General features: G+C 35.4%; 3 protein-coding genes and 1 long non-coding RNA gene across 6 annotated transcripts; 1 reads left to right on the forward strand and 3 right to left on the reverse strand.

The window, feature by feature from the left end:
- Positions 1-13,019: 13,019 nt before the first annotated feature.
- On the reverse strand, positions 13,020-19,871 carry LOC110883996 (U-box domain-containing protein 3). Its single transcript, XM_022131668.2, has 6 exons — positions 19,501-19,871; positions 18,719-19,011; positions 18,484-18,609; positions 15,790-17,409; positions 13,749-13,838; positions 13,020-13,280 (listed from the first exon to the last, which is right to left on the reverse strand). Exons 2-5 carry the CDS (start codon positions 19,007-19,009, stop codon positions 13,773-13,775), a joined length of 2,103 nt encoding a protein of 700 aa, XP_021987360.1. The 5' UTR covers positions 19,010-19,011; positions 19,501-19,871; the 3' UTR covers positions 13,020-13,280; positions 13,749-13,772.
- Positions 19,872-32,934: 13,063 nt separating this feature from the next.
- On the reverse strand, positions 32,935-35,839 carry LOC110880732. 3 transcript variants are annotated; one of them, XR_004870542.1, is made up of 7 exons: positions 35,455-35,837; positions 34,971-35,021; positions 34,831-34,874; positions 34,120-34,691; positions 33,615-33,973; positions 33,438-33,486; positions 32,935-33,334 (listed from the first exon to the last, which is right to left on the reverse strand). It is a non-coding gene; the product is annotated as an uncharacterized LOC110880732 (long non-coding RNA). The 3 variants fall into 3 exon arrangements; XR_004870541.1 differs by having other exon boundaries at positions 34,826-34,874; XR_002559433.2 differs by having other exon boundaries at positions 34,120-34,874; positions 35,455-35,839.
- Positions 35,840-43,310: 7,471 nt separating this feature from the next.
- LOC110880559 lies at positions 43,311-44,021 on the reverse strand. Its single transcript, XM_022129062.1, has one exon. The coding sequence runs from the start codon at positions 44,019-44,021 to the stop codon at positions 43,311-43,313; it is 711 nt and encodes a 236-aa protein (XP_021984754.1).
- An 11,743-nt stretch (positions 44,022-55,764) lies between these two features.
- Positions 55,765-60,712, forward strand: LOC110883997 (TOM1-like protein 2). Its single transcript, XM_022131669.2, has 3 exons — positions 55,765-56,416; positions 58,777-59,058; positions 60,200-60,712. Exons 1-3 carry the CDS (start codon positions 55,913-55,915, stop codon positions 60,500-60,502), a joined length of 1,089 nt encoding a protein of 362 aa, XP_021987361.1. The 5' UTR covers positions 55,765-55,912; the 3' UTR covers positions 60,503-60,712.
- Positions 60,713-65,803: the final 5,091 nt, after the last annotated feature.

The raw sequence follows: 65,803 nt of genomic DNA on the forward strand, positions 1-65,803 counted from the left end.
GAGGCTGGCCACTAGGACACCCCAAGTGGTTAAAAATTATATATTGTTATAAAAATAAAGTTACTATTTTCGTTCTTCGTCAACAGATATCAAATAAATATTTTATTTAGAGTACAACTTCGTTTTTAACAAAACTTATAACAGAATGTCAGGGAAAAATTAAGTACAACTACGTATTAAGTTTTTAGACAAAAATTATAAATGTAAATTATTAAAGAAGTATCAAATAAATCGATAAATTAATATATTTTCTAAAAAAAGAAAAAAAGAATTATTAAAAAATAGTATAGGAAGGGTTTAAAAAGGGGAAAAATCAAAATATGTTCATAATAAACTATTTTAATATATTAAATAAAAGAAAAACAAAAACTATATATTATTATAAAAATAAAGTTACTATTTATCGTATATCAAATAAATATTTTATTTAGAGTACAACTTCGTTTTTAACAAAACTTATAACAGGATGTCGGGGAAAAATTAAGTACAACTACGTATTAAGTTTTTAGACAAAAATTATAAATGTAAATTATTAAAGAAGTATCAAATAAATCGATAAATTAATATATTTTCTAAAAAAAGAATTATTAAAAAATAGTACAGGAAGGGTTTAAAAAGGGGAAAAATCAAAATATGTTAATAATAAAGTATTTTAATATATTAAATAAAAGAAAAACAAAAACTATATATTATTATAAAAATAAAGTTACTATTTATTGTACTTCGTTAACAATATTTATATAATATATAATATCTTAATGTTTATTCATATAAAACGTGTTTAAATTGTTTGATTGGATTTTTATACTTTGATATTTCTAAAACTTCTCTGAAAATAATAAAGATTAAAAAATATAAATGACAATGAATTAAAGGATCACTAGATACATGTAGTTATGGTGATAAAGATCACTAGATACACAAAACCACTCATATATTTTAAAGACTAGTAGGGTGCTCGCGCGATGCAGTAGGGGTGACATTTTGCGTTGCGGCACTCGTTTCTGGTAGTTTCCTTATTATTATAATTATTGGAATTGTAATTTTCCTTGCCTTTCATTCCATGCATCGTACAGCATATATACAAAGGGTATTAATGACATTTCCTATAGTTGACCTAGACCACTAATCAAGCTAGTCAAAATACATAAATACAAATGATACAATCATGGAATAATTATAGCCTATTCAAAATCTGTCCATTCTTATACTCCCCCGCAGTCGAAGCAGGAGGCTCTCGGATGTTGAGACTGGACCGAAAATCGTCGAATAAAACCTTTGGCAAGCCTTTGGTGAAGATGTCGGCGATTTGATATCTGGAGGGAACGTGGAGAACTCGGACGAGGCCTTTGGCGACCTTTTCACGGACAAAATGAATGTCCATTTCGATATGTTTGGTACGTTGATGTTGAACGGGATTGCCCGCAAGATAGATAGCACTTACGTTGTCACAATACACCAAGGTTGCTCGATCTAGTGGATGGTGAACTTCCAGGAGAAGGTTGCATAGCCAACATACTTCAGAGACAACATTCGCGACGCCACGGTATTCGGCTTCGGAGCTAGAACGTGACATTGTGGGTTGGCGTTTTGAAGACCATGATAAAAGGTTGTCGCCCATGTAAATGCAATACCCCGAAGTTGACCGACGGGCGTCGGGACACCCTCCCTAGTCCGCGTCCGTGTAAGCCACAAGTGAGGAGGTTTGTGACGGTTGTAGATGTAAGCCATAGGTTATGGTGCCTTTGACATATCTTAGGATTCGCTTGAGGGCATTCAAATGGGTCGTTTTTGGATCATGCATATGAAGACACACTTGTTGGACTGCATAAGAGATATTCGGTCGTGTAAAAGTGAGATATTGTAAGGCGCCCGCGAAACTCCTATATTCTGTGATGTTGTCAACAGGAGAACCATGTGTGTTACTCAACTTGTTTTGAGTATCAACGGGAGTGGCAGCCGGCTTACAATCCGTGAGACCGGCACGTTTCAATATTTCTCGAGCATACTTTTCTTGGGAAAGAAATAGTGAGTTGTTTGACCGTGTCACCGAAATGCCAAGAAAGTAGCTTAAAGGACCGAGATCGGTCATGGCAAATTCTTTGGATAGGAGAGCCATAAATTTTTCACGAAGATCATTGGTAGAAGTAATCAAGAGGATATCATCCACATAGAGTAAGATGTAAGCCATATGGGATCCTTGTTTGAAAATGAATAGAGAATGATCACATTTGCTGTGTTGAAATCCCATCTTTGACATAAAATCTGCAAATCTTTGGTACCAAGCCCTCGGAGCTTGTTTGAGCCCGTAAAGAGACTTCTTTAGAAGACAAACATGATTCGGATATGTGGCATCCCGAAAACCCATTGGTTGATGCATGAAAACTGTTTCATTAAGATGGCCATGTAGAAAAGCGTTTTTAACGTCAAGTTGATGTATTGGCCATGATTTGGACAATGCTAATGATAAAACGGTTCGAATAGTTGCCGGTTTAACAACCGGACTAAACGTCTCTCCACAATCAATACCAACTTGTTGAGATCTACCATCACAAACCAAACGGGCTTTGTATCGCTCAAGAGTACCGTCCGCTTTTTTTTGTGCCTAAAAATCCACATACTCCAAACGATATTCATATCAGTCCGTTTTGGTACTAATTCCCAAGTCCCATTTTCAATAAGTGCCTGAAATTCGTCAGTCATGGCAGTTTTCCAGTTTGGATCGTTGAGGGCTTCGGTTGGGGATTTAGGTAGTGGGTGAATTTTTTCAGAAGTGGTGGTGTTTAAATTAAATAATTGTTTAGGTTTATAGATGCCAGACATGGAACGGGTATTGATAGTGCGAATGGGTTGGGCCTGATTATTTACGGTGTGTGGGTGTGAATCGGGATGGGCTGGTTGGTTTGGATGGGTCTCGGGTGGAGGTGAAGGGGTGTTTGGTGGCTGTTGTGCTCGTGGGCTGTGGGTCTCGAGTTGTGGGTGGAATGGATTGGTTGGTTTGGGGGATGGTCATAATTAAATGGTGAGGGGATGTTGGGTCTTGGTGAGTGAATTGGTGAGGTAGGGGGGACGACAGTAGGTGAGGGAGAATTGGTAGAATTATTAGGGGGTGAGTTTTGAACAGTAGATGGATTGTTTTGGGTATTAGAATTTTGGGAGGTAGAGGTGGGATTAGGTGGGGTGGTCCAATAAAAAGGATATGGCGTAGATGTTAAGAAATCATAGGAGGAGGGGTTGGGTGAGGGGGTTAGCAAATGGAAAGACGCCTTCGTCAAAAACGACATTTCGGGAGATAGTGATATATTTGGTTTTGATGTTGAAGCATTTAAAACCCCGGTGATTTGCGGGATAACCAAGAAAAACACACGGAGTGGAGCGATCCGTGAGTTTATGAATAGTAGAAGAAGGGAGGAGAGGATAGCAAAGACAACCGAAAACGCGTAAATGGTCATAGAATGGGTGGCGATTATAAAGGCAAAAAGTGGGTGTGGAATTATGGACAACTTTGGTGGGTAAAATGTTTAACAAATAAGTGGCATATTCTAGAGCATGGTGCCAAAATGTATGGGGTACCGAGGATTGAGATAAAATGGTACGCATGATATTGTTAATTGACCGAATTTTGCGTTCCGATTTACCGTTTTGAGGAGATGTGTACGGACATGAAAAACGGAAAGTCATATCATGGACCAGAAACCCCCCCCCCCCATCTCGAACATCAAATCCTTCATTCCAATCACCCTCGAGATGGAAACTAGCCAATATTCATATTGGGCAAAACTCTTCAAGTTACATTGCCGTGCGTTTCAAGTTCTTGATCACCTCTCTCCCCGTATAACCGAAGCTCCCGCTGCTGCCTCTAAAGATAAACCTTCAAATACCGAAGTTTCTAAAGATAAACCTTGCTCTGATACCATATTGGAATTGTAATTTTCCTTGCCTTTCATTCCATGCATCGTACAGCATATATACAAAGGGTATTAATGATATTTCCTATAATTGAGCTAGACCACTAATCAAACTAGTTAAAATACATAAATACAAATGATACAATCATGGAATAATTATAGCCTATTCAAAATCTGTCCATTCTTATAATAATAATTATGATAACATTATTGTGGTGGATATATGTCATAACTGTTACACATATGTAAAGTTTTGTTTTTTTATAAAAATTAATAATCAAAAGACAAAAAATATTATTTTTTTATAAAAATTAATAATCTAAAGACAAAAAATAAAAGATAAGTTGTTATAATTGTAAAGTATTTTATTTTATTGGTTAAATTATAAAATATAATTTTATTCTTTAAAGTCCATAACTTTTATTAAATATCCACATAGTACTCATCCAATACGCTTTAAGTTTAAAATTTTCGTTTTTATAGAAATAAAAAAAATAGTATTTGACTCATAAGTACGTTTTAGAGCTTTAACTTAAATTATTAAATTTTGGTTTTTTACAGATATAAAATATTTATATTTTTATAAAATTTCAAGAACTGTTTTTATAAAAAAAATGTAGGATGTTAAGAGTTTTATATCTTTATTAACTTTATATCATACTAAGTTCAGATTTTTAGTTCCCAACTAATCTTATCTATATGAGTCTACTTTTAATTTATAATCCCTAAAAATATGCAACACAATCTACCATGCATCTAGTCAGGTTGGTAAAGAATTCTTTTGAAATTGACTAATATTATCTATAACAATATTGTTGAACTTATAATTCCTAAAAATTTGCAACACATTTTAGTATTTATCTAATAGACTGTAAATTTCTGGAGTATTTTATTTATATTACTTGTTACAAAAAATGTTTATAAAAGAATTATTTTGTTATAAAAACAAAATGTTGTGTTTATAAATAAAGTAAAAAATAAAAAATATTAACACCAAAAATAAAGTTCAAATACAAAATAAAATTTATTCATACATCTAGATCAAACATAACAATTAAAAATGAAAAAAAAAACATAAAAACACTTGATAGATTTCATATTAAACTACATGAAATCTGTTCCGCTTCTGATTGACACTCGAGGTATTTTTAATCGGGTTTTTCTGGTTTGTGCTTGAATCAGCAGTATTTTCTAATTCATCTTATTTGTCATTCTCATCAGAATCGTCTAAATTAATAACCTCGCTCCATTTCCAAGAGAGTCTCTTGGATCTGTTCTTTTGAGTCTCAAACTTCTGATCCTTAAAAAGGATAAAAATTGAATACAAAAGTTAAAAAAGATTAAATAAACCTTAAAATTACCTCTTCACTAAATTCACGTTGAAGATTAGACTTGTATGGACTAAACATTGCAACATAAGAAATAATATCAACACTTTTATCACCATCATCCTACAATAAAACACACATATAATAACATAATGAACATGTTAATATGAAAGATATACGCAAAAATAATACTTAAAAACCAACAAAAATACCTTAGAAGCTTGTTCGACAAATGGGTTGTTTAAATTGGCATGTTCATCATGCAACTGAATCTGAAAAATCAAATAAGTTAAAATGCACATAAACGTAAATAAAAGAAAATAATTATTTACTGCTGCGATATAACAGAACTGATCTTAGAATTTTCAATCTCGCATGCTTGGTTTTTCGCAACAATTGAATTCAGAACTGGATCTATTTTTTTAACTTTGTTTAGCAATAGATATAGGGTGTCCTGCTATGTATTTATAGTAGTAACTACACAACTGCATTAGGGTTTAATTTTAGATTTGTCACCCCTTTATTTAGGAAGTTTGTTGTGGTTAATTTTAAGTTTTTATAAGATATATCTAAGTACAGATATTAGGCAGTTTTAATAAAATAAAATGTCACACATAATATCTTCATTTTATGTTACGATACTTTTAATTCTTTTTGTTTTTTGTTTGCATAAATGGAACACATCTTTGTAGATTAGACACATTAGATCACATGTATTAACTACTTGTACATTAAAGCATTATCGACTTGTACCTTTTAATCCGTGCGTCGATAATGAACAAGATAACTACCGAAACGTCGACAAAAATGTGTAGGTCGTTATGCTATCTTTGGATTTTTTTAAACAGTATAGTTTATAAGATTGTCAAGAAAACGTAAAAAAAAAATATAAGTTTGTTGTGGATGGATGAATTGTAACTAATTATCTATAATTTTGTTAAAACCTTAGGGATTTAAGTGTAATAAGTTTATGGGCTAAAAAATAAATAGTATTTAAAAGACCAAACTACCCTCATTTTAGGGGTCTTTCTATAAATAATGGGGGGGGGGGGGGAGTTCTTATTTTTTGGGTAATCTTAAAATACCCCTTACTCATGCATTATAATATAGTATAGTATAGATATGTGTTGTAATAAAAAAAATAAGAAAGAAAGAAAGAAAACAAGTGTATATGTACGAGTTCTTCCTACGCAAACGAAATTGTGCAAGAATTCATCAAACGAACGAAAATAAAATCATTGTTACCTTAATGAAAACTCGACCGTAAAATATACGAAAATAGAATCATTGTAACCTTAATGAAAAGTCGACCGTAAAATATACATGAATTTGAGTCGAATCTATGATACAATTGTTTTACAAATGCAATTATAGAACTGATTTCTAGAACCGAATTACTCCAAGAATGAACAGCATTTTTTTATTAGATTATTGAATAAAAGCCTACAAGGAAAATCGGTGGAAGAATTGTGAAACACAGTATATCTAAGAAGGGTCGTATATGTATTGTAATATTTTTTTTTTATATTACATTCACTAAGTTATATCAAATATTTGTTACTGAACATAATTAATTAATTAATTAAGATGTATTTTTTTATGCCTAAATGTACTTTTAGCACACAAGGTGAAACAACGGGCTATATAATGAATACGAATGAGAGTTGAGAAACAAGTAAATCTAACTTCTAATAAAAATCCTATTTAATATCATGTTTCATTCTCTTATTTAATTTAATTTATTACTAATATTATTAATATTAACTAGTGGGATACCCTGCGCTACGTACGGGAACTCGATTTGTGTCGGTTCAGTTCGTTACGTTACCGGCACTTAGAGGTGCACAAATCGAGTTTTTGTTAATACCCGGTTCTGGGTACAGAACCGGTTCCGGGTATGGTCCGGTATTAGAAAATCGGGTATTAAGAGAAACCGGGTAGGGTTTGGGTACAGGTATTGAAGAGAAAAGTCATACCCTATATACCCGGGTAGGGTATAATCGAGTTCGGGTATAACCGGGTATTGGAACTGAAAGAAAAAAAATTCCCAAAAATAAAATATTGATATGTCTAAAAAGATATTGGCATGTATTTTACATTGATCAAAAGTTCAAAACCATAATGACATATATCAATACCGTTTCTAGTAATACTAATACCAGTACCGTTGTTGCTCGGTCGAAATCAGTTCGTTCGTCTTTGTAGCGACATTCGCATAAATTAAGATACCAAAAAAACTCTATTCTGAATACAAATTTATACCAGAATGCCTAGCAAAAAATTACACACAGTCATGTGTTTAGATTCTTTTTTTTAAAGTTAACGAACACAAACTATTAAGAAAAATAAAACTAAATAAAATATAAATAGATTAAAGACGTATATTAAAAATACCGGCACTAGTTCTGATAATATTGGTACCGAGTGTCGACATAAGAATATTATAATTTTTTTAGTTATGTAATTTTTAGTTATTTAATTTAATACTAAGCTAATGAAAATTTCAAATATGATAAATTAACTGGAAATAAATATCCTGGTAAATGTAAGATTTATTTATATAAACATAAACATGGGTTAAGTAAATAGTAAGAAAACATTCATTCATATATGATAAAAGAACAACCGAATTAACAGTTGTTATATATTATTATTATTATTATTATTATTATTATTATTATTATTATTATTATTAATGATGAATACTACTTTTAATATGTTCGGTATCGGTACAAGAAGGTAAAAATCGGTATCAGCCTGGTATAGAAAATGTCAATAGTCGGTACCGAATTGATATTGAAAATCTTTTAGTTCGGGAATTTCGGTATTGCTACCCGATACTATTTAGGCTCATCCTCGGTCACGGGTGCCGTAGATTTTCTTCAACTTTTAATTATTTCTTTTTTTAAGTTTTAAGGGTAGGGATGAGCTCGGTGCTAACCGATACCAAATTGATACTGTTACCAAAAATACCGGTTACGATACCGGTATATGAAAGTAAACATCGGTACCAGGAACACCAAAAGTCGGTACCGAATTGGTACTTAACATCTTTCGGTTCGGGAAATTCGGTACCATTTGCTTATCTTTGACCACGGATTTCATACGAACAACATCATTACCATACAACTTATTTATTGATTTTCTTTCGGTTATCTTTGAGTGTTTTTTCTACATTTTCTTTTTATCTTGTCAACGGTTACGTGCGCAACGCGCTCGTAGTGATTTCAAAACACATGTAAACACAGACTAAATAATAAAAGAAGTTCGCCGTAACACGACGACGGTGATAAACCTAGTAAAAAATAAAATTCAAAACAACCTCCGGAGTACGACCGAAGCTCGACCGTTTTAAAGCCTACTACGATAGCGTCCCGGGCGGTGATATAAGTCACGAAGACCGGGTGGCGGTGGCCAACATCCAGTTCCGGGCCAAGGAGCGGAAGCCGTTTGATAAGCTCGCCCTGTTCGAAATCTACCTAACGCTTTAGGCTTTTCTTAATTTTGTAATCATTTTTTTTTTGTAGAATTTTGTAATTTTTATGAAGTTTTAATAATAATTTTAGGCTTTTTTTTCAATTCTGTGTGTATTTTTTAATTTTAGGTTTTTTTTAAATTTTTATAAAACTGGCCAATCCACGCGGGCTAGCCATACCCCGCCATAGCGACCCAACACGTCACTTACCACCGGGGGACTCGAAGTTCACGTGTCAACCCATGCCCCAAACCCCCGCCCCACCATACCCCATGATCGAAAACACGGATGCCTTTCGCGCAACGCGCGTCATTTACAAACACTAGTTAGTGTTAAAAAAGAAAGAAAAGAAAATTTATATTTTCAAATATAAATTATTGAAGTCTTGTGTTAAAAACCTAAAATCTAAAACTCCCTTATAGCTAATATGATGTGGTTTAATATATATAATAATATACGAGATGAAATATATTATTGATATATATATATATATATAGAACATTAATATTATCAACAATACTAATAATAAATACTGATATTTTATATAGATGACAATTTTAATATATCAATATATTAATAGTACGTGTTTTTTTAACGGCAAAAAATCTTATGTGTGAACTCACCCTACTCGAGGCTATGTCAAAAGTCGACTCCTCGTCCATCATGAGACCGTGCCTCCCGATGCGCGAGAACCGGATAAAATTCCGTAAACCCTCGCCCACATCAGGTTCGAACCCGGGATTAAAGCCTCGATTTGTTCCTTCACCCAGATGTCCCTCGAAATTGGCCCGAGCGAGAATCAAACATGCGTCTCCACTAGGAATGGCAGACCAATTTACCATTAGACCAAGTTCTTAGGATGATATGTGTTTTAACTAATATTATATTAATATCATCTAATCTAACTAATATATTAAATGACTAGGTTATAGGCTCATATATTACACGAGTTTGTATAATATAGATGATATAGTTATATATATATATATATATATATAATCTGTAAACAAACTGCATATAAATACCTTATTTTTATTACCTTATGATTGTTCATAAAAACCGACTAATTTTAAAAAGTAACATGAAATGGCATAATCACATGTGTATAACACAGGTTGAATATTAAAAAATATGTAATGCATAACTATATATGTTCTTCATATGACAGAAATTACATATAATATGTATCTAAATAATATTAATTTACAGTTGTGTATCTTTAAAGATAACCTTCATATAAAGTAAATGAAAATAATTTTATTGGTATCTAATAAATGAAATTCATTATTCTTATAAAAATTTTTATGCGGATATAGTTAATGACAAGTTACTATAAATTAACGGTTTATATTTGATGAAAAAAATATTTTCATAATTAATGGTGAATTTATTAATATTTTCATATTAATATTTTATTAAATAAATAATATTATATAACTTACATTATATATATAATCTTTATCTTTATTTTATTTTTTTAATATATAATTAATAAAAATCTTTGTGGATACGTGTCACTTTCCGGTGTCTTCTCACCTTTGTTTTTATGCTTGACTCTCCTATTAAATAATAATGTTAAATCATAGTTATCTTGCTTCTCTCTTCTATTAAATCATAATTTCCCGTTTATTTCTTATTTTTTATTATGTCTTTTCTTAACTATTTGTTTAATTTTTTTCAATTATTAGTAACTATTTAATATTTTACTAATCCAACTATATGTGATACATAAGTTTCTAACCTAAAAATAAATAAAAATCAAACAAAGTAAAATGTTATAACCCATATAATACACAAGTTTATATGATAATAATAAAATAACAAAGTAAATGTTAAAATAAGTAAATAGTACATCAAAGATATACATAAGTTTCTAACCTAGAAATAAATAATAATCAAACAAAGTAAAATGTTATAACCCATATAATACACAAGTTTATATGATAATAATAATAATAATAATAATAATAAAAAACAAAGTAAATGTTATAATAAGTAAATAGTACATCAAATATTTTTTTTTCTTCAAAAACATATCTTGACGATTGTGTATTTTACCACTTACATTATATTTATTCAACTCGTGTAATACATATATTTATTTAACTCGTGCAATGAATACATTTTTAAAGATATAAATATTTTAATACTTAATATATAAATTTATTTTATTTAACTCGTGTAACACAAGAAATTTTAACCTAATAACTTTTAATAAATCATCTATAAAGTTTTTAATAATTTCGTTTTTTAGAATAAGGAATTGTATTCTTCCTTTCAATTTGTTTGGAATCTTAGTTATAATTTTTGATCGAAAGTAAGATTTATTCTCAAATTCATATTTTTATCGGAAGTATAGATTTATTCTCAAATTCACATATGACTATAGTTAATCACTTAATTGTAATAGTTAATTTTGTAATGTTTCAGAAAAACTTTTAATACAACAATAACTTTTTTGTCATTTGGATTTGAGTTAATTGTCATTATAGTACGTGGGGTTTCACCAAAAATGGTATTTTAGTTCAAATAGTTTTTTCTGTCACCACTTTAGTGCAAATAGTTTATTTTTTGTCATTTTAGTCCTTGACTTTTGTAATTTTTTGCCATTTTCATCTAACCAACTAACTCCATTTAAAAATGTCAATTAACTTAGGGGCATTTTGGTCAAACCACATTTTTCTTTCTTTTTTGTGCGGGTGCGATGATATGAGAATGGTAGTGTGCCGATTTATAGTGAAGATGACGGCAGTGATTGCGGTTTACGATGATTGTGGTGGTGGTTGATGACGTTGGTGGCGGAAAAGTGGCCGGTGGTGGTGGAAATGGTGGGTGGTGTTGGTGGTGGTGGGGTGGGTGGGTGGTGGTGATGGTGCAGACAGGTGGTGGCGATGATAGAAGGTTGTGATAGGGTAGGTGGTGGGAGGAGGTGGTGGTGGATGAAAATGGCAAGAATGACAAAAGTTAGGGACTAAAATGACAGAAAAAAAACTATTTGACTAAAATGGCAGAGAAAAAACAATTTGGATAAAAGTGGCATTTTGGGTCGAAACTCACGTACTAAAATGACAACTTACTCTTCTAACTATATCTGATGTCGTTTACCTTCGTTACTATAATAATATAATGTAATACTTTATAAAATCTCACTATATGATATTGTCCCAACAATATCAGTATCAATACTGGTATTCAACCGTTATCAGTATGGCAATCGGAAAAAAAAACGAATACCGATATTGACACTGATATTATTACAGGGCCCACTTTTACCAGACATGCAATAATATTCGAGTTGTCCTTGACCCACGATGTCATGAACGTTGTTTCTAATTAAAAATCCATTTCCAACCAGGCCAGGATATATAGTACTACTTCAGTGTGGGTTGGGTTCCCGTATACAATTGAATCTGGTTCCGGTATAGTCCTAACACTGACACGTAATTTAAGTTAGGGGTGTTCATAAACCGTTAAATGGCCCAAACCAAAGCAAGTCAGCTTGTTTAAAAGTTTGACTCTTTGGTTTAGCTCGGTTTGAAACTTAAAACCGTTTTCTATTCAAAAGGAGTTGTGGTGTTGCTTCTTGTCCATCTACAATTTTTCTTTATATAAATTTAAGAATCTTTATATAAATTTAAGAAATTACCAGTCGTGCAAACCTGACCAGCCAATCAACTTCTATTATTCATATTTTTTTTTTCAATTTTTGATCATAAAGCATATCTATCATTTTAACATTTTTAATGCAAGTAATGATTTTGGATAAATGAAAAAAGGAAAATCGGTTTCAATGGACAAACCAAACCCGACCCTCCGGTCGGGCCACCTACTTGGTTTGTCATTTCCCAAATCAGTAGTTAGCTGTTCGGCCCAGAATTTTCGTCAAAACCAGCCGAACCACAAAGTTTTATTGACATGAAAGAAACCCATTTTGGACTTAAACCAGACCAGACTGAGAACTGGATTTTTGTTATCATTAGGAAGCAACTACTAGACTAAGTATTCGCATTTCGCTTAGGTTTCATGCAGCTCGGGCTGAATTTTTATCGTTTTCATGATTCTACATCGAGTTCTGCACACTCCTACCAGTAATTGGTCCTACAAGTATCCTCTCCATCGTCCCGACCCTCTTTAACAAGATTTGAAAACAGTCCTAGGCATGATCATCAGGCGAAATGCTTAGCTATGAACCAGTCCAGGCCAGAAACACGGGTCCTAACCGATCCCCAAAAGGGCTAACCTGTCTTTAGGGACTTATGCGCGAGTCTAACAAGCGATCATAAAATAAGCACAAAGAATAATACCCTACACAAAAACAGAGCATTGCTCTCCGTGAACCGAATCATTCAATTCAAATCATAGATTCGTTTTTCTTCGTTCCTTTTTACAAGCTACGAATAAACAATACAAGAATCCACAAAACAAAAATAATAAATAAAAAATCACTCTTTCGAACCAACAAGCCCGAAACCGACCTTTACCTTTCACTTTCATGTCTCCACCACCTCCGTTGAAATCTTTCGATACCAAATCTTCATACTTTACAGATATCATATTCAAGAAACACTCCTGAGAGGAAAAATATGAAATTGGTTGACAAAGGCATCACATTATACAAATAAAAAAGAGTTAAATGCCATTTTAGTCCCTGTGGTTTGGGCCAATTTGCCAGTTTAGTCCAAAGGTTTCATTTTTAACCTGTGGGTCCAAAAAGGTTTCACAGTTGCCATTTTAGTCCACTGGGTTAACTTCATCCATTTTTTTTGTTAACGAAAAGGCCAATTCAGTCATTTTATATGGCTGAATTGCCCTTTTAGTTAACAAAATTACATACAAAATGACCGAATTGGCCTTCTCGTTAACAGAAAAAATAGATGAAGTTAACCCAGTGGACTAAAATGGCAACTGTGAAACCTTTTTGGACCCACAGGTTAAAAATGAAACCTTTGGACTAAACTTGGAAAAATGGCCCAAACCACAGGGACTAAAATGGCATTTAACTCAATAAAAAATAAGGGTATTTTTTTAAAAACTTACAGGAGTGTAAACGTTTTTTGTTTCTCAAGATTTCCCTCTTCCGGAAGCATTTTCACGCTGACTGCGAAAATGACTCAGAAGTTGTTGTGCCTGATTTAATAATCAAGCAAACCCGTTACAAACAGGAAATAGCTAAATTGGCTCACAAGTGTCGATTTTTGACGGATTTACCTAAAAATGGGTTAATTCGAGTGGGTTTTTTGTCATACATGTAAAATAAATGGCTCAAATGGGTTGAAAGTCCCTTAAAGTAATGTATACAACCTCCTAATTATATTATTATATTGTAACAATATTGTTTTTAATTATAATTAACACATCAATCATATATAAAATATTTTTTACAAAACGACATAAAATTGTTTACAAGTAAAAGATGACATGTTTCAACATGAAACCATTGGACCTAGGGCTGCAAACGAACCAAACGTTCAACGAACAGTTCGTGAACCATTCGGCGGGAAGTTCGTTACTGTTTGTTCGTTTATTAAACAAACGAACACGAACAAGAAATTTTGTTCGTTTAGTTAAATAAATGAACATGAACAGAGGCCACGTATGTTCATTTATGTTCGTGAACGTTCGTTTATGTTCGATAGTTCATTAGGCTATCTCCATCCACAACTTTCTCCAACCCAACCTTATAATAAAAAACGATTTTCTCTCTCTTCCACCTATACAACCCAACCTACCTTAACCTTCTACTCACATTCACAACCCAACCTTTAAAACATTTTTTATTAAATATATATTTTTATGCTTATTATTTATCCATAAATGTGTTAAAAATAATTACAATTAATATTTTCATTTGAAACCGATTTGTTTTAAAAACAAAATAAATAGCAACAATATAAGAAATCTTTTAATAAAAAAAAAACACACACACATTCATCAAACATAGTTAATAAAGTTATCGAAAAAAATCTAACGAACCAGTAAGACCAGTACATGTGGAAAACAAAGATATATGCATTTTTTATAAAAAAAAAATAATTAAAAATATAAATTTTTTTGAAGGAACTCAGTTTTTGATAAAATTTATATCGATTTATTCACAAAAAATAGTTAAACAACACTGTGTTTTCAGATTTTTTTAATTATTAAATTTAAAAAGTTATTAATGAAAATCATGTTTTAGCTAAAATGAATTGTTATAAAACAAAAATGGAAAACATAATTATAAAAGAACCACTTACAAGCCAACATGTGGCATTTTTAAAATAATAAAAAAATCATCAACCAAAGTTGACACACCAACTTGGTCGTGAGTTTTAATTGATTTTTTTATTTTTTTTTTCACTTTTTGGCCAACCAACCAAGGTTTTGGTCACCAATGGTTGTAGCCTAAGTATTTTTAGTTTTTATACTTTATTCAAATACTTTAAAACTTCGACAATTAAAATATTTGGTAAGGGTCGATGTATTATATATTCTGTTCATGAATGCTTGTTTGTGTTCGTTTGTTTCCATTCATGTTCATCAACGTTCGTTGCCTAAAATTAACAAACGAACACGTTCAGTTCCTTAAGGGGGGGGGGGGGGGATATTCCACGGTCATCCCAACCGCTGAGGTGATCCCACCTCGCAGACCGCCACCCAGCAAGCCTGAGTCTGGGGGTAAATCCGCTACCGTAGGGGCATTGGGAACGAGCAAGACTCGAACCCGCCACCTCCGGGTTAGAATGCGGGCTGGTGGCCATTGGGCTGACACCCAATGGTTACGTTCAGTTCCTTAACAAACGAACACGAACATAAAATCTCGTTTCGGTAGCTGTTCATGAACAGTTCGTGAACACATGTATTTCTTAACAAATGAACATGAACAAGGTCTTGTTCGGTTCGTTTGCAGCCCTACTAGCCAACCTGCCTACTTGCCTGACATTTCATCTTGCGAGTAAACATAACCAATCAATCAATGAACAAAGATATTAGATGTGGCCATTTCAACCCATTTATCACTAAACGGGTCAATTCTAGCTTTCTTTTATCTCAAACGGGTCAAGCATGTTTTTACGTAAAAAAAAACACAACATTTTACCTTCTCTTTGGCCCGTGATGTTCCAGATTGGGACAAAGCAACGAGAGGCGGGACCGCACCTTCTTGAAGAACCAACCGACAATATTTTGGACTATTCAGACAAAGCTGTAAAAGTATAGAAGCCGCATTCTCTTTACCCCTTTGAGAACCCGTTTCAACAACCTCAACCAACAACGGTATCCCTCCTTCTCGCGCAATTACCAGACAGCCCTCGGGTACACTAGCCAGATTCGAAAGCAAAGCAACCGCTTTATCAACCATTTGCGTTTCGGGATCCATTAACTCCACAAGATACCTAACCGCCCCTGCTTGTATTATCCGCGCTTTATTCTCGTGAAAAATCGATAAATTAAACAATGCGGTAGCTGCATCCTTTTTCCCTCTTAAGGTGCCGGATCCTAAAAGGTCAACCAATGGTTTGACCGCACCAGATTGACCGATTTTGACCCGGTATTCTTCTAATAACGAGAGACTAAATAGCGCTGCTGCTGCGTTTTCTTTAGCACACGTATTTCCCGTTTCTAAAACATGGATTAACGGTTCGACAGCACCCGATTCGGCAATCATTGACTTTATGTTTCCATTTATCGACAAGTTTAAAAGAGCGGTGACCGCGTGTTCTTGCGTAAGCTTTTGATTGGAATGTAATAACGAAACAAGAGGTTGAATGGCTCCGGATTGTCCGATCAAGATTCGGTTTTCCATATTGTTTTTGGCAAGATACCGTATTTCTTCAGCGGCTTTCGTTTGGGTTTCGTTTGACGGAGATTTGAGATCGCTAACAAGTTGTTTCACATACGAAAATGTTGTCGTGTCATTTCGTGAAGAATCGGGTAGCGGGGAAACAGTTATCGGGTAACTGTGCGGTGAAACCCCGGTATCGGAAGCTGTTTCTCCAGACATTTCACATAAATGTTCAGAACTGGAAACGGCCGTTGAAGTTGATTCACTCCTGCTATGACTACATGACTCTTCGGTTGACCGATGGTTTGACTTTTGAAAGCTCAGTCGGTCAAACCCGTTTTCAATTGTCAAATTGCTAACTACTTGATCTTCTGATGATGACTTATCACAGTTATCAGGATGGTCAACGGTACGGTTGACTTTTATATTGTTTTCATCACACCAATTTGATATCAAAGCTTTGACCGTGTAATTCGGGATCAGGTTCCTGTGTGAAAGTGTTTGACGGGTTACCGGGCATCTCAAAAGTCCATTATTAAGCCATTTCTGGATCGAATCCCGTTCATACGTTTGACCCGTTGACACGATCACCGGGTCAAACATGAGCTGCAGGGTCAATGGGCAGATGAAATATGGAGGGACCGAAACACCGTTAATAGTTTTAAAGCTTTCAAGATTAACCATGGTTTCCCTTATATGAAAAACGAGATCGGAGATATAATTAATATCATTCGGTTGGTTAACCTTGATATTCTCCTTTTCAACAGCGACGATTTCTTTTAGCAGTTCATGAGTTGATGATAACCGAAGCAATTCTATGATTTCCATTATAAGTTCTAATGGAGGAACCTTTTGTTCTCTTACGAATTTTAGGGCTCCTTCCAACTTCTCGGATACAGTTTCCGACTTTAAATTCTTTAATTCCTCCACAAAACGCTGAAATATGGACATTGTGATGTAGTCATTCACTTTGAACCAAACCAACATTATATAAAAGGCAAATTGGATTTTAATAAGGAAAAATTACAAGTTTTGTCCTTTATCTTTATACCACTTTTCAGGCGGTGTCCTTTTTAACGAATGTTGACAGGCGGTGTCCTTTACTAGGTATTTTGTTGCAAGTTTAGTCCTTTACACCCAACCCAGTTAAAAACCCTGTTAATTGTTGACAGGCGGTGTCCTTTACTAGGTATTTTGTTGCAAGTTTAGTCCTTTACCTAGGTATTTTGTTGCAAGTTTAGTCCTTTACACCCAACAATTAACAGGGTTTTTTAACTGGGTTGGGTGTAAGGGACTAAACTTGCAACAAAATACCTAGTAAAGGACACCGCCTGTCAACATTCGTTTAAAAGAACACCGCCTGAAAAGTGGTATAAAGATAAAGAACAAAATTTGTAATTTTTCCTTTTAATAATCCCACCTTTAAATATCGCCACTGGCAGTCCCACTTAAAAGAAATTTCTCACTGGACCTCCGTTAAAAAAACTTAACTCCCTTAAGTTTTTTTCTGAATTTCAAACTGATGTTTTAGGGCATTTGATCAGAACAAGGATATGAGTCGATTAATGTAAAACTCCCTTAAGTTTTTTTCCGTTTCGAAGTAAGTTTTACATCAATCGACTCGTATCCTCGTTCTGATCAAATGCCCTAAAACATCGCTTTGAAATTCGGAAAAAAAAAAAAAAAAACTTAACGGACGTCTAGTGAGAAATTTTTTTTAAGGATACTTGAAGGTGGGATTATTAAAATCCAATTTGCCTATACAAAATTATAAACACTACGAAATATTCATATTTTTTTTTTCGGGTCCTAACAATATCGAAGATTTTTATGTTTATATTTCGTTTCAATTTTTATGTTGTGCGTGATGAATCTTTGATTTCAGTTTTTGTTAATCGTACAACATTAGCAGTCATCTACATAAAATACTCTTTGTATGTCTAAAACATGTTATTTTCATCTAAAGAAATATGTTTTCGGTTCATCAAAAGATTCAAACCTCAAGCATACCTGAGTATCAACTAAAGTGGAAGTAGATGTAGTTGATGATGAAGACTCCAATGACCCGTATACGGTTTCACAAATCTTGACCGAACATGTTTGAATTTTTGAAATAAGATGTCTGCTTTGCACAACCTGAAAATATATTCAAGAAAGAAAAGAAAAAAAAAAGCAATTAAAGACTATGTTCGCGTTGTCAATACCAAACAATCTAAGATAGTTTTGTACGAAAGGAGATACGCACCCCGTAAATTTTGCTCATGTGAACATTCCAATTCTCGATGAACTCTCGGGCCTCGTTTACAACAACATCAAGTTCTTCAAACTCCTTACACAGAGATTCATCCGAGTGTATGCAGGATTCATCAATGTTGTCAAGTACGCGTTTAAAAAGCTTTAGCGAATTAGCAACGTATTTGTAGTCCTGCTGACTTGGCAGGCTCGTAGGTGCACCAAACGTGACAAGATGAATGAATCGAGAAAGGCTGTTAGTCAAACATTTCAAGAGCTTTTCCATATCCATCCCTGCTTGCATAGCTAAAAAAAAAAAAAAAAAAAAATTGAGAAAATTTTATCACTAGTTATCGATATATTCAGCATCCAATTGACAATATAGCAAACTGAATAACACTTCATACTAATTTATAATCATTCTATCTTTAATAAACAAACAAAATGGAGAATTGCATGAGAATCAAAGTATCAGACATTTAGTCGAACAACTGGTGTGCAACAAAAACAAACCTGTCTAAGATACCAAATTTTGTATAAAAACAGTCACAAATCCATATTTATAACCAATACTATACAATTAACCAAGTAAACACAAATTATTTCAAAACATGTACTTCTAATTGTAATTACAAGAACCAAAAATTCACACAAACCCATTAAAACATTCACAAAAACAACCCATAAACCAACCAAACAAACTGTTCTCAAACAAATTGAATTCAAATTATTGTTGTTCCGAACAACCAGAAACAATTCAATTAGACATAAAAAAGACAAAATTTCGAAATAAACCTAATGTTTGTAGTGGTGCGAGTGCATCAATAAGAAACAGATCTGGATGAAACCCTAATAAGCTTTATGAAGAAAGATTCATCTGGGTGAATGAAATTTGGGGAACACTTGAGAGAGTGATTCATGAGAATGAAGGGGAAAGGGGTTAAATTGGTGGGTCAAGATAGTTGCAGGGTTTGTTGGGGATTTAATTGAATATTGATTTGGTGTTTGTGTTAATTAAGTGTAGACAAATCATAATTAATTAAAGCAAAAAAGTTGGAAAACTTTTGTGTTAAATAAGATGAGGGTGATGTAAGAAATTGACATCCAACAAGAATATAAGATTCTAACGACTCATATAATAGTTTAGTACTTTTTTTTTTGTGTGTGTTAACTTGACATATGTTATTGTTATGTATTGTATAACTTGACAGATAATATGTGATTTGCAACTCCCTTCCAGCTAGTACATAATTAACTTAATTAAAATCTTGAAGAATTGTGTCCAAGCTACAAGTTAGTTGATTACTATAAAATTTGAAGTAATTGGTTATTATAAAATTTCGAGTAACCTGTCATTTTGGTCTCTAGGTTTGGACACTTTTATCATTCATGGTTGTAAAACAAGGTTTCTAAGACCGAGTAGTCGCTACAAGGTAAGTTGCCGAGGCGACTTTCTCTAACTCCGCCTAATTATTCGGAATCGATCAAACGCGGTCAAACTCGGCCAAAATCGGATCTAGTAGGTTAATTCGGGCCGAGTTTGACTTAAAAAATAATAAACAATAATTTATATGACTATCATATTAAAAAATGAATATCATTTTCACGTATTTTGTTATAAATATTAGTAAATATATGTTATTAGACATATATTTAATTTTCGAAAACTAATTTCTTTATAATTTAACATGTCCGAGTACTCCCCGAGTACTCTCCGCCAATGTCGAGTACTCTCAACTCCCCGATTAACCGACTAGGGAGCGCCTAGCGACTTTTGCAACCATGTTATCACTTTAGTCCAAATTTGAAACATTTTGCATCTGGGTCCCTGTAGTTTTTTGTTTTTTTTTTTTTTTTTTGCCATTTTGGTCCAAAAATGAAATCAGCTCATATTTCTCAAATTAAATCCTGATATTTTGTCATTTTCCTCAGGTGCAAAATGGTCATTATAATTTTATTATAACACATTATTAATTAAAATTATAAAACTAATTAATCCCTTTGACATTATAAAAGAAGCACAGACTTATCATCCCCCAAACCCTAATTCATCCTCTTCTCTAAACCCCATTCTCATGCAACCATCATCTTTTCCAAACTCCATTCTCTTGCAAATGAAGATCGACAATGGTGGTATGCACATGTGAAGCCCCAACCCAACTGAGAACAAAAGCAACAGAATTCCACACAACAACAACAAATCTTCGAATCAAAAGCAACAGAAACACAAAGTGTGGGCCGAGATCCATCATTGTCATATAGGCTAAATTATTACTATGGTTTCCAATAGGAGCCTATCAACTGATCAAACTCATACCACGTGTAACACATTGATTGGTAGAATCTCACAAGTTGAAAAGTTGCACGAACTGAAAGAGAGTCCGAAGTGTATAACTCGTTGTCAAACCCCCCTAATATCTCTCACTACCTTTTCCGTCACCGGAGATTCAACTCCGGCCACCATACTCCGTCTCACAACCACCACTTCCGTACATGCACTCACAATCCTTCAACAACAGATCTGTCACACCCTAACCGATGGCGGAAACATCGGGGCGCGACACTAAGCGTTCAGATTGCTTAAGAGATTCCACAACACTATTTGTTTCAATAATAGTTAATCAAATTTCATAAAAATTGTCTAAACAGCATCCACAATTCAACCACAAAAGTATCAAACACAAAACATCCAAATATTGTTCAAAAATTCCTAAATTAACTAAGATATGTTTCTAAGCAGCATCCTAGCAAGTTTCTTGATTTCCTCAACTACTATCAACCTGCAACATGTATTAAAATACTATCAACAAAAATGTTGGTGAACATACAAGTTTGAATACATAGCATAATAGTTTAAAAGACTCATATTCATCATTTAAACACATAAAAAGTTTCACCATGCTAGTTTACGCAGTCCAAGTGATAGCCCAAGTTTCCAATGCGTTAAATGCCTTTCCCAAAGACTAACGGGAGGTTAAATGTCTCCTCCTAACAATACCCTAAAGACTAACGGGGAGGTGCATTACCCCTATAGCGCTACCATTGTTAAGGCGGAACTACACATAAAGATTAAACGTTCACATAGCATAAAAGTCTCAAGTCTCAAGTTTCATGTTTTAACGAGGATAGAGTATGTTTCAAATAGTTTCAAGTGTCAAGTGCCTAGTTTATAGAATACATGTTGCATCCCAAGAGTGTTTAAAACAAAAAGGGATCGAGTATACTTATAGTGGGTGCTTAAACCAAACACTGAATGGATTGGATCGAAGGGAGCGCTGGATCAGCCTGCGTGCGGGAACAGAGCATAAGTCCTCTAAGAGCTGACCCGGTTGGGAACAGAGTGTCGAACGGTGCGAAAATCGAATAAAAGTATCTAACTATATACGTGAGCGGATTGTAACACCCCGTGTTACCGAATGTCAAAGTCAAAGTCAAAGTCAAGATTGACTCCTTTGACCATAGTTAGTCCATTTTATGTTTGCGATTACGTTAGTTGTATTATGTGGAGTAAGTGTTATTAATCAAAGTAATCGAATGTTCAAATCGATGCGAAACGCTAAACGACTGTGAATAATAGGAAGTAACAATGCGATAAAGTCAATTAATCAATAATCGAGCTAATCTAATCATCATCGAACTCGAGACTCGAATTACGTGAATTCTGGTGTTAGTATACATGTGTGTGTACCTTATGTGTTACTTGTGCATGTTTACTTTATGTTATGTGTGGTAATCAATCGAAACTCGAAACTCAATCGAACTCAATCAAAATCGAATTATGATAATTGGTGGCGAAAAGACAGCGCGAGACATAGGTGATTGTATGTTAGATATAGTGGTTGGGATTAAAAGTAATATGAATAGGAAACTCTATCATATTCTCATCAATCACAATCGAAATCGAAATATCAAAAATCGACGCACCGAACACTCGAATCAGGCAGCTGAACGATCAGGCTCTCAGCCGATCGAACAGCCCAGCCGATCGGACTGCTGTCCGATCGGACAGGCTGTCCGATCGGGGTGCCTGACCGATCGGCCAGCCCTTTCCTCTTTTGGAAGCCTATAAATACCCTTGTCATTGTCATGCTTACCATTTTTGGAAAGCTCTGACCGACCAGCTCGTGCTCCCCTTCTTTTCTCAGATTCCTTTCTATTCCGGTAAGATTTCATCCTAAATCTTGTAGTTTCTTGATCCATACGCACTCCTACACCTTTCTATCTTTCAAATCTTGATTTCTAACCGTGAAATCATCAAGATTCAAGTGTTCTAGGATGATGTCATCATGGTGTTCTTGAGGAACTTCATGTTTTGGCTTCAATCCACCAAGAATAACTTGGATCTAGCCGATTTCCACATAAACAAACAAAGATCTATCATAGATCTAAACAATTACACGATGAAAAGGATTGAAAGAATGTTTTCCAACTTTCTTTCAACTCTTTTACACTCAATGCCTTTAAATCGGTAGAAACAGAGTTTGAACTGACTCACTTATCATCCTAGTAGTTGTGCAGTTCAAGATTCGGGTTCTATCCACGAGGTTCACCGACTTCGGGTTAAACGTTAAACTCCGTTCCGAATAGTTCACCGGCCGGATTTGGGTGATTCCTGTTCGAGCAGGAGAAACAAGTAAGAACGAGGGTTCTATGGTTCAACTCGTTGTCAAAGTACCTCGATATAACGTCAAACAATCAAAACAGCCAAGTGTTAGACGAACAAGTCGACCAGGTCAGGAAGCTGACCGATCAGGCTGACTGTCCGAACGGACAGCCCAGCCGATCGGATAAGCCGTCCGATCGGGTTAACCGAACGATCAAGCCGTCCGATCGGACCTACCGTCCGATCGACCAGGCTGTCCGACCCTCCAACACTTGTCCATGTTTTACGCGTTGCTTATCGTTATGCTATTGAACTATTCAGGCTAACCCTACTCTCAAGTGCTCCCTTCAATCCATCAATCACTGTGAGTATACTCGAACCCTTTTTGCTTTCGCACTTTTGGGTGTTACATACGTTACTTATTCTAAATCACAATCGAACACACTACTCAATTAATTCAAGCGCTAACCGTTACCGCATGTATTACGTGACTAAATGAATGCTTGTTGTTATGTTTACACGTGGAATGTTGTCTACCTGCCTTAACGACGATAGTACTATAGTTTGGACTCAGCACCCGCAGTCAACCCAAAAGTGGTAATCATGTATTGCGAACTGCCTCGGGCAGTCAACCCGCAGTCATTGGTATCGATAGATCCATGTCGATAATTAACATGCTTCGTTTTCCTCTGTGTACGTGCTGGTTATGCGTAAACTATTTCGAACTCTATTATGCTATTATCAAACTTGTATGCTCACCTTTACATTTTATGTATTGACTTTATTTTAACGTATGTGACAGGAAATTAGGATGCTTATCTGCTAGGAAGACGAGCTTAGAATAAGCGTCTAGAGCATAGTTGTCTGTAGATCTTGCAGATCGAGTCTCTAGAAGCATTTGAACTACTTTTATATTTAAAATCTGAGTTGTCGGAACAGAATATTTGACTTGATGTTGTCTGTAATAATTTGTTTGCTATTTAAGGTACGGTATGGGACGTATTACATAAATTGAATAGTAACAATAATTGTTATGGAAACTTCTGGACAATCTGTTTCGCTCAGTGCCAGGCCCCGATGATTCCGCCATCAGTTGGGGTGTGACACGGATGGTTATCCGGTCGGATGGTCATCCGGTCGGATGGTCATCCGGTCGGATGACCATTCGAATAGATGGTCTCCATCTGATCGGATGGTCATTCGATCAGTGGATTAAGTTTGTGAACCGTTAAAGTTTCAAACGTTGTGATCATAGTGTCCTGTAAAACAAACAAGTGTCAAGATAGTCAGATCATCTGGACGGATGGTCATCCGATCGGATGGCCATCCGGACAGACGATCAGTGAGTGAAGTTTCGTGAAATTTCTAAGTTTCGAGTTAACGGAGACGATGTAATGACGCGTCAAACAACGAAAACGTACCAAACTCAGCTCGTTCAGTCGGCTGGGAACCGCCCCTTCTCGAACCAACGAACTGTTTCTAGAGTGCTTCATGTTTGGACTCGTCAAGCTGTCCGTTTTCCGGTGAAGTTCAATTCTCAGACCGGCTTTTGACTAAGGAACGAGTTAATAGCCCGTTTGGGACAGATTTCACTACTGTTTTGATAATAGTTGGAGAAAAGTCCGAAAATCAAGTGCAAAACATTATGTTCATTAGATCTGAGCCTGAAAACAGGTGTTATTCCGTCAGATCTGAGATAAAAATGCAAGTTTCCTTTAGATTTCGTATGAAAACTTTGAAAATCCTTAAGATCTAGGGTCGTTCTTGATTAAATGATGCTCCATAATCAGTTTGTACATCAACTGAGCGGAAAGCGCCTTCAAGAAACCCCAAATCAGTTGATTTTCATGAAAATGTTTGAGTGTTTGTGTGATTTTGATGAAGAATCATGTGTAGAAGTGTTAAATGACTACATTTGTACAAGAATCTAGGAGAAATACTTACTGATTGAGCTTGAATCTCGAGAAAAGTGCTAGAAAGAACTAGGGAGTGCGTGTGGTCGAATGACAGAGGCGAAAAGTGTGACATGAGAGCACAAGTGTGGTATTTATAGGTGATAGTGACAAGTAAGGCGGTGTAAGTGCGCACTGGGTCGGATGGTCATCCGATCGGATGTCCATTCGAACAACCGAGACCTGTTTGCTAGTTTTTCCGACTTTGGTTCGTTTTGCGAGCTAGTTGCGTTGCGTATTATTGTGGGTGACCGTTACAATGGTATAATTAACACAAAAGTTTCCATGTTTCAAGTTGCGTTCAAGCTAGGTTTACGTCTAACAAGTTTCAAGTATCAAAGTATCAAGTATCAAGGTATCAAGTTTCAAAGTATCTAGTATCAAGTCTCTCGTTCAATAAAGAATCCAAGTTTCTCGTTGTAACACCCCAAAAAGATTTATTATGTATATAAGTTAAATTAAATAAAAAAATAACTAAGTTAGTAAATATGTTGAAATACTACCTTAATGATGGAGAATGTCTAAAATAAAACAAATCAAATACTAGAAGGGTTAAATATGATAGAAATTGAGGTTAAAGTATTAAAGTGAATGAAACCCAAAAAAATACACATATGTGTGTCTGGGATCGACCAGAAGAACCAGGGAAGAACCCTAGTTGTCTAAAATATAATCAATTGGAAAGGAATTACAAGGCTAATCAACTGCATGAACTCCAATTCTTGATTTTCTAAGCTTGTTTATCGAAGTGGTAAGTCGAATTGTATGATTTGATGATCTTTGGTGAAGTGGGTTATATTTAATCCGTGAAATTGTGTGAAATTAGGTATAAGTATTGTAGAATCACCATATAGAAGATGAATTATGTGAAATTAGGTATGAATATTGGTTATATGGGAATAATCTCTCACGTATCGCTTTTTTTCTTATATATTAACAAAATGTTTGTTAGAGCTAACAAATTTCAATACATACGAAAAATAAAGCTTGATTAGTGAGTATTTTATTATCACTAGTAATAAGGCCTACGCGCGTTGCAACGCGAGGAGATCGCAAGTATTGAATAGATTTGTTCAAGTGTTAGGTAATGCGTTAAGCATATGAAAACGCGTGTTTCGACATATTTGATTGAACTCAATGTAACCTATATAAGTATTGCGATTGGATCACAACATAAAGTAAATTGAATCTTTGTACAATCATAAATTATTCTATAGGATGAATTAAAGCTTTGAAAAAAAAAGAAACCACAATTTGACTTCACTTTGTCTGAAACAAAATTTATGAAAACGTACATAACATAAGTAAGAAAACGTATTATAATAAAAAAAAGTATATCCAGATGTAGACCAACTCGAATTGATACAGACGCATACATAAAAATATGCACGTAAAAATGGTTTTTTTAAACGAAAACGTGTTATATTTGAGCTAACTTGTTTATAGAAAAAGTTTATGTCGAAACGTAGACACCCTTAAATTTATACGGATACGTACATAAAAATATACACTGAAAACAGTTTTTTAAGTAAAAAATGATATTGGTAAACAAAAGAAATTAACGAACGAATGTCGTTGAAGGAAATTTAAATTAATAAAAAGCTAGGGGCTAAAAATGTCAATTGTTAAAGTAGAAGAATAGTAAAGTTAGATAAGGGATTAAAATTGATTACTTCAAAGGTGAAAGGGCTGCAACAAAACTAAGGGGCTTGAAATGCAATTATGTAAAACTTTAGGGGGCAAGGTAAAGTCGGTGAGTATCCCACTGACTTTGTTTTTAAGTAAGTATAGAATATATGGTTGTTATTGTCTTTATTTATTTTGTGTAGTTAGACACGTATAAACTTTCATTTCATAGTCATCTAAGCACAAATATACAGAGAGATTAACATGCAACTTTGGCATTTTATCAATAGTCAGGGCTGACTTTGGGCCCGACAAACTCGTGCCGACGCCTGATGGTAATGGGCCGGGCTTGGGCCGGGTATTGGTAATCCCAGGCCCGTACCCGGTTGTAATTCTTTGTCCCATACCCGGTCCGTTACCCGTCGGGTATCGGGCATATCCGTGGGTATCGGGTGTATACCCGTTAATTTCTTAAAAATAACTGTTGGGACAAATGTGCAATTTTTACTTTGATGTTTATATAATTTACTATTTTAATGACTATAACAAATAAAAATATGATTAATAACTTACATATCATATTCAGACCACATATACTAAACTAAATTAAAATGAATACTTAATTAAGTAATTGTATCAGGACCACCTAATTGCATAAAACATCCGCATAATAAAGGGTGATAACTTTTATATGCAATATACATGCACAAAAATAAGTTATATGTTCAGTAAACACTTGTCAAATACATATCCACATATTATTATAGAGAAGGTAATAAGTACATGTGCTAAGTTTATATATATAGAAATCTATAATATGATACTTTCGGGTATTATTCGGGTAAATGGGCCGGGTATCGGGCGGGTATCACTAAATCCCATACCCGGTACCCATACCCAAATTTTTTCTATTTTTAAGCCCGTACCCAGCCCATACCCATTGGGCTTCGGGTATACCCGGCCCGTATGATTCGGGTTTCGGGTATACCTTTCGGGCTTGGGCTTTTTTGCCATCCCTACGCCCGAGGCCCAAAATCTCAAAGGGCCCAAAAAGTCTTTATAAGCTTGTATAAATTTATTAAATTATATATTTAGTATATTTATCCGTTTATTATGCAAAAAATTATTGATGGTGTAGTGGCAAAAACCATCTCAAAATAATAATGCAAAGGTCTCAAGTTTGAGTCTTTGCTGCATCACTAAGTTTTTATTTTTGTAATTCATTTACCATTAACCATAATTTTGGGTCCAATTCTTTTCGTCGCCCGACGCCTAAATTTTTTTAAGAGTTTTCAGAGACGGCTCTGTCAGTAGTGATGTCGATCCAAGCACATCGCATGTCTTTAAAATTACAAGATCGGTCATTAATCCTGGCTTATTAATTATAAGATGAGTTTATGTGAGAGGTCACATGTAAGGTTGTCAACTTATAAAAAAATATCAAGCGTGATTGGAACCAGTTCATATCTACATATTTCCATGATAACTTACAAGAAAATGGTGAGGCATGCATCTAATTTGTTTCTCATTACAAAATGGTTAAGTCTTCTTGCCAATTTTAAGACTTTGAAAATGCTTTTCGAGGTTTATGAACCTTTTAGTGTCTTAACCATTGTATTATACGAAGATGTTAAAAGGTGGTATTGGCGACCAAACGTGGTCTTAAAGTTGTCTGAAAATTCATTCCGACCATCATTCATCTTGTGTTGTAGTTCCCATACATCTTCACCGCTTCATTATAAGAAGAGAGCATATAGTAGAGACGCATTTTGGTATTTACCCTTTATTATTTACTTTGTTTTTTATTTGGCTAAATCACACTCACTCTAATTCTTCTTCTAAATTAGGTGTCTGCTATGGCCTTAAACCCTCAACCAGATAGAAAGAGACATCTTTCCATATCACTTTCACACCACCATGCTACAATCGCTTTGGTTGATACATTATCACATTTTGGTAGGCTAGACATCGTCTAGCTATAAGTTGTTCTTTTAGCTAATTATCTAGCCACTGATACTAACATTATAACGTAACTTTGTAGCCCACACTAGTTATTTGTAAGGCATTATTCTCGAGAAATAAAAGGTGTTTGTTGCAGGGTCGTCTATCAGGGGGTGCAGGAGGTGCCTGCGATCAGGGCCCAAATAATATAGAGCCTGAATTTTTTGTACATTATATATATATATATATATATATATATATATATATATATATATATATAGGGTAAAGATAGTGTAAAAAGGGCCTAAAGTGTGAGAAGTGTAAGAAGTGTCTTATAACACTATATATAATACTATATAACACCATATAAACACCGTATAACAACATGTAACACCATATAATACCATATAACACTATGTAACACTATATATCATTATATAACAAATATAACACTATAGGTTGTCTGATAGCATGTCTATGATAGATGTATAGTGTTATATTTGTTATATAATGATATATAGTGTAACATAGTGTTATATGGTATTATATGTTGTTACATATTATTATACGGTATTTATATGGTGTTATATAGTATTATATATAGTGTTATAGTACACTTCTTACACTTCTCACACTTTGAGCACTTTTTACAGGATCCTCTACCTATATATATATATATATATATATATATATATATATATATATATATATATATATATATCTTACTATATAATAAAAGAAACCACTTTAGGGACACTTTTCATCATATTAAGTCATCTCTTATAGATAATTATAATTTTAGTTTAATCTCTTCTAATTAATTATAAATAATCCTCCTACTAAATATTATTTAGTTTAATATCTTATATTATAGATAATCCTCCTACAAAATATTATTAGTTTAATATCTTATGGATAATTATTATTAAGTTTAATCTCATTCTCATTTATAATATTATTTACTTAAATTAATTATATTTGAACGTTATATTTGAACGTTTTGTTTAGTTTGATATCAAATAGATTTTACGAAACTTAAAATAAAATTAACTAATATTATTTATCATATATACATTTACGGAGTTTCAAATAAAGGGTTAAATTTATTGAGAGTTCGTTAACAAATTTTGCAACAACAGAATAATCTATTTTTATCACGAAAACCAAACACGGGGTTTTTTAACGATATATATATTTTATTATTTAGTACAGAAAATTACATTTATTCAAACCGTGTAATGCGCATATTTTTAAAGATGTAATTTTTTTATTATTTGGTATATAAAATTACATTTATTAAACCCGTGTTATAAATGAGGTTTTTTAAAAATGTATTATTTTATTATTTGGTAAACAATATTACATTTATTCAACCCGTGTAATATACGTGGTTTTAGAGATATAACTTTTTTATTTCGTATATACAATTACATTTATTCAACCCGTATAGATATAACTTTTTATTATTTAATATATAAAATTATATTTATTCAACCCGTACAATAAACGAAGTTTTAAAAATATATTATTTTATTATTTAGTATATAAAATTTATTTATTCAACCCGTACAATAAATGAGGTTTTTAAAAATATATTATTTTATTATTTAGTATATAACATTTATTTATTCAACCCCGTGTAATACACGGGGTTATAACATAGTGTATGTGTGTGTGTGTGTATATATATATATATATTGGAGGGTTCAAATGAGAAGAAATTTTTTGTAAGAATAAAAAAGAAGAAATTTCAACCAACAAGAATGCTTCATTCTACTTCATTTAATTTTTGTATTTAATAGTAGTGTAAGGGCATATTGGTAAACTTAGATAGATCATTAATTAGTAGTCTTCCTCATAACTAACTAACAACATTAAATTTATAACTTATTTTCAAAAAAATATTTTTTTTCAAAGAAGAAAAAAAATCAAATTAAAGTGTAGGATAAAATACGAGGTGTGTAGGATGGTTTACGAACTATGTAGGATAAATTTCAATATTTGTAGGAAAAATTTCAAAACGTGTAGGGTGAATTTTGATGTGTGTAGGCAAAATTTTTAGTGTGGAGGATGATAGTGTTTATGACTAATTAATTAATCAAATATAATAATAAATGAGATGAGAGAAAAACTATTTAATATTTTACAATTATACCCTTTGTTCTTTTTTCTTCTCAATTTAATTTTCTTCTCAAATGAACCTTCCCCTATATATATATATAGGGAGGGGCTCATGCGAGAACTACCCTTATTGTGAGAACCTTGAGAACCAATGTGAACACAACCTAAAATAGCTAAAAAACCTAAAAAAAACCTAAACCCCCCCCCCCAAAGCTAAATGCTAAAAACTAAAACCCCCAAAAAACCTAAACCCACCCCCCAAAAAACCTAACCCCCCCCCCCAAGCTAAAATGCTAAAAACTAAACCCCCCCCCCCCAAAAAAAACCCCCAAAAAATCTAAAAAAATCAAAAAAAAATCTAAACATTTTTTTAATATTTTTTATGCTCAAATCGCTACTTTTAGTGGCCAAAAAAAAAGTTTTTTTTTTTGCTTCGAAAAGTAGCGATTTTTATATAAAAAATATTTAAAAAAAAATTGTGTGATTTTTAGCTATTTTTAGGCATTTTTGGTGTGTTCAAATTGGTTCTCGCGGTTCTCAAAATAAGAGGTGGTTCTCGCATGATCTTCTCCCTATATATATATATATATAATTCTGGATGTTTGTATAAATAAGAGCTGCTAAAAGACCTAAAGTTTTTTTAATAAGAACCTGTTTAAAAGTTTAAAAAAAATGGCCCAATTAACAAGCCCAAGTGATTACTCTAAAAAAATAAGGGTCTGTTAGATCAGGGAAAGGAAACAAAACGTCGTGTTGTCGCAGGCAGGATAGTATATCGTACATGGAATTGGGAAGAGGGAAACTGGAAACAAAATGTCGATCATCATTCTATCAGATCAGGGAATTACGTAATTTCGCAGTGATTCAGACTTTCAGTGATTCAGTCGCAGCACGGCAGCAGTGAGGAGATTTGCGAATAGGGCAAAATTTGTTTTATCTATTTCATAACACTTATCGTAGTATTATGGGTTTTTACTATTTATATATTTGATTGAATGATTGATGAGTTTATATTATATGAAGATTTGCGAATAGGGCCCAAATTTTTTTATCTTGAACAGGGCCAATTTTTTTTTTTTTTTTTTTTTTGTGATTTTCGTAGACGACCCTGATTTGTTGTTTATTTACTATGACTTTACGATTTATTATTACTAAAATTAGTTAGTGTGTGTAAACTTTTGTTTTACATTTTGATGTTTAATATTTTTTTACTTATCATGTAATCAAATATATCTAACTTCTTTGTGTGGTGTAAGTGAAAAAAGTGTTAGCTCACAAACAAATGTGCCATAACTAAGATTCTTTTCTAAAATATATGTATATTTTGTTTGAGCATGTGAACTAAGATATCTCTTGTTGTTTCAATTTTGGTAAAAAAAGATCGGACTAGTTTGTCGAATTGGGAACATGTGGAGCACTTCTTCTATTGCCTAAGTAAACCATATATTTGAGTCGATTAGAGATGTACAAAAAAACTGATTTTAGAATCGAAACTGGAAAAAAAACCGAAATCGGTTTTTTTTAACCGCCGGTTTTTATACCGGTTACTATTCTTGACTTCAAAAACCGGTTATTAACCGAACCGGTTATTAAAAAACCGGTAAAAAACCGGTTTTTTGGGGAAAACCCGTTAAAACCGGTCCCAACCAGTTATACCGGTTATTGTTTTGGACCTCAAAAACCGGTTAGTAACCGGAACCGGTTATAAAAAAAACCGGTTTTTATTTTGGGTGAAAAAATCGAAACCGGTTAATAACCGAAACCGGTTTTTGAAAAAAAACCGATTTGTACACCTCTAGAGTCGATATGTGTGGGTCAAAATTGCATTAAACCAATAAAAGTGTTTTTTTTTTTTTTTTTTTTTTTTTAAGTGAATAAGGAAAGCTAATGGGTTACCAAATTATAAAATATGAATATGAATATGAACTAGGTTTATACCCACGCGCGCGTTGCGGCACTAAACCGAATCGTTCTTAGTTTAAAGTATCAAGTGAATACAGTTATTTGTTCTTTCTTTTGAAGTATCAAGTGAATTACATACCCAAAAATATGAATACCTTTGCAGTGTGCTTTCTAGAAAATTGTTTCCAATAATCAATCATACCCTGATAAAAGACTTGGAAGCCTAATTATCATTCGGCTACGGATTTGATGGGCAAGGGTTTCTACCTAAATTGTTTTAACCAACTACCTAAGTTGCCACTTCACCAACTCTAACTAAACCAGCTGAAAAATATCATGCAGGTGATGTGTGAAAATAATTTAGCCTTTCATATGTTACGGAATCAAATAAATGAGGGTAAGTCGTCACAGGTAGTTTGAAATAGTTGCTGGTTGATCTTATCGTTACTCACGATTTGTCTACAGTTTGGTTGCACAGTTTGGCCTACATACAAAACATTGTAAAGAACATAATGCTTAAAACAATGGGGTTAGCGTAAATGTCGTAACTGTGGTAACATTTAGAGATTAATAATAATATGCAATACCAATGTAATTCCTCTATTGTTGAGATGGGCTGAACTCAAATTGGGTTACCTATATGACAGAAAGAACGAAATTAGGATTAAAAATCTTACCAAAACCTTATTACTATTAGCATGCAAAACTTGTTCTCTTAAACTTGAACTTAAACTTGTTCATTTACATTCAAAGTTTTTATATACCATTATCATTATAACGTGTATAAAGTAACTTGCATGCGCCAAAAAAACCCCAACAAAAGCATGTAAACAGGATGTGCGTAAGTTGAAAAGAGGCGCAATCGAGTGCTAGTCCAATGAGTAAAAGGAATTCGGTGTTTGCATCTTCAAGGCTCGGCTGACCGGAAAAATTGGTGAAGTCTGAGCACCGTACGTTAATCGTAACGACATCGCCACAGTCCGCCTTGTTCTATTCAATACCCTCGCTCAGAGAAGCTTTACCATTTCCGCTGACCCATCCTATCCTCTATTAATTCGTGAAGAATCATTGCGCGAACCAGACTGAAGAACTAATGGATCCATCGGTGAACCTATATGTAAACCTGAATCCCAAGATCAATAACCCAAGATTACAACAATCAGACATACACTTCAAAGTGGATAAAAAATCCAAATAGAAGCTCCAAAAACATAAATAAATCAACTGATTAGAAGTGAAACTGAAAAGTATAAACACAAACAAACAGACCTGAAATCCAACCGAAAACACTGGGCAGCTGTGACCCGCGAGAGTTGATAGTACCGGGATAAAAAATCAGAAGCAACCTCTGCTAGCGCGGGGGCGATTGAAGGATCAACTGTCGCCGATGATTACTTTTGGTTGTCGTATGTCAGCAAACCACTTACATTCGAAGAGACCAGAGGCGCGACACATCGTTTTCTAGAGGATGCGACACGCGAAACTTTTGTTTTATTTTCAAGCTATCGAAATCTTGCTGCAACTAATTAATGCTTGATTCATTCACGAACCCATTTGTTAATCATGAAATTAGGCATTCACATACCATTCATAGACATAAAGTAAGATAACGAATAGGCATGGTTGTAAAAGTCGCTAGGCGCTCCCTAGTCAGATTCGGGAGTACTCGGCTTAGGCGGAGATTACTCGGGGAGTAATTGGCCTGGGAGAAGAGTACTTGTGCCTCGGCAGCCTGCCTTGTAGCGAGTACTCGGGGAGTACTCGGAGCCTAAGCGGGACTTTTACAATAGGGATCATCACCTCGAGGCATGCGCCCCAACGGCTTTTTTTAAACCATCAATCTAACAACAAAGTAAGGTAACAAATAAGGACACAAAAAAAAAAAAACCCAATAACATAGTGCCAAATAAACAAACCGCACATAGGCTTGCATGTTTAATACCAAGTATAATTAAGACATACTAAATAAAGTTACCTTACCACTTGACATCCAAGTCAGTTCCCCAGATTAGCTTCTAATGATGCTGTAAAAAATTAATACATGCAAAAATCACATAATAAATGACACATGATTAAGTATTGAGACAAATGGTCATGCAAGATCATTATTAAAAGCCTACCTTCGATCACACTTGCCTGCAATTACATCTTCACTCAAGTATAGCCAAATTCTGCAAACAAAACCAACAAACCTACTGAGCAGACAGCAAAAGTGAATAGCAGTATACACACAACCTAAATGAGAGCCTATATACATGTAATCATTCATTAACTTATATTTATACATATATAACGAAAACATCATATTTGATGAATTTTTATTTCACACAAACTGGTTAACATAGTTTTATTACAGAACATCCAAACACCACCAAAAAAGTCTTATCAGAACATAAAATAAAACTCATTAGTATCTAAACCCAAATCCAAACACTCCCTGAATCATAAAATAAAACAGGGAAACAGACTGGATAACTAATATAATCTAAAACAGAGTAATATATAGACACAATTTGATTTTTGCCACAAATACCCTAAACCAGTTTCAACACTCATTTAGCATTTAGGTGAGTCCCATACGTTAGATGTAACGGTCGTACTTACCTTACTGAAGGTGTCTTGGCAGTTACCAATCTGCAAGAAAACGACACATGCCTGAGACTTCACCCAAAAATTGACTGGCGGCCAGAACCCAGGAACTTAGTCCAACGGCGCATCTGTGGACCGTCGGTTGTGGTCGCCGCCGGGTTTAATAGCCGGAACCCTAGAGCTGCCGCCACCGTGAGAATTCATCGAGAAGGGGTTTGTCTGTGGATGATCGAGTGTGATACTCGAGCCTAAAGCTACTCGTCGGAGTACTAAGACGGTCGGCCGGAGTAAATGGCCGTCAACGGTCACCCTCTCTCATTTCTTTCATCGTTCTCTCTCTCTCCTTCCCTAGATCTCTGTTGCTTTGACACTCACCTTCCACCTCTTGAAGATGCCCTCATTTACCAAACTGCCCTCATTAACTGAATGCCATTTACAAAATTGCCCTCATTAACTGTTCATTCAGTTTACTTATTATCATATATGAATTGTGGGTGGGATTTAAGGTTGTTCAAATAGTATGTCATTTGAAACTCGTTTGATATCATATAGATTGCTTGAGCTGAACTATAACTTGTATCATTTTCGAGCCAATAGAAACGCTCTCTTTGGTTCGCCAGAAGTAAAAAAAAAATAACATATAGAAACCCCAATTAAAGTCTATAGCATAACAATAACTATTAATATGACCATTAGGAAAGCCCACCCATTTGTTTCTTACCTAACATCATAAAACAATACTCTCTGCCTCTCAATTTCTCTCTTGTATCGCTTTCACAATAGTTTCATCATCCATCGAAAGTCCAACAGTTTCTCTTGGTTTGCCCTAACAGTTGAATGCAACGTTGTGTGTTCTTCCGTATCCCATTTTCCCCTATAGACAAACGTTGTTTGTCTTTAATTGATTCGACAAATCTACTTCGATTTCTACATCTTCTACTTGTTTGAAACATTAACGGACCCACAAATATGTCTATCCTCGTCAATTTGACATCTTCTTCATTGATTTTGCATTCCTGTTGTTGTCTTATATACTATAAAGTTCAACTCTAATTCGACTCATATGAACAACTCAAATGGAAGGCTTTGTTCGTATCAACGTGGGTTAAAAGATCGACCTCTTGGCCTTAACACTTATGTTAGACACATTTACAGTCCCTTAGTTCCAGCCATATGTTTTGCGACAAATATCTATAAGTCAAAGAAGCCGAACAATAAACCATGTCTACTCACAAACACCCATTAGTTTCAACTTTGATTTAGCCTTTCAACATAAATCTTTTTTTTTCCTTATACTTCAACAATATTGCATCATTTATACCTAATAAGTTGAAAGTTTGACTCACATATTCTTCCTCTCTATCCTTTTAAAATCATAATTTAGCACTAGTAAAATATAAAAGGCTCCATTTAATATGGTTATTGGTTACCTCTAAATTAGGTAAGTCAAACAAACACACCATGAAACTCACTTAAGATATTTAATCATTTTTTGAACAATTACTTTTCTTGTGTTACTACATCGCAATCCCTAAATTGTAAAGCTTTTTTGCCCTACGCTGACCACACTATATCGTCTTAACCAGGCTTACGCTAGTTTCAGAGTTGGTTTGAATATTCCCTCGAAAAACCATACAAATATTTTTTGTTCTTAAAAAGAAACAGTTCTATAAAATTCAATTGTCCAAAATAAATTTCTAAACTAGCGGATTTATCGACATCAAGTTAGTAAAAAGAACCAAATTTACCACTCACATTCACTTGAAAGACGTTGGTAGGACATAAACCCAGGTGGGCTACACAAAAAAAACTAAACCTCCTACAACTATGAAATATTGATCAATTACGTAGAAGTTTTAATCACTTTAGAGTTTAGACTTTTTTTTAAGTCAATGATCTCTAGATCAAGCGGTGGAAGTCTTACATTTCTCTTAAGAGATGCAGGTTTAACTCCCATTTGGTGCAGAGTGAGACACTGGTGGACAATCATAGCAGACACAAGGAAATATGAGTTTGATCCTTGAGCCAAACGGGTTTTATCGGTAATTTCACCGTCGTGCCTACGGGCCGGTGAGTTATCGGGTTTTCCCCGGAATTGATGGTGGACTCGAGTTACTGTCGGAGTACTCTGTTTGATCTAGTGGCTGTCCTAAGAGGAATACGATCAGATCGATGCTGAAGAGATGGAGCTGATGGATATAAAATGGTGCTTGGCAAGTGTGTTGAGGAAAGCTGAGAAATTCAAGCAAATCACAGGAAGAGATGATCTTCGTGAGGCCAATGTTTCTACTTTAGGCTTTGACAAATCTAAAGTCACTTGTTTTCATTGCAGGGAAAAAGGACACTTCAAGAGGGAGTGAACTAATCGCGAAGCAAGTGGAGCTCAAAATCCATTCAACAACAATGATTACTACCGGAAGGCCATCTATCATCAAGTTGCTCGACAACCAAATCAACAGCAGGCACAAACTGCACATGGAAGAAATGTGATTGATGATTCTTCAAAGAGAGCGTGTATGGTGAATCAAGATGAAAAGAAGCCATAAACAGGATTCAACTGGGACAAATATATACCAGCTGATGGAAAAGCATGTGTGATTGATCAAGATGATGAAAAGTTACCTGAAGGGTTTAGCTGGGAGAATTCAATTGGGATGATTATGATCCTAACAAAGCTCCAGTTCATACAGCTTTTGTTGCTCGAGTTGAAGAAGATAGTGATGATGACACTGAATACTATGCTAAAAAGATGAGAGATCATTTGAAAATGCTGGCTGAAAGCGACAATGAAGATGAAAAAGCTAAGCAGAAAAAGAAAAAGATTAAAACACCGGTCAGTAGTGATGATGAAGATGTTCCGGTGGTCAGAAGAAAAGTTAAAGAAGTTCCAAAGCTCAAGATTAGTGAAGATGTTGATGCTAGGGAGATTCTTGTGAATTGTGAAACCTGTGAGATCATGAAGAAGAAAAACAGTGAGTTAATCAACAACATGAACAGGTTGAAGGAATCTTACGATGTGTTGAACAAAGCAATGAATATGTACAATGATTCCAGTGAAGAATAAGCAACAGCAATGAAGACACTTCAAGGAGCTTTCATGATCAAGCAGAAAGTGGTTAACAATTATATAGAGAAGTGTGCTGTTCTTGAACAGAAATTGGAGTTACAAAGAATTGAAACTGAAAGAGTAAATCGTTTGTTGAAAAGTTACTCATGTACTTCTTATGTCATTGACAGGATTTATCCAACTGTTGAAGGCATAAAGGCATTTGAAGATGATGAAGTAACTGAAGAACAGACAGTTTCTGAAGAAAAGACTCCTGAAAAGAAGACTGAAAAGAAGAATGACACAAAGAAAAAGACTGACAAGAAGAATTCTGGTAAGAAACAAGGTGTCAGTTTCAACAAGTGTCCACCCCCACTGGAAAATGATTTTTTACCTAACCAACTGGGGTAGCCCAGTTGGCCACCGACACCCACCTCTTCCTAGAGGTACCGGGTTCGAGTCTTGGGAGTGGCATATGTCGCCCAGGGTAAGAACTCGGCATGGGGAAGTCACCGCGGAGCTAGCTTGGTCGGGTAGCGGCTCCCAGAGTGAGATCACTCTGGCGGTTGGGAGGACCGTGCACTATCCCCCCCCCCCCAAAATGAATTTTTACCTAGAAATCCAAATTCTGAAAGAGTAAAAAAGGCAACAAATTTGCAATGGGAGTCGGAGTCTACAGTAAATTTGCCAGAAAGTATTGATGTTACTTTCACATCGTCTGAAACTGGTCAACAATTTCAATTGATGAAGAAGGTGGTGGATCATGTGTTAGATAACGATGAAACAGAGGAGTCAAAGTCGGAGTCTACGTTCGAGTCAAAGTCTGATTCCAGCAATTCTGGTCAAACCAAAAAACAGGGCAAAAGAGTTTATAATAAAGAATTCCTGTTATCAAAATCTAATTTGAATGATGAAACATTTAAAGTGGCTTATACTTTGAATGATTATGACAAATTATATTCTGATAAGGAATTTCCAATAAGAGGTGTTGTTGATAAACAAGGTTTTCAAACTAACAGAAATTAACATTTCTGAAATAAAAGATATTAATCTTTGATAAAACTAAAAAATACACCTCAAGAGTTAAACAAAGAGAAAACAAGAAAAAGGGTTACAGTTCTGGTTTTGGTTTTCAAAAGAAACCTAATCATAACGGTAATTTCAAAAAGAAAGGATTGGGTTTTATTCCAACAGAAAAATGAAAAATATGTTCGAGACTTTAAATCAAAGATAACATTTGTTTCAGGTACATCTTCTGAAGAAGAGAAAGAAAAAATATTCAGAAATCAGTCGAACAAAGATTTCCTTGCCAAGAAGCAAGATGAGATGAAGATTGCTGATCAAATGAAAGATACGAGAACCTGTTTCTAATGCAACAATGTTGGACATCTTGCCAGAAATTGTCCTCAGGCAATACAATCTAAACAGGGAGTGTCTTGTAAGCTAAAAGATAAAGAGGTTATGTTTGAACCACCAATTGACAGAACTAAATTGTTCAAAAACTCAACATTTGAAATTGGAGAATGTTCTAACAGATTTTACAAGAAAAGAGCTAAATCTGACAACCAGAAATGGGTTGTTAAGAAATCTAGTGGTAGTTCTAGCGATGATTCTGATATTTCAAAATCAGAGGAGCTATCTTCTGGCGATGAATCTGATTCCACAAAATCAGATGAGCCACATGTTGTTTCAAAAAGTAAAGGATTAGTTCTGACTGTGGATGATGTGAATTTTCCACCACTTCGGGCTGAAAATTTTAAAAAGAAATTTGGAAAGGTTGAGATTTCAAATCAACTCTTTTCTGAAAAGAAAGGTTTTGATGTTGAAAAAGCCTTTAACCCCACTGTAAAACATATTTTTGGAAAAATGGTTGACAGAAAGGTCAAGGGGGTTAAAGAGTTCTATGAGAAGAAGATGGGAGGTAAGAAATCGAGTGTTGGTAGCTCGGTAACACCCAAGGCTGGTCAGGCTTGGGTGGATATATTCTTTGATTAGAAAAACCTGACTTACCGGAGCTCTCAAGTTGGTAATCGTGTAGCAGGAATCGGCATCTTTCTTGAGAAATTCACGAAAAGTGATTTCGTCTTACAAGTGGTACAGAGGTTTGTTTGTGCATACTTACAAGTGGTAAATCAGGGACATTAACTTGTACTTGATTTCCTACAGGTGGTTAAAAAATGATGAAATGAACAATGTGATGAGTTTACCCCGAACCTAATCAACTAAACTTATTTTCCGGAAAAACCATTTTGATTAAAACAAACTTAAGTGTTTTGAAATTTTAATGGGAAAATAGTTTGTTGTAAGGGGGAGTTCTGATTGTTAATGCCAAGTGGGTGGCGAATTGAAGCTTGAAACAACAATTGTCAAATTTGGTTGTACAGTTTGTTTTCAAATTTCTGTAAATGTGTGTGCATTTTAGGGGGTGTAAGAATTTCAGAAAATCCAAAAACATTAGAAAATTTGAAAAGGCCAAAAACATGATAAAATTCAAAAATGAGTTTTGTTGTAAAAAGAGGAAATGATAGTACATCAGTGGACTATCACAACATGCTAAAGAAATGTATAGTAAAAAATGTGATAAACAATCTCACTGCAGATGTGCCAGTAGTTTTTGCACATTTAGTAAATTGTTTTCGAGATAAAACCTAAAATTTCAAACTTGCTTATCTCGTGGGTAACATTTCTTGGATATATGGGTAACCCCCGAAATCTTGTTTGAAAGGTCCCTCTTTCTGAGATACTAGGTCTTTATACTCAGTGATATCTGGGGTATTATCTGGGGACTTCTGATTTTGCGGAAGCAATGGCCTAGTCCCCGGACAATACTTTACGCTTGCTTGAAATATAGCCTACCCTCAACAAAAATGATGAAACAATAAAATTGATAATCATTGCTGTTGAAGAAAAGATCCTCTAAAGGGGACACACCAAAAGTCGAGCCGTCATCTCTCTGCTGAACGGAAGTTCTGACCTGAGCTCTCACGGTTTCGCATCTAACCCCTTTACAGATATCATCTAGGTATACTCACCTGTAAGACTGAATATTGGGATCTGGATACGGGAGTATATTCAAGTGGTGGGACACGCGAATAAGTTTAAGTATTAAAACATTAATCTCGTATCTCGAAACAGTTGAACTTTGTGTGAAAATTTAAGTGGACCAATATACTGACAATCTAGGTGAATTGTTTAGAACTTAAAATGGTTTAAGCTTAACGGTGTTGGTGATTTGTCTCAATAACTGATATGATCCTCTTACACAACTCACAAAAATATTATTTGTAAATATTTCATTACTACATTTCATATTATTCAAAAATCCAAAAAGATTTTATGTGTGTTTTAGCATAAATTTTGAAAAATCCAAAAAGATTTTAGTCAACTGTTGTTGGAAAGCTGATGTTCAAAATTCCAAGTGCTAAACATGATGAACAAATAGTTTGGGTGAAATGTTTTTGAGATGTTTTGAAATGAAATGAGAAAAGTTATTTGAAATAAAAATTGTATTCCTGTAATTGGTTCGGCAGAGATCTATAAGTAGAGTCTAAGATTGTCAAATCTTTATCATAAAAAACTTATGGTTGTGATTAAAGAAAGCCAGGATTTCGATTCAGAGCAGAGTATAAGCCAGGCAACGATCTTGAACCTGTAGAAGCCAGACTGCGATCCCAGCTTACTGAGAGGGGGAGTCTGAATGACAAAGAGCCAAGTTCAGATCCTGATAAAGGAATTCGAGGAGAGTTTGTTGGTGATGATAGAGAAGAAAAGAGAGAGATTTGAAGGATTCTTTACAATGTAAGATACTTCGAAGAGAAGCCCAAAGACTGATAAAGACTGAAGATGCGAAGACTCGACATTGAAGACTTGTCAACATTCGAGGGGGAGTTTGTTGGTGCATGCGTCTGTCGACTTCGTCTTGTATCGAGTCTTGTATAGAACTAGTTAGATATGGGCACGAAAATCAAGAAAGTGGAAATTAGAGGTGATTTTGCTTGAAATGACATCAGGTCACTTCAAGCGAAACCAAAATCATTCTTATTCCGCTTGAAGTTAATGTTCTGATTTCGCTTGAATCCGTGATGTTAATTCCGCTTGGACGTGTTCAAGCGGAATCTCCTTGCCTATATATATGGCGATTCAAGCGAAATCACATAGAAATTTTCCGGTTTTGCAACGAAGTGCTGCCGAAGTGTCGTCGTGCTGTAAAACGTCATTATATCAATCAAATTGACAGTTTAAAGTGATATTATTACTGAATTGACCTCAATATGTCTAATTCCGCCTTTCATATTGAGTGAAACTCTTCTGATCGACTCGTTCGGGTCTGAAAACGATCCTACACCATTTTCCCCAACAGACAAATGTTGTTTGTCTTTAATTGATTCCACAAATCTACTTCGATTTTTACATCTTCTACTTGTTTGAAACATTAACGGACCCACAAATATATGTCTATCCTCGTCAATTTGACATCTTCTTCGTTGATTTGCCATTCCTGTTGTTGTCTTACATACTATAAAGCTCAACTCTAACTCGACTCATATGAACAACTCAAATGGAAGGCTTTATTCGTATCAACGTGGGTTAAAAGATCGACCTCTTGACCTTAACACTTATGTTAGACACATTTGCGGTCCCTTAGTTCCAGCCATATGTTTTGTGGCAAATATCTAATTAGTCAAAGAAGCCGAACAATAAACCATGTCTACTCACAAACACCCATTTTTTTAGAACAACAACAATATTTATTACTAAAGAAAGAGCAGGACAGCTAGAAAACAAAACAGGAAACAAAACAAACGACGACAAACAACTTACAAAATCACATCACGAATGTTAAACTCTTTCCACCTCTCCCAATTGACCCCTTCTTATACCTTGATCTATTAGTAATCCAGATGTATGTCATTTCTTTAATAAGATCCGCTGTTCTTTCCGAAGCAAGAGAAATGTTATTGAACTCCACATCATTTCTGGATTTCCAAATAAACCAAAGCGTTGTTCTAATAATCACACCCACTATTTTTTTCCAGCCTTTCGGTCCATTCATCTCCTCCACAGTTTTAAGCACATCCAAAATCTTCCATTCATCTTTATGCATTGGGAATTTAATCCATAATAAGACTAACCACCACACAGTTCTCGAAGCTGGGCATTCCACCAAGATATGATCAGCTGAAGATTCCTCTCCACCACATCTCCTGCAGTTTTGATTTTCTAGAATCACTCCCCTTTTCGCCAGTTCATGTTTACTTGCAATTCTATTCTGAATTGCACGCCACACAAAAGAATTTATTTTGAAGTTATTCCAAAATGTATTTGAAATATTAACTTCAATCGACTCGCCTCCTATAATTTTGGCTCTAACTTCCGGTGTAAAAAAACCACCAGCTGGTTGCTCACCCCAGTACCATTTATCCTCTGTATGTCTGATTTGTATCAAAGAAAGTTTTTTACCCAAACTATTAAATTGTTCCCATTCTTCATCCGAATTTGGACTTCTTTTCCAATCCCATTCCCATATAGGCCCCATATCATTATTTGAGAAACATTCACCCACCTTTGCCCATTTATTCGCAGCAATAAGGAACAAAGCCTGGTATTTCTCCTGAACATGAGGGGGTGTTTGGCCTAGTTTTTATTTTTTGGCTTATGCTTATATTTTAAAGTAGCTTATAGCTTATTTTCTATCATTTGATAAGCTCTTTTTAAGTGTTTGGATTAGCTTATAGCTTATTTATATCATTTGCCCTTACACAAAGAAGGCTTCTTCAAATAAACTAAAAAACCATCATCAAATAAGCTTCTTCAAATTAGCTTATATAAGCTAATAAGCATAAGCTTAAAAAGCTAAACCAAACATCAAATTAAGCTTATTTTTGTAAAAAAAGCTAAAAAAAGCTATAAGCTTTGTTAAAAAAGTTAGCCCAAACACCCCCTAAATCTTTTTTTTTCCTTATACTTCAACAATATTGCATCATTATATATTATAAATTAGCAATTTCTTGTTGCATTGTGTGTAGTACCCCATGCTTGGGGAGTGTTTCAAAAAATTTTTTGATTTTTCACTTTTATTCCAAATATTTTCATATTTTGTATTCTAACTCTTGTAATTTTTCACTTTTAACCCAAAGTTTTCCATTTTTTATAATTTAATACAACAGTTTATTAGTTACAACTTTAGTCCCCCATACTTTTTTATCTTTCGCAAGTTTTTCGTTTTACGTTTCATTCTAAATTTTGCGAGTTAACATGTCGTAGCGTGCATGTGAGGTTCAACGTTCTTTCTCTACTTGTGCATATTTGACAGACTCGTCGCAACGTGTCCATTTTTTCTCTTTTAACAAGTTCACCGCAACGGGCGGGTCCTAGATCGACTAAGTTATTATTTTCTACATTTTACGTTTCTCTGGTTAATTTCTTTGAATTAACACACTGTAACGGGTGTGCGTGGTTCAACGATTTTAAGTCTGCTTTTCGTTCAGTGTAATTTTCCCATTTTATCTATTTTTTTTACGATGTTGAGAGTCGATGTCGTTGTGGCATTGGTGCTACTTGGCACGGTTTTACGAACATTTTTAACCTATTAAAATTTTTACTAATATTTTGTTTCGATTTACCCCTATACTTCCTTTACTTAACTATTTTTTACGTGCATATGAAATGTGTCACGGCTCCCCGACCCACCCTGGACGGAGTCGGGGGACCGCGAGGCAGTTCCCGTGATATTTAATTTATGCGGCAGCGAAAGTCTTTTATAACAGGATCTTTTATCCGTGAAATATGCTCGTTTAATATATTATACAAAGTTTAAGGGATAAATCCCATAATTTACAATAAGTTGATTTCACACAGAAATCTTTATTTTTCAAAACACGTTTTATTGGTTTATTTACACTGAGCCACTTCTCTGAGCTTGATAGTGCTTTACTGCACTTTTCCTGGATCACACAGATCACCTGAAACATGTTTGAAAAAGGTTTTGTCAGCGGGGAAATACTGAGTGAATCATTCTGTTTTCTAAAACGACCCGTTAGTTATAATTTACAGTACTAAGAGCGATTACAATGTTTCTATCAACCAATTATCAAGAATGGGTATTTGTCACTCGATTCATTTCTGTGACTGTGGTCATACCACTTTTGGGTCCCGTTGCCCAAATAGTGACGGTGTACTCACACAGAGTAATAATAACTCACATAGAGTAATATTCACTCACATAGAGTGATAATAACAGTACTGTGCACAATACCCCACATACCAGCTGTAATTTGGTGATTACAAAGACTTAATCCCTGTAATTATAACCTTTGAAAATAATTTGAGGTATTGTAATACTTACTCACAAACTGTGAGAAAACAATTTAAAAAGAAGAATGACTCACATTGCAGATTAACGAGCAATAGATATAAGCCTACTGATTAGCCTTGCTTAAACCTAATTTAACACAATGCACACACACAGGTTAGTAACTAATATAGCAATTACGTCAATTCACGAGATTAAACCTTCACAACGATTAATCAGTGCAATACTCGATAATTCAATCGGATTCACAACAAATAACAGAGCATAGTCCGAATTCGAACAGCACTCTAATATTCAAGTCGAAATCACGACTAATAATCAAAGTACAAGCTCAATTGAGCAGCACCCGGACTATCGTTGGATAGTTATAATCGATCGGACGTTGAATCGTAATAGCGATCGAGTTATTACCCTGATTGCGGCAGCGTTTCGATAATTGTGTGTGTGTTGGACTGTTTTGCTTATAACTCGACGTATATTATGAATTTTAACGTCGTTCAAGTGTCAGATTTCAAGTCCCAACCCCTGCTATTTATACTGAAAATTTGGCACCGTCGCGTAGCGCGAGGGGGTACCCCTTTAGGCGTCGCGCTACGCGAGTGACCACCCTACTTTCATAGACTAGGTTTTTGCGTGTGTAGGCTTGCTGAGTCGTTAGATTTTTAAAATTCTATTTCGACAGAGAGTTATGATGATAATCGTAACTAGGGTTTTGCCCCCCCTGAGTTTTAGGGGCCCTGATCCTGATTCTGATTGTTCTGGAAATTTTAGGGTTAGTGCAGAATTACTTGGGTTTCTCAATTAGGGTTTTCTTAATAGCTAATTACCATCCTAATTATGGATTTTAGTGGCAGTTGTTACATCCTCCCCACCTTAAGAAAAATCTCGTCCTCGAGATTTACTGGAATAGATGAGGGTACTTTCGCTTCATTTCCGTTTCCATTCTTGAATTCCATTTGACTTTGACCAACACTAGTCGTTTGTGTTTGAGAAACTTGACTTTTCTATCTTCAATCTGTAGTGGTTTCTCTATAAATTTTAACTTTTCGTTCACCTCTACATCTTGAAAAGGTACTACCAGGGATTCGTCTGCTAAACATTTCTTAAGATTGGATACATGAAATACATCATGTACTCCAGCTAATTCTTCTGGTAGTTGTAAACGATAAGCAACTGGTCCTATTCGTTGAATCACGGGGAATGGTCCAACGTATCTTGGACTTAGCTTTCCTTGTTTACCGAATCGTACTACTCCTTTCCAAGGAGAAACTTTTAAAAGTACCTTATCTCCGATTTGAAATTCTAAAGGCTTGCGACGATTGTCTGCATAGCTCTTTTGACGATCTCGAGCTGTTTTCAGTCTTTCCTTGATCTGAGTTATCTTATCAGTAGTTTCTTGTACTACTTCAGGACCTGATAATTGACTTTCTCCGATTTCTGCCTAACATACTGGAGTTCTGCACTTACGTCCGTATAGTGCTTCAAATGGTGCAGCTTCGATGCTTGAATGATAACTATTGTTATAGGAGAATTCAATTAATGGTAAATGGCTATCCCAATTACCACCAAAGTCAATTACACATGCTCGGAGCATGTCCTCTAGAGTTTGTATTGTCCTTTCACTCTGTCCGTCTGTTTGTGGATGATAAGCAGTACTTAGATTTAGTCGAGTTCCCATTGCTTTCTGAAAACTTTTCCAGAAATGCGAAGTAAATCGACTATCTCTATCCGATACAATGGAGAGCGGGACTCCATGTAGGGATACTACCTCGTCCACGTAGAGTTGTGCTAACCTTTCCATACTAAAGGTTTCTTTCATTGGTAGGAAATGAGCTGATTTGGTTAAGCGATCGACAATTACCCAAATGGCATTATTACCTTTTCTGGTTTTGGGTAACTTAGTAACAAAGTCCATTGTTATGAGTTCCCATTTCCATACAGGCATTTCTAACTGTTGTAATAGTCCTGAAGGTTTCTGGTGTTCAGCCTTAACTTGTGAACAAGTTAAGCACTTGGATACGTATTCGGCTATATCCTTTTTCATTCCTATCCACCAGAAATTATTCCTTAAATCTTGGTACATCTTATTGTTTCCTGGGTGCATGGTATACCTAGATTTATGAGCTTCTTCTAAAATCTTATTTCTTAACTCTCCTTGCTTAGGTACCCAAATTCGTTTCTTATGGAATTTCCAAATTCCATCATTTCCTTGTTCTAATTCTTTTAGGTAACCTTTCATTCCTTCAGCATCGTCTTGGATTGCTGTTTTCTGGACTTCTTTAATTTGTGCCATTAAATCTACTTGTAGATTTAACCTCAGAGCACGGACTCGTTTCTGTTTCTCATGGTACTTACGACTTAAGGCATCTGCAACTACATTTGCCTTTCCTTCGTGATATTGGATATCACAGTCGTAATCGCTTAGCATCTCCATCCATCTTCTTTGCCTCATGTTTAATTCTTTTTGCCCAAATATATATCTTAAACTTTTATGATCGGTATAGACAGTAAACTTACTTCCATACAGATAATGTCTCCATATCTTAAGGGCAAAAATGATGGCTCCTAATTCTAGATCATGAGTCGTATAATTCTCTTCGTGCTTTTTCAATTGCCTAGAAGCATACGCAATTACCTTCTTGCGTTGCATTAACACACATCCGTATCCTAATTTTGAAGCATCACAATATACTTCAAAATCTTCTGTTCCTTCGGGTAAAGCTAAGATTGGTGCATTCGTCAACTTATGCTTTAAAATCTTAAAGGCTTCTTCTTGTCTAGGTCCCCATTCAAACTTAACGGCTTTACAGGTTAACTTAGTTAATGGTACGGCTATTTTAGAAAAATCTTTGATAAATCGTCTATAGTATCCAGCTAAGCCTAGAAAACTTCTTATCTCCATTGCTGTTTGTGGAACTTTCCACTTCGTAATTGCTTCTATCTTAGCAGGATCTACATGGATACCTTCGTGATTTACCACATGACCTAAGAATTGTACTTCTTGCAGCCAAAATTCACATTTCGAAAATTTGGCATAAAGCCTTTCGTTTCTTAACAAAGTTAAGAGAACATGTAAATGCTCACAATGTTCTTTTTGGCTTTTGGAGTAAATAAGTATATCGTCGATGAAAACGATTACAAATTTATCCAAGTATGGTTTACAGATGCGATTCATCATGTCCATGAATGCTGCTGGGGCATTCGTTAATCCAAAGGGCATGACTGTAAACTCATAATGACCATACCTAGTTCTGAAAGCAGTTTTAGGTATGTCTTCTTCTTGTACCTTCAATTGATGGTATCCGGATCTTAAATCTATCTTAGAGAAATACCTAGCTCCTTGCAATTGATCAAAAAGATCATCAATCCTAGGTAGTGGGTATCGATTCTTAATCGTAACCTTATTCAATTCTCTATAATCGATACACATTCTCATCGATCCATCTTTCTTTTTCACAAACAGTATCGGTGCACCCCAAGGGGATGAACTCGGTTGTATGAATCCTTTACTTAATAATTCATCTAATTGCTTTTTCAATTCTAGCATTTTGGTAGGTGCTAATCTATATGGTGCTTTAGCTATTGGTGCAGTACCTGGAATTAAATGAATTCTAAACTCTACTTCTCTATTAGGTGGTAATCCAGGTAATTCTTCTGGAAAAACGTCTGGGTATTCTGACACTACCGGGATGTCCTGAAGTTCCTTATCCTTAGTGTTAATGATTACTGAAATCATATACACCATTTCCTGTTTTCTCGAATAACTAGCCAATTTCATTACTGAGATAAATTTCAGTGGCTTTCGAGGTTTATCTCCAGTAATTAAAATTACTTCTCCTGTAGGTGTTTGAATTTCTACAGCATTTTTGTCACATAGGATTCGTGCATGGTTGGCTATTAACCAATCCATTCCTAATACTACATCGAATCCTGCTAAATTCATTGGTAACAAATTTGCAGAAAACTTATGGCCTAATAATTCTATTTTTCCTTCTTGCCAGATTTTATCTATTTTCACAGAATTTCCTTCTACGGTTTCTACTGTGAAGATTTGCCTAAGAGTGGTTAATGGTAACTTAAGATCTTGGCAAAATAAAGTATTTATAAAACTTTGGTTCGCACCAGAGTCAAATAATACTTTTGCAAATACGTTGTGAACTAAGAACGTACCAGCTATCACATCTGGAATGAGTTCGGCCTCTTGAGTGGTCAGCTGGAATGCTCGCGCATTTCTTTTGGTTGTTCCTTCAGCTGGTTTGGTTTGGTTAACTACAGGTTTAGCTAACTTAGGACATTCAGATTGAAAGTGTCCCCTCTCTCTGCAATTATAACAAACTTTTGTTTTCTTCCTGCAGTCTTCTTCCCGATGTCCTTTCATTTTGCAAAAATTGCAAACCATGTTGCATTGTCCATAATGCTTCTTTTTGCAAATTTTGCAGAAAGGAGATGATGAGGATTGTCCGATTCCTCTTTTCTTGGCATTACCCACACGAAATCCTTGGGTAATCTTGTGAGCTAATTCCTTCTTGCGATCTTCCTCTCTTGTACGTACCAATTCATCAGTTAGGGTATTAACTAATTCTACAGCATCGTCAATAGTACGAGGTCTCGCAGCTTTAACGATGTTTCGGATTTCACTAATTAACCCCCAGATGTAACGAGAGATAAGTACCGGTTCTGGCGAAGCCAGTGATGGCACTACCCTTGCGTATTCAAAGAATGTCGAAGTATATCCCCGACAATCTACTCCTAGCATACGATGACTTAGGAACTTGTTTGCCATTTGTTCCTTCTCGTATTCGGGACAGAATTTTCTTTCTACAAGACTCTTAAATTCTTCCCAACTCATTGCATAAGCTATCCTTCTTCCTTTTGCCTGGAGGACCGTGTTCCACCATTCAAGTGCTCCTTCTTTGAACAGATTTGATGCATACATCACCTGGTCTCCATCGGCACATTTGCTTATTGCAATTACTGCTTCGGTTTTCTCTAACCAACGCAGTGTTGCAGTTGCCCCTTCATTACCTGCAAATTCAGCGGGTTTGCAAGCAAGAAATTCTTTATAAGTGCAACCAGACGTTGCAGCTTTCATTCTTTTAGGGAGTGGGGCCTGTTGCGGATCATGATCATCATGATTGCCGCCTCTATTTATGCTGTTACTGCCGTTATCTTCTGGAATACGTTTACTAGGAATTAATTGTGGTTCGGCAGGCTTTCGAACAGCAGCTACAATTTCTGGAATAGCATGAGCTATCCCTTGGGCGATAAAATGCTCGATATCTTGTCGAGTTATATATTGATCTTCCTGTTCTTGCTCAGATTGATTTTCTTCATTAATTGGTTCATTATTAGCGTTTTCCATCTGTTAATTGGTAAAATTATTAGTGTCTAACTTATCAATGACAAAATTCACATAGATAAGCACATAGATTATCACAATATACAAGTATCACCAAAATTGTCGATTTCTCAACTTTTACTTTGTTAGTATATTGTATATGCATCCATACACACCGTATCTTACAGAGTTTTATTGCCCATTTTACAGAATTTTAAGTTACTATCATACAATAGGGTTTTCTGTGGTTTAACTGACTGTTCTAGTAACGATGCTCCCTCTCATCGTACTTCCAAGTTAGATGCTCCCCCATTTCCCTGATCCTATTACCTGTACCTATCAGTTCTTCACCGAACTGACGAAGTTCAGCTAGGTTTTCATTACTCATGGGAGGATTTGGGAGTGGTTCTGGGTCAAATTGTGGAAGGAAGCTATAAGGATTGTTAACTATATTTTGGAATTGCCAATCATTAGTCCACCATTCCTCCATTTGGCCTAATGGTCTGGTATGAACTAGTGGGTCTGGAATAGCTGGTCCTAGGTTTAGTGGGAATTGAACTGTAGCCGGGTAAGAAAAGAGATTATCGTTGATAGGCTCTAAAACATCACAATTCTCCAGTAGGCGATCTATTTCGTCCTGGAACGTGAATTCCTCAGACTGTTTAGAGCTTTCGCCAATCTCTATTCCCTTTTGTTTCAGATCTATTCCTATTTCCTTTTCAGGTGGTTTTGAACTTTCTCCAGTTTCTATTTCCTTTCCCTTGCTCATACTCACAGGATTTTCTATTTTAGGAGTTTCCTAGTGGCAGTTTTCCTACGGCGCACTTTCCTCCACCCTACATATCTTCTCTTCTTTTTAGGTTTGGCTTTTTCCAGCGGTGGAGCTTGGAATTCCACAGGTTCTTCTATGTCAGCAATATAACCAGTAAAGTCGTGAGAGACTTCGATAGGCACTGGATATAAGTTGAGATTCTGGAATGTTTCCGACATCTCATTCATGCTGCATAGCATATATACAAAATGCAATGTTAAAACTTTGGAACAAAGTTTAACAAACAAAACACTGAAGTTTTATTGCATACTAATTTATACAAAGAACAACAGAAATAAACACACTTAGGACTTTATTTATTTACGGGATTGTAATTTCTCTTACTAGACCCAACTTATCGGATATTTAGAAATTAGCATTTTCTGCTATAGTAGCTAGCATATAGAGATTTGCCCATTTCCCGTCTATTTTATCTTCCCAAGGTGTACTATTACCCAACTCTTGGACTTCTGGGTTAAACCTAACTCTCTTGGTTCGGGGTTTCTTTGTCTCCTGACTCTTTTTAAGTATCGAATCCCTTTTCTCTGGGGAAAGTGGATTCTCATAGTTTGCCTTGCGGACAAAGATTCCTTCTTCTAAATTTACTGGATTTTTAGAAGAAGATGCCACATCTAGTTTGTGGTAGATAGCAGACAGCCTTTGCTTACCCATACTGTAACTAAAAATAGCCAGTTAATAAAACAAATAATCACAGAATAACAATTAGTAAAATTAAGCATTTGAACAAAATACTTAATTTAGGCTTAATCAGTGGCTCGATCAGTGGCTCAATTTAATTATTAGCTCTGATACCACCTTCGCTGTCACGGCTCCCCGACCCACCCTGGACGGAGTCGGGGGACCGCGAGGCAGTTCCTGTGATATTTAATTTATGCGGCAGCGGAAGTCTTTTATAACAGGATCTTTTATCCGTGAAATATGCTCGTTTAATATATTATACAAAGTTTAAGGGATAAATCCCATAATTTACAATAAGTTGATTTCACACAGAAATCTTTATTTTTCAAAACACGTTTTATTGGTTTATTTACACTGAGCCACTTCTCTGAGCTTGATAGTGCTTTACTGCACTTTTCCTGGATCACACAGATCACCTGAAACATGTTTGAAAAAGGTTTTGTCAGCGGGGAAATACTGAGTGAATCATTCTGTTTTCTAAAACGACCCGTTAGTTATAATTTACAGTACTAAGAGCGATTACAATGTTTCTATCAACCAATTATCAAGAATGGGTATTTGTCACTCGATTCATTTCTGTGACTGTGGTCATACCACTTTTGGGTCCCGTTGCCCAAATAGTGACGGTGTACTCACACAGAGTAATAATAACTCACATAGAGTAATATTCACTCACATAGAGTGATAATAACAGTACTGTGCACAATACCCCACATACCAGCTGTAATTTGGTGATTACAAAGACTTAATCCCTGTAATTATAACCTTTGAAAATAATTTGAGGTATTGTAATACTTACTCACAAACTGTGAGAAAACAATTTAAAAAGAAGAATGACTCACATTGCAGATTAACGAGCAATAGATATAAGCCTACTGATTAGCCTTGCTTAAACCTAATTTAACACAATGCACACACACAGGTTAGTAACTAATATAGCAATTACGTCAATTCACGAGATTAAACCTTCACAACGATTAATCAGTGCAATACTCGATAATTCAATCGGATTCACAACAAATAACCGAGCATAGTCCGAATTCGAACAGCACTCTAATATTCAAGTCGAAATCACGACTAATAATCAAAGTACAAGCTCAATTGAGCAGCACCCGGACTATCGTTGGATAGTTATAATCGATCGGACGTTGAATCGTAATAGCGATCGAGTTATTACCCTGATTGCGGCAGCGTTTCGATAATTGTGTGTGTGTTGGACTGTTTTGCTTATAACTCGACGTATATTATGAATTTTAACGTCGTTCAAGTGTCAGATTTCAAGTCCCAACCCCTGCTATTTATACTGAAAATTTGGCACCGTCGCGTAGCGCGAGGGGGTACCCCTTTAGGCGTCGCGCTACGCGAGTGACCACCCTACTTTCATAGACTAGGTTTTTGCGTGTGTAGGCTTGCTGAGTCGTTAGATTTTTAAAATTCTATTTCGACAGAGAGTTATGATGATAATCGTAACTAGGGTTTTGCCCCCCCTGAGTTTTAGGGGCCCTGATCCTGATTCTGATTCTTCTGGAAATTTTAGGGTTAGTGCAGAATTACTTGGGTTTCTCAATTAGGGTTTTCTTAATAGCTAATTACCATCCTAATTATGGATTTTAGTGGCAGTTGTTACAAAATGTACGGGTAGGTATAAATATGATTTGTACTACATTCCGACGTAAACTTTTTTTATAGACGAGTTAGATCAAATATAATACGTTTTCGTTTAAAGACATCATTTTTACGTGCATATTTTTATGTACGTTTCGTTATAAATTCAAGTTGTTCTATGTTTCGACGTAAACTTTTTTTGGGAAATGATTCAGGTCAAATATAATATGTTTTTGTGTTTATTTTATGTATGTTTCGTAAAGTTTGTTTCGAACCGAGTGGAGTCAAATTATGGTTTCTTTTTCTCCTCTTTTTTCGAAAGCTCTAATTAATCCCTTTCGATTACATGTGCAGGTTTTCCTACATACCCGTTACGTTTTCTATGTATGAGTTGGGTCACATATAATATGTTATGATTGTTCGATATGAATTTGATTTACTTTACGTTTGATCCAATCACAGGGGTTATATAGGTTACATTGAGTTCAAATGTATACGTCGAATGTGTGTTTTCATATGATTAATGCATCATATAACGTTTGGACTAATCCATTCAATGTATACGATGTACCCGCGCCGCAACGCGGGCGGGTCTTAATCCTAGTTTATACCTAATAAGTTGAAAGTTTGACTCACATATTCTTCCTTTCCATCCTTGTAAAATCATAATCTACCACTAGTAAAATATTAAAGGCTCCGTTTAATATGGTTATCGGTTACCTCTAAATTAGGTAAGTCAAACAAACACACCATCAAACTCACTTTAAAATATTAATCATTTTTTAACGACTTTCTTTGTGTAACGCCGTCGCACTTATGAAATTGTAGAGTTTCGTTGCCCTACCCCAACCACATTATGTTGTCTTAACTATACTCACGCTAGCTTCAGAGTTGGCTTGAGCATTCCCCCAGAAAACCACACAAATATTTTTGGTTCTTAAAAAGAAACAGTTCGAGAAAATACAATTGTCTGAAACGAATTTCTAAACTCGCGGATTTATCGACATCAAGTTAGTAAAAAGAACCAAATTTTCCGCTGGCAGTCACTTGACAGATGTTGGTAGGAAAAAACCCAGGTGGGCTCCACTGAAAAACCAAACTTCTTACAACCATGAAATATTGATTAATCACTTTAGAGTTTAGACTTTTTTTTAAGTCAATGAACTTTAGATCAAGCGGTGGAAGTGTTGCATTTCTCTTAAGAGATGCAAGTTTAACTCCCACTTGGTGCAGAGTGAGGCACTGGTGGACAATGATAGCAGACACAAGGAAATCTGAGTTTGATCCTTGAGCCAAACGGGTTTTATCGGTAATTTCATCGTCGTGCCTACGGGCCGGTGGGTTATTGGGTTTTCTCCAGAATTAATGGTGGACTCGAGTTACTGTCGGAGTATTCTGTTTGATCTAGTGGTTGCCCTAAGAGTGTTGGAGATTAATTTTGTTAGTGGTAAAAAAAAAGTAATCACACTTGCATTAAACATATGGTACCGGAATCCGCCAACACACCACTTGATCCACCACTATCGAACCTCCCTCCAAACCACCCGCCACGCGTCCCTCTCTCTCTCCTCTCTCTCTCTCTCTCTCTCACTCTCATCACACCCACCATTTTCAGTTTTCCACTTTCCCTTTCACACCATCAAAATCCTCTGCAAATCAACCATGGATAAACTCGACAAATTCAAACTCGCCTCATCTTCCATCGGCGACCGATTAATGTCAAACGGAGTCCAAATCCAGCGTCTACTCACCACAAAGATGAAAGAAATCCTAACATCTCCAACACCCGAATCAAAAATCGTCGACCAAGCCACATCCGAAACCCTAGACAACCCAAACTGGGGTCTCAACATGAGAATATGCGCCATGATCAACGCCGAAGAGTTCAACGGAACAGAGATCGTGAAAGCGATCAAGAAAAAGATTAGTTCGAACAAAAGTGTTGTGAGTCAGAGGCTGAGCCTCGATCTGTTGGAGACGTTGACGTCGAACTGTGATAAGGTGTTCTCTGAAGTGGCGTCTGAAAAGGTGCTTGATGATATGGTGGCTATGATTCGGGATGCTCAGACTGATGATCGGTGTAGAACGAAGGCGGTTAGGTTGATTCGGGCTTGGGGTGAATCGGATGAGCTTATGTATTTGCCGGTTTTTCGTCAGACTCATATGGTGAATTGTTTTTTTTCATCCTTTTGTGTTTGATTAAGCATCATAAATGTTATGAATTGTGTAGGATATTGTTATTGATCTCTAGAGGTGTTCTTCGGGTTATTTTTCCGGGTTTCGGGTCTGGTTGCTCGTTTTTTTTTTTTTGATAACCGACCCATTTAAAGTTCGGGGTATGAGTTATTCGGGTTCGAGTTAGTTCGGATCGGGTTGTTCTGGTTTTTGTTTGGGAAAAAGTGACCCGATAACCGACCCATTTAAGGTTCGGGTCAGTCGGGTTCGGGTTTTTCAGTTATTCTCTAGTTTGGGTCGGGTTTCAGGGTTCGGATAAAAAAGGACAGCAAAGGACAGCAGTGGTCTCTTGCTATACTGATAAATGAGTATTTTCATAGGAAATGAGAGTGAAGGAAACAACAATGTTGGTCATTCGTTATATTTTTGAGGATAGATGCCGGATGCATAAGCGTTAAGTTAGTTAGGAAAGAGTTAAGAGGCTGTTTGGCACGTTCTGAATGGGTAAGTGTTGAACCAGTAGGAGGAGGTCTGAACCAATAAGTGCTGAACCAGTAAAAGGTCTGGACCATTAACAACCAATATAATGATTAATCGTTTAGAAGCAAATGTCTGACTAATTCAGATAAGAGGTTTTAACCATTTAGACTCAGTATAATGCTAACCCTTCAGAGGCAAATGTCTGAACCATTCAGATCAGACATCTTCCGGCTAAACAAACAGTCTGAACCATTAAGTGCTAAACCAATAAGAGATCCGAATCATTAAGAGCCCAGTAAGAGGTCTGAACCATTAGCGAATATAGGGAAAAAATCTGAATATAGACATGTTGACCGAGAAGATTAACAAAACAGACATTGACTTTTAACCTGTGGTAAATAGACATGTCAAAACCAGCCAGTAAGGAGACGACAAGTAGGATATGCCGGCTAAGACAGATAGAATTTATTATTTAGTTGTTATATAAACCTTTGAAAATTACAATGGGGGTAAAAAAAACCAATTAATACATGTGTAAAGTGGGGGCTACACTTGTTTATAGTATATAGTTGTTTGAGTAGATGAAGAACACTTAAGCATCATAAATGTTTAAAGTTTTATGATTTGTTTACATTGAGGGCCATTATTACTTATAGTCTCATATAGAATTAATTTGTTGGAATATTCAAGCATTGGCGCAGGTTAGAGGGGCCGGGGGCGCCCGACCCCCCGAACTTTTCACTTAGTAGTGTAATATATGTCGTTTTCGTATAGAAATTTTTGGGTATATACGTTTTCGACCCCCTGGTTCTATAGAAATTTTTGGGTATATACGTTTCTGACCCCCCGTCGGAAATCTCAAGCTTCGCGACTGGTGACCTTGACCTCCTGCTACACAAATATATTGAGTCTTTTTCATAGGAAGTGAGAGTGAAGGAGATAACAATTGTGGTCATTGGTCATTGAGGATAGATGCGTAAGCGTTAAGTTAGTTAGGAAACAATTACTGATTGACGGATAAAGATATCGGAAGTCTAAACAAGTATGTCATCTTTGTTTGTCTTACCATTGCTATCGTGTGTGATATAAGTACTGGTATATCAGTCATATTAGTATTTACCATATTACCATAAGTGATAAACATATGGCATATGATTATATGAATGAAGAAGATGCATGATATGTGTCGACCTTGTATCAGGTGCTAGTTTTTTATTTTATTTTTAGAGTAAATTACGTTTTTGGCCCCTGTGGTTATGTCGCTTTTACTATATTAGCCCAAAATAAGAATTTTTAACATATCTGCCCCATGGTCTCTATAACTAACCATTTTGGCCCCTAAGTCTAACCATTTTGGCCCCCATGGTCTCTATAACTAACCATTTTGGCCCCCATGATCTCTAGACTTAGGGGCCAAAATGGTTAGTTATAGAGACCATGGGGGCAGATATGTTAAAAATTCTTATTTTGGGCTAATATAGTAAAAGTGATATAACCACAGGGGCCAAAAACGTAATTTACTCTATTTTTTATTAGTCTAGGAGGATCCGATGTTTGTGAAGTTAGAAAACAATAAAGATGTTTCAGTAGATCATTGTATTTTCTATTTTGTATTACATACCTTTTCGTCATCAAGAAAGCGTCCAAAACGCCATTATTATTTATTAGATTATCACAACTGCTCTCTCCATCCCACAATAATTGCAACTTTTGACCCAATAATTCAATGAATGTAATCAAATACAAGCAAAATACCAAGAGTAATAGGTGTATGTTAATTACATTATAATAATTATTAATTTATTATGAATGTAGAATAGAAAGATGTGTACATGTAACTGAACATAAACGTATGCATTTGTGTATTGTAGAACCTGAAGGCCAGCGAGATACCTGCAGGATCACCGGCTGGAAACCCGAGCCCCGGGAATCAATCAATGGAATCATTGGTTTATCAACAACCTATGCCCACCGCCCCTGACGGATACCCGTTGCCAGATATTGATTTAATGGGTTTAGAAGACGATACCGTTCCATATGCGTACGGGGGTCAATCTGTCGAACAAAAGAAAGAACTGTTGTTGGTTGGTAGAAACAGTCTTGAACTTTTATCGAGCATACTTGATTCAGGAATGGATCCCTTACCGATTAATGTAAGATCTTTGTTGCCATTTTTATGTAGCCAGAGTTTATCTTGTTTATGTTAAGTTTTGAAGTGAATTATAGGTGCTGAAATGGGCGGGTTTAGGGCTGCAAACGAACTGAACATTCAGCGAATAGTTCATGAACCGTGAGGCGGGAAGTTCGTTTGTGTTCGTTCGTTTAATAAATGAATGAACACTAACAAAAAATTCCGTTTGTTCAGTTAAATCAACGAACATGAACAGAGGCCGCGTTCATTCATTTATGTTCGTGAACTTTCAGTAACGTGTTCGTTTGTATTCGTTTGTGGTTGGGGTTTCTAATTTATGTATATATATATATATATATATATATATATTAATAATTAATAATATATTTATTTATTTATTGTATTTTATTACCCAATTTTTATATACACACACACACACATTGATATTCCACAAATAAACAAATGAAACTACAAACCCTAAGCATTCGTTTGTGTTTGTTTATGTTCATCAATGTTTGTTTGCGTTCATTTATATCCATGAAGAACACTTGTTTGTGTTCGTGTGTGTTCATAAACGCCCATTTGTGTTTTTGTGTTCGGTACGGGACCTAATTTAACAAACGAACACGAACACGTACAAGTTCATTTCCTTGATGAACGAACATGAACATAAAATCTTGTTCGGTAAGCATTCATGAACTGTTCGTGAACACATGTATATCCTTAACAAACGAACACAAACAAGGCCTTGTTCGTGTTCGTTCGGTTCATTTGTAGTCCTAGGCGGGTTTGTTAACAAGTCAAAATGGCATATTTTGTATATGGGTCTGGTTGGATTGACCCGAAACACTAAACGTCCATAAATCTTAACAATCTGTATATACATTATTGTGCCTATTTCTTTATGATGTGAGATGGCAAAATGTGCGGGTCGGACCAGATTGGTTGGCAGATAAAGTGGGTAATTTTTGTTTGGGCTGGGGTGGGCCTGAAACACAATAAATATATTATAAACAATCAAGGTGTTAAATAATGTTAGTTTTGTTTATTATTGTTTCACTAAAAATCTAAGTTTTTTAGTAAAATGTTTAACAAGGTTTTATGCACTATAAATACGCATTACTGCATTAGACTACTTTTAACCCGTTTGGCTCGTTCTGCAGGATGAGCTAACGGTTAGCATGTTGGAGAAGTGCAAGGAGTCTCTGCCTGTGGTTCAAAGAATAGCGGAAACTACAACCGATGATGATGCACTACTTTTTGAAGCTTTAAATCTGCATGATGAGCTCGAACAAGTCATCTCCAGATGCTCGGAAATCAAAGCGAAAGTGGGATCCGACCCAGCGGAGACCGACACTTTGAACCCAACAGGATCCAGTCTGACCAGTGAGGTCAAAGTCAAAGAAGAAAGTCAAAGTTTACCGACCACTAAAGTCGAGAACAGCGAGCAGGAAAAAACAGTTTGAAATACGCCGTAATCAGATTTACTTCCGCGTACATTTTAATAACAGGTAGACTTGAACTTTAGAATCCCTACAAATAATTACTCTAAACCTCCTTATGTGGATCTTGTTATTAGTAATGTTAATCTTGTACCAATAAATTATAGATGTGTGAAATGTGTATGTATGATAAATTTAAAGAATCAATCTTGAATACCCGAAATTTAAGACGTGTATTTAGTTATGGGATTAGTTTTAGAAATTTTCGCGATTTGGTACAAGTTTGGAACTTGGTTTACCCAAATATATCAATATACAATACAAGTATAATTAATAGTTGGTTAAAGTTTTTATAGAAACTTAAAATTATTAAAGTTACAAAAATGTTATAAATGTAGTTGAGCATTTGATATTTACTAGTTAGTTTTACTAAAGTTACAAAAAATGTTATAAATGTAGTTGAACAGTTGATAGTTTTTTTTTTTTTTTTTTTTTTTTTTTTTTGAACGGCAAATTTGGATCACTGACGGACTACTGGAGAATCATCGTGCCACCAGCAAAACCACCCGATCATATCCATCTTCACTAGGCAATAATGTCTATACACCAATTCAGGAGGAAACCCAATAAATCTGGAAAAACCCTCTTTGTGGGAATCGAACCCATGACCTAATGGTCATAAGCCTTATCCCACCCCCAATACCACTAGGCTATAATGCCATGGGTAGTTGAACATTTGATAGTGCTAGTTAGTTTTTGAGTGAGTTTAAGATCGTATTTCGGGTAATGGACAATCGGGCATTTTATGAGGTAATTTGTAATCACATAACCTAATACCCACGGCAATCGGGCATTCTAAGTGGTAATCTGTAACCACATAACCTAATACCCACGAACCTGATAGGGTATTGAGAAATGAGAATCTGATTATGAGTTGTGGTTTTATAATCAAGTATAAGACTGTGATTACCGAAGCTTGTCCCATATCAACCCAAGTATTCTTATTTTCCATGCGTCACCTATAATTGTTTTATCAAGTTCTCTATTTAAAACGGGCTTTTTTATTAAACGAATTCTTATTTTCAATGCATCACCTATAATTGTTTTATCAAGTTTTCTATTTAAAACTAGTTTTTTATTAAACGATATTTAAAACGTTTAAACATATATATTTTAAAATATATTATTACTATTATTATTTTTTTTCGAACGGCCAAATTTATTGCTAAATAGTTATCTGAAAACATTAAATGGTATAAAACTAAAGGGGAAGGTAGGGTCTCGTGCTTGAATGGGTAAAGGCGACCAAAAACCTATAGATACAGTGAATGTATGTGTGACTACCTTTTTGCATTAACTAATTTAAGTGATGGCCAAAAGGTCCAAAAGTCCAACCAAGACAAGCCCTAATTTAAGTGATGCAAAAAGCTTTAAATGCTACATGTGGCCAACATAACGCCTCATTATATAGGTTTCTATTTTGAGACTCACATATATTCTTATCTTTATCTATAGATTTTTTTTAAATAAATTGTCATATTTTCATGTTTTTCGATGTGGCGTTTTGGATCGTACGTAGACGTTTATGTTTTACGAGTGTGAACGATGTTTAGAGACGGGTCTGTATAGATATAAAGATTTGTTTGAAGAGTTAGCAACTTATTATGCATTTAAAACTATGATTGTTAACGTATGCATCAATTTCAACCGGTTGGTAAAATTTAAATTGGATAATTCTTTTAAATAAATTTAGTATGAAAATAATTTACAAAATTTTAAAATAGATTAAAAAAAGGTGTTCCTAGGCCAATGTACCCATATAATTTTGTCATTTTTGTGGCTTTCTCTTTACGCGCTTTACTTGGTATAAAAGATTGAGACAACTTTGCATTTGACTATTAAGTTTCAACAATCTATGTTTATAGTTTTGACTTTGACCTCACTTCATACTTCATATTTTGACATTTTTAACAAGCAAACAATCTAATTTCTCTGTGAAGTACCAATTAAAAGTGCTCATAGCAAAGAAAACAATCTCCTTGTAGAAAATATTGGGGAAATTTGAGAAGGTTTCACATATAAGTTGTTAAAACTGCAAATTTTCTATCATTTCAGTTATTATCGTCACTTCTAGCAAATTATGATGTTTTTTTTTTGGGTGTTTTTTCAATACTTGATCGGTCAGAGAGTCAGAGTGAATGATATTTTATACTCACTGATGTATCAAAACATCAAAATCTAAATGAGCCAACTTGGTTTGTCTCGAAAGCTGAAAATTGAGCCAAACTCGACTATGTTCAAATTCGAGCTAGATTGACTAGGTCCAGCTTGACTCGATTTCGAATGAAATAAAATATACAAATACACAAAAAAATTAATTTAAACATCTGAATTTTTTTTTGGTCCAAATCATCTATTAGTTACCAACCAGTCTTGGGATATTAAAATATCTCAAAATGCATCCCCTTTCTAACGATCATGCACACGACGTAATTACCCATCCTTCACATACTCCCCCACTTTTCTCTTTAATGCTATGTACATTTTCAAACAACCCTTTTTAAAAAGGTAATAGAAAATAACATATATAATCATGGTTGCAAAAGTCGTTAGACGCTTCCTAGTCGAATTCAGGAATACTCGAAAAGTACTCGGCTTAGGCGGAGATTACTCGGGGAGTAATTGGCCTGGGAGAACAGTACTCGTGCCTCGGCAGTCTACCTTGTAGCGAGTACTCGGGGAGTACTCGGAGGCTAGGCGGGACTTTTACAACCAACCATGTATATAATATATAAACGTGTGTGAGTGATAGGGGCCAACAAGCCATCTCCCAGTGTGTAATTTCGGACGTCACCTACCGTCCTCTCTCTCATTAGAGACACCATGTACACTATTTCTCTCACCATCTTTAGCAGTCACACATAATACAACAATTCCACTCATCATCTTTAGCAGCCACTCATAACATACAAAAACATAAACCATCATTCTCATATGTTTTTTTTTTTAAATTTCTTTCATGTAAATCTTATAAAATACGATGAAACCTAAATAAAAAAAATACAATAATGGGTCCTTCGGCTATACGATGTGACGCTTACGTGGCATTTGGGGGGAGTTTGATATACGATGTGACGCTTACGTGGCATTTGGGGGGAGTTTGAGAAGGATATCTTTAGAGCATTCACATCCAAGGCATCATATTCTCTGATTTTTAAAACTAAAACATTGAATATCATAACAACAATCTACATATAAGGCCATAAGGTATGGTGATGTTTCTAGTCACCCTCACCACCATTCACGTCATCACCACATCATTCAATCCTCCACCACCATCCTCCATCACCAATCAAATTCATCAAATCTTCGAAGATGGCTCGTGGTCTCCGTGGAAGAATCTGTTAGGTCTTAAATCACACACACAATGAAAGATGACACGGAGATTTACGTGGTTCGGTTGCGGAGTACAACCTACGTCCACGGGGGCAAACTAGGAGATATTTTATTAAGTGATAAAGATTACAAGTACAAGAGATCAATATATAGACTAAAATTAGGGCAACCCAAAACTGGGCTTAAGCTGATTAACGGGCCCTAACCCTACGAAGCCTACATCATTAACAATCTCCCACTTGGAGGCTTCGAACCGAAACTGGCTGCTCTCCACTCCTTGTACTTCTGTAAATCTTCAACTGCTCTTCATCTCCTCCTAGTTCGCCACCAGCCTTCTCAACTTATTCCTGAAGGCCAGCTGAAGCTATACAAAGCTTCAGCTTATCCAGCGTAACAGATTTGGTGAACATATCTGCTGGATTTTCTGCACCTGGGATATTCTTCAAGCTCATGGTACCTTCACTTATCAAACCCCTGACGAAGTGATATCTCATCCCGATGTGCTTTGTTTTACCATGATACACCGGATTCTTAGCAAGTTTCACTGCACTCTCATTATCACAGTACAGTGAGTAATCAGTCTGGTCTTTGCCCAATTCTCCAAGAAAAGTCTTCAACCATACTAGCTCTTTACTGGCTTCAGCAATAGCCATGTACTCTGCTTCAGTGGTTGATAAAGCAACACTTTTCTGCAATCTAGACGTCCAACTGACCGCTGTTCCTCCCACTGTGAAAACATACCCTGTAGTGCTTTTGAAAGTCTTCTTGCAACCACCCAAATCTGCATCAGAATAACCCCTGAGAATGGCGTCTTTCCCCTTAAAACATAAACCCATTCTTGAAGTCCCTTTCAGATATCTCAGCAGCCACTTGACTGCTTCCCAATGTTCTCTTCCTGGGTCTGACATAAAGCGACTAATGACTCCCACTGCATGAGCTATGTCCGGTCTAGTACAGACCATGGCATACATTAGACTGCCCACCGCTGATGCATAAGGAACATTCAACATTTCAGCTCTTTCCTTGTCGGACTTTGGAGACTGATCTTTGGTAAGCCTGAAATGACTCCCCAATGGTGTGTTTCTGGGCTTGGTTCTTTCATCATTCATCTTGAACCTCTCTAACACTTTCCCTATGTATTTCTCCTGGGAAAGTGTCAAAGATCCATCTTGTTTATCTCTGATGATACTCATTCCGAGTATTTGTTTGGCTGGTCCGAGATCTTTCATCTCGAATTCTCTAGACATTTGCCTCTTTAACCTGCTAATTTCTTCCATGTTAGCACCAGCTATAAGCATATCATCCACATATAGAAGAAGGATGATATAGGAGCCCTTGAATTTCTTCAAGTAACAACAATGGTCCATTTCACATCTCCGGTACCCAGTTCGCTCCATGAATTCATCGAACTTCAAGTACCACTGCCTTGGTGCTTGTTTTAGACCATATAGACTCCTCTTCAACTTGCAGACCATCTTTTCTTTCCCGGCAACTTGAAACCCCTCAGGTTGTGCCATGTAAATGTCTTCATCAAGGTCACCGTGTAAGAATGCTGTTTTAACATCTAGCTGCTCCAGATGTAAATTTTCTGCTGCCACGATGCTTAGTACTAACCTGATGGTGGTCATCTTCACAACAGGGGAGAAAATTTCATTGTAGTCAATCCCCTTTTTCTGTTGGAACCCCTTGACAACTAAACGCGCCTTGTACCGTTTAGAACCATCATTTTCTTCCTTGATTCTGAAGACCCATTTGTTCTGCAATGCTTTCTTGTTTGGCGGAAGCTTGACAAGAACCCAAGTCTTGTTCTTGTTTAATGAACTCATTTCTTCTTTCATAGCATGCTCCCACTGCTTTGAATCTTTCTGCTTCACTGCCTCTGAATAACATTCCGGTTCACCATTCTCGGTCAATAAAAGGTAATTGACT

This window comes from Helianthus annuus, chromosome 10, assembly GCF_002127325.2.
Source record: "Helianthus annuus cultivar XRQ/B chromosome 10, HanXRQr2.0-SUNRISE, whole genome shotgun sequence".
In the NCBI taxonomy this organism is placed as follows: domain Eukaryota; kingdom Viridiplantae; phylum Streptophyta; class Magnoliopsida; order Asterales; family Asteraceae; genus Helianthus; species Helianthus annuus.

Excerpts from the sequence above, each read along its gene's own strand:
- LOC110883996 (XM_022131668.2), bottom strand. The coding sequence starts at position 19,009 with ATGCAAGCAGGGATGGATATGGAAAAGCTCTTGAAATGTTTGACTAAC. Across the intron at positions 17,410-18,483 it reads CCACTTTAGTTGATACTCAG|CGTTTTGTGGAGGAATTAAA; the intron begins GTATGCTTGAGG and ends TCCATATTTCAG. Across the intron at positions 13,839-15,789 it reads CATCACGGGCCAAAGAGAAG|GCACAACAACTTCTGAGTCA; the intron begins GTAAAATGTTGT and ends TTATTAAATCAG.
- LOC110880559 (XM_022129062.1), bottom strand. The coding sequence starts at position 44,021 with ATGGGGCCTATATGGGAATGGGATTGGAAAAGAAGTCCAAATTCGGAT.
- LOC110883997 (XM_022131669.2), top strand. The coding sequence starts at position 55,913 with ATGGATAAACTCGACAAATTCAAACTCGCCTCATCTTCCATCGGCGAC. Across the intron at positions 56,417-58,776 it reads TTTTTCGTCAGACTCATATG|AACCTGAAGGCCAGCGAGAT; the intron begins GTGAATTGTTTT and ends TGTGTATTGTAG. Across the intron at positions 59,059-60,199 it reads TGGATCCCTTACCGATTAAT|GATGAGCTAACGGTTAGCAT; the intron begins GTAAGATCTTTG and ends CTCGTTCTGCAG.